This window comes from Myotis yumanensis, unplaced genomic scaffold (genome assembly GCF_028538775.1).
Source record: "Myotis yumanensis isolate MYYU_CA2020_CCGP unplaced genomic scaffold, mMyoYum1.0.hap1 SCAF_5, whole genome shotgun sequence".
Taxonomy (NCBI): domain Eukaryota; kingdom Metazoa; phylum Chordata; class Mammalia; order Chiroptera; family Vespertilionidae; genus Myotis; species Myotis yumanensis.
Genome location: NW_027223756.1, coordinates 86,017,509 through 86,089,597, shown reverse-complemented (window position 1 = coordinate 86,089,597; position 72,089 = coordinate 86,017,509). Strand labels below are relative to the sequence as shown.

General features: G+C 41.7%; 1 protein-coding gene and 2 pseudogenes across 1 annotated transcript; all 3 read right to left on the bottom strand.

Moving 5' to 3' along the window:
* Positions 1 to 21,078: 21,078 nt before the first annotated feature.
* On the bottom strand, positions 21,079 to 36,319 carry LOC139011480 (adhesion G protein-coupled receptor E3-like). Its single transcript, XM_070417007.1, has 6 exons — positions 36,269 to 36,319; positions 25,219 to 25,410; positions 24,708 to 24,943; positions 22,254 to 22,320; positions 21,774 to 21,854; positions 21,079 to 21,102 (listed from the first exon to the last, which is right to left on the bottom strand). Exons 1-6 carry the CDS (start codon positions 36,317 to 36,319, stop codon positions 21,079 to 21,081), a joined length of 651 nt encoding a protein of 216 aa, XP_070273108.1.
* An 8,901-nt stretch (positions 36,320 to 45,220) lies between these two features.
* Positions 45,221 to 61,618, bottom strand: LOC139011479 (vacuolar protein sorting-associated protein 8 homolog pseudogene; annotated as a pseudogene).
* Positions 61,619 to 62,580: 962 nt separating this feature from the next.
* Positions 62,581 to 64,845, bottom strand: LOC139011000 (apoptosis inhibitor 5 pseudogene; annotated as a pseudogene).
* Between the last annotated feature and the right edge of the window lie 7,244 nt (positions 64,846 to 72,089).

Genomic DNA, 72,089 nt, shown 5'->3' with positions numbered 1-72,089 from the left:
GTAGAGCTCTGGACTTCCCACCTGACCTTTGCTGATTAGGATAAGGGTTTGGCCAGTTTTTCTCTGTGGTGTTTGGTTGGAGTAGGGCAGTTACTATTGAAATACTATTTTATATTTTGCTAAGCTTTCCCTTTCTTCTTTGGCTAGGGAAAGAAGATACAATCTAGCTGCCCCTTCCAGACTGAAATCTGATTACTAATGGACTGGCCTAGCTCAGAGCTGTCCCATGGAAAAGAACCCATAACTATGTTGCCAGGGAGGACAGACACTGAAGATGCCAGCAGTCAAAGAGTTGAACGCTGTGCACCAGGTCCAGGATAACTGGTCCACCCTGTTCATGGCAGAGTTTTAGATCACCATGGACAGGAGTATCTTTGAACACCAGTCTCGCTTGATGATGTCTCATGTCTGTGCTAACATTAATAGTAAACTGAGCAAATATCCTTCCCATTACAACTGTAATAAAAATAAAATTGAGAGTACTGTCACCATAAACTTTTATTTCGGCCCAGTTTTTCAATTATTTACTGTATGAGTTTTGCTTTAGTCTTGCCTAGGATATTATCCTTCATTTTTTTCTAAAATTTTAACAAATATAGACTATCATTAAAGTAAACTATAATTGACAAATAAAAAAACAAAAAAGAGAAAAAAGAGATGAAAAGTAACAGTGTTACCATAAGTAGCTAGATATTTTTAAAAAATCTTTATTAGTTAAGGAATTACAAATGTGTCCTCATTCCCCCCCATTAAACCCCCCCCCCCCCCCCACTCATGCTCTCATCCCCCTGTTATCCATGTACATTGGTTTGGCTTATATGCATAGAAGTCTTTGGTTGATCTCTTCCCCTTACACCCACCCTCCCCTACTTTCCCTCTGGGGATTAATAGTCTGATTGCTGTTTCTCTGTCTTTGGATCTGTCCCTGTTCATCAGTCTATGTTGTTCTCTATATTCCACAAATGAATGAGATCATGTGGTATTTATCTTTCTCTGACTGGCTTATTTCACTTACCATAATGCTCTCCAGTTCCATCCAAGCTGTTGCAAAAGGCAATAGTTCCTTCTTTTTTACCGCAGCGTAGTATTCCATTGTGTAGATGTACCACAGTTTTTATTTTTATTTCATTTTTATTTTTTATTGCTTAAAGTATTACAAAGGGTATTATATATGTGTCCTTTATTTTTCCCCGCCCTTGACAATCCCCTGGCCTGCCCTACCCCCCAGTGTCTTATGTCTATTGGTTATGCTTATATGCAAGCATACAAGTCCTTCGGTTGATCTCTTACCCCCCTCCCTCCTGCCCCTCAACCCTCCCCGGCCTTCCCGCTGCAGTTTGACAATCTGTTTGAGGCAGCTCTGCCTCTGTATCTATTATTGTTCATAAGTTTATAATGGTCTTTATTATCCATGAATGAGTGAGATCATGTGGTATTTTTCCTTCATTGACTGGCTTATTTCACTTAGCATAATGCTCTCCAGTTCCATCCATGCTGTCGCCAATGGTAAGAGTTCCTTCTTTTTTTACAGCAGCATAGTATTCCATTGTGTAGATGTACCACAGTTTTCTAATCCATTCATCTACTGATGGGCACTTAGGCTGTATCCAAATCTTAGCTATGGTTAATTGTGCTGCTATGAACATAGGGGTGCATATATCCTTTCAGATTGGTGTTTCTGGCTTCTTGGGATATATTCCTATAAGTGGGATCACTGGGTCAAATGGGAGTTCCATTTTGAGTTTTTTGAGGAAACGCCATACTGTTCTCCACAGTGGCTGCACCAGTCTGCATTCCCACCAGCAATGCAGAAGGGTTCCTTTTTCTCCACATTCTATCCAATACTTGTTGTTTGTTGATATGTTGGTGATAGCCATTCTGACAGGTGTGAGGTGATACCGCATTGTCGTTTTGATTTGCATCTCTCGTATAATTAGTGACTTTGAGCATGTTTTCATATGTCTTTCGGCCCTCTGTATGTCCTCTTTCGAAAAGTGTCTATCTAGGTCCATTGTCCATTTTTTGATTGGATTGTTTATCTTCCTATTATTAAGTTTCATGAGTTCCTTGTAAATGTTGGAGATTAAACCCTTATCGGTGATATCATTGGCAAATATGTTCTCCCATGCAGTGGGTCTTCTTGTTGTTTTGTTGATGGTTTCCTTTGCTGTGCAAAAGCTTTTTATTTTAATGTAGTCCCATTTGTTTATTTTCTCTTTAGTTTCCATTGCCGTAGGAGCATTATCAGAGAAGAAATTCCTTCGACATATGTTTGCGATTTTGCTGCCTATGAATTCCTCTAGTATTTTTATGGTTTCCCATCTTACGTTTAAGTCTTTTATCCATTTTGAGTTTATTTTTGTGTATGGTATGAGTTGGTGGTCTAGTTTCATCTTTTTGCATATATCTGTCCAATTTTCCCAACACCATTTATTGAAGAGACTGTCTTGATTCCATTGTATGCTCTTGCCTCCTTTGTCGAATATTAATTGGGCATAGTGCTTTGGGTCAGTTTCTGGGTTCTCTATTCTATTCCATTGATCTATATGTCTGTTCTTGTGCCAATACCAAGCTGTTTTAAGAACAGTGGCTTTGTAATACAGTTTGATATCCGGTATTGAGATCCCACCTACTTTGTTCTTTCTCAGGATTGCTGCAGCTATTCGGGGTCTTTTTTTTATTCCAGATGAATTTTTGGAACGTTCGTTCTAGATCTGTGAAATATGCCGTTGGTAATTTAATGGGGATTGCATTGAAACTATAGATTGCTTTGGGTAGTATGGACATTTTGATGATGTTGATTCTATCAATCCATAAACACGGTATGTTCTTCCATCTGTTTATCCTCCTCTATCTCTTTTTTCAGTGTCCTGTAGTTTTTCGCATATAAGTATTTTACCTTATTAGTTAAGTTTATTCCTAGGTATCTTAATTTTTTTGGTGCAATGGTAGATGGGATTGTGTTTTTGGTCTCACTTTCTGTTAGTTCACTATTGGTGTAAAGAAATGCCTTAGATTTCTTGGCATTAATTTTGTATCCTGCTACATTGCTGAATTATTTTATTGAGTCTAATAATTTTTTGATGATGTCTTTAGGGTTCTCTATGTACAGTATCATGTCATTTGCAAATAAGGACAGTTTTACTTCTTCTTTTCCAATTTGGATGCCTTTTATTTCTTCTTCTTGTCTGATCACAATGACTAGTGCTTCCAGTACTATGTTGAACAGGAGTGGTGAGAGAGGGCATCCCTGTCTTGTTCCTCTTCTCGGGGGAAATGGTTTTAGTTTTTGCCCATTGATTATGATGTTGGCTGTGGGTTTGTCATATATGGCTTTTATTATGTTGAGGTATGATCCTTCTATTTTTACCTTGCTGAGAGTTTTTATCAAGAAAGGGTGTTGAATTTTGTCAAAAGCTTTTTCTGCATCAATTGATATGACTATGTGGTTTTTATCTCTCAATTTGTTTATGTGATGAATCACGTTTATTGATTGGTGGATATTGTACCATCCTTGCATCCCTGGGATGAATCCTACTTGGTCATGGTGTATGATCTTTCTGATGTATTGCTGGATCTGATTTGCTAGGATTTTGTTGAGTATTTTGGCATCTATGTTCATGAGAGATATTGGCCTATAATTCTCTTTCATTGTGTTGTCTCTATCTCGTTTTGGTATTAGGGTGATGCTGGCTTCATAGAATGAGCTTGGAAGTGTTCCTTCTTCTGGAATTTTTGTAGTAGTCTGAGGAGGATAGGTTTTAGTTCTTCCTTGAATGTTTGGTAAAACTCCCCTGAGAAGCCGTCTGGTCCTGGGCTTTTGTTTGCTGGGAGCTTTTTGATGACTGCTTCAATTTCTTCCATCATTATTTGCCTGTTGAGATTTTTAGAATCCTCTGGATTGAGTTTTAGAAGATTGTATTTTTCTAGGAATATGTCCATTTCCTCCAGGTTGTCTAGTTTGTTAGAGTAGAGTTGTTCATAATATTTCTCTGCTGGGTGCATGCCCAATAGAAGTCAAAATGCCACAGGCGTAGGTAAGTACTTGTGTAAAAGTGAAGATGGCACAAGGGGAGGTCCTTCCTCTCTGAGGCATGCACAGTAGGAACTAAGATGGCAAGCATTAGGGGCAGAGCCTGGGAAAAGGATGGGATTGGATAAGGGACAACGAATCCTGCAGGATCTAGGAAATGGATTGACTAGGGGGAGAACCCAAAGCCAGCCCACAAAAGATTGGGAAGTTGATTAGTTATTTTGAAAGGGTGCCCAGTCCTTCCCAAGCCTGAGATAATAACCCAAACTTAACAAAGTTCTCCCTCTCCCTTGGTAACAGGAGCTCTCCCTGTTAATGTGGGCATTGTCTTCCCCTAGCAGCCACCAAGCCCTAGCAGCCGCCTGGGACATGTGGCAGTCTGTGTGGGCTCCAAGTGCGGGTACAACAACACGGTGTCAGCCAAAATGCAACTGGGAACAGAAACTAAGCTAGCCAGGTGGGGACAGGGACTGAACTGGACTGAACCAATCATGCAGAATTTTTGGTCCCTGGCCTTTCTCTGGGCTTGATGAAGACAAGGCAGGACTTTTTCTACAGTGGGACAGACAGAAATGAGACATTGGGAACTGGCTACACCCATTTATTTCAATCCCAATGAACCTTACCTCTAAACCTCACTCTCCTGTGCTTGAGTCCCCCAACATCCTTTTTTCATGACTTCGTGAAAGGATCCCATTCCCATTGGCAGCAATAATAAATTACAAAAAGGAAAAAAATAATTTTGGTAGATTTTAATATAACAGGAAATTGTTCAGTAAATAATATTTCCTAAAAGAGGAGACTATTGTCCTGATCCCATTTATTGGAGAGAATATTGTTATTCCCCTGACTTTACATGTCATTTTCACACATTGATTTGAAGTGCCCTTTCTATTATTATATTGCTATGTAGAATGTATTCTTTATTTTGTTTCATTGGTTCATTTCTATATTCCTGGAATAATACCACACTTTAAAAAATGCCATAGTTTTGTGTGTGTGTGCGTTGTTGTTTTTTTTGGCGTTTTGAGGCAAATCTTTGGGTTTTGTTTTTTTTTAAAATATATTTTATTGGTTTTTTACAGAGAGGAAGGGAGAGGGAAAGAGAGTTAGAAACATCGATGAGAGAAAAGCATCCATCAGCTGCCTCCTGCACACCCCCTACCGGGGATGTGCCGGCAACCAAGGTACATGCCCTTGACCGGAATCGAACCTGGGACCTTTCAGTTTGCAGGCCGACGCTCTATCCACTGAGCCAAACCGTTTGGGGCTAAATCTTTGTTTTATATAAAATAAATCCAAATGTGAACTTGGATAAGGGGAGACTTTAATTAGAAAGACTATTCTAGAAGGGAGAATTCTCTGATCCTCAGAAATCTGTGTTTCAAAGTTATGTAGAAGAAGATTTGTCTTTTACATGGTAAAGAAGAAATTAGGCAAAAAATTTAGCAGAATCTTTGGAGGGGAAGCTTGAACAATACGGGGAAATCATCAGAGATTTGGACAAAAAATGGGTTTTCTGTGGTCATCTAGTTCCCAAGAGAAACTGATGAGAGTAGCATATTGTACTTGTTTTGCATGTGGTTGTTCAGGCTGGTGGGAAAGCAGAATTCAGGGGCCTGGCCTGTATGAAAAGTGAAACCTGATTTAAGTATGGTCAAGACAAAGCAGAGGGTGAAAACTGAGCAATGTGAACACTTGATTACTTATTATTGTTTACAACTGTTCTGTGTCTTCTTTCACATTTTTTTCTGTGTAAACTTATAGTTTTATGAAGTTCTGTAAAAAATGTCTTGGGACTTTCATTGTGATTGCATTTCTTGTGTAGATTAATTTGGATTAAAGAGCTTTCTTTTTTTTAAATTAAATCTTTATTGTTCAGATTATTACATTTGTTCCTCTTCCCCCCCCCATAATTCCCCTCCACCCAGTTCCCACCCCACCCTCCACCCTCACTCCCCATCCACTGTCCTCATCCATAGGTGCGCGATTTTTGTCCAGTCTCTTCCCGCATCCCCCACACCCCTTTCCCCCCCAAGAATAGTCAGTCCATTCCCTTTCTATGCCCCTGATTCTATTATAATCACCAGTTCATTCTGTACATCAGATTATTTATTCACTTGATTTTTAGATTCACTTGTTGATAGATGCATGTTTGTTGTTCATAATTTGTATCTTTACCTTTTTCTTCTTCTTCCTCTTCTTAAAGGATACTTTTCAGCATTTCATATAATACTGGTTTGGTGGTGATGAACTCCTTGAGGTTTTTCTTATCTGTGAAGCTCTTTATCTGACCTTCAATTCTGAATGATAGTTTTGCTGGATAAAGTAATCTTGGTTGTAGGTTCTTGGTATTCATCACTTTGAATATGTCTTGCCACTCCCTTCTGGCCTGCAATGTTTCTGTTGAGAAATCAGCTGACAGTCGTATGGGTACTCCCTTGTAGGTAACTGATTTTCTTTCTCTTGCTGCTTTTAAGATTCTCTCTTTGTCTTTTGCTCTTGGCATTTTAATTATGATGTGTCTTGGTGTGGTCCTTTTTGGATTCCTTTTGTTTGGGGTTCTCTGCACTTCCTGGACTTGTAAGTCTATTTCTTTCACCAGGTGGGGGAAGTTTTCTGTCATTATTTCTTCAAATAGGTTTTCAATATCTTGCTCTCTCTCTTCTTCTGGCACCCCTATAATTCGGATGTTGGTACACTTGAAGCTGTCCCAGAGGCTCCTTACACTATCTTCATATTTTTGAATTCTTTTTTCATTTTGCTTTTCCGGTTGGGTGTTTTTTGCTTCTTCGTATTTCAAATCTTTGACTTGATTCTTGTGATCCTCTGTTCTGCTGTTGGGAGTCTGTATAATATCCTCCATTTCAGTCAGTGTATGCTTAATTTCTAGTTGGTCCTTTATCACACCATCGAGGGTCTCACTAGATTTCTTGAGGATCTCACTACATTTATTGGTGGTTTCTAGAAAATTCTTGAAAAACCTTAAAAGTGTGGTTTTGAACTCTATATCCAGTCATTTGCTTTCCTTCATTTCTGTCATTTGTGTCCTGTTTCATTGTCTCTGCATTTTTTATGCTTCCTGTGTTGATAAAGTGGTTTTCTGTGCTAAGTGTCCTCTGGGGCCCAGTGGTTCAGCCTCCCCAATTACCTGAGGAGGACACTCTTGGTGCTCCCCCTTGTGGGCTTTGTGCACACTCTTGTTGTAGTTAAGCCTTGATTGTTGTAAGCAACACTGGGAGGGATTGGCCTCCAGGCCAATTTGCTATGAGAATCAGCTGTGTCTGCAGTGGGAGAACTTCTGTCCTGGAGTTCTAGGGAGGTGCTATCCAGCAAACGCTTCCTTGCAAGGCTTCGGTGGGGTGGGTCCCAAGGAATCAATGTGGCGGGCGGAGTGAGCAGTTATGGCTGCTCTCAGTCCTGCCTTCAGAGGCCCCGCTTCTCAGTGTCCCAGCAATTGCTGCAAGTACCTCTGAGAGAAAGCTGTCCTCCAGTTCCGACCAATGCCAGACAGTCCAGCTTCTCCCGTATGAGTCAAGGTCCCCAGAGACTCGCCCGGAACTCAAATAGCTTTCTTATAACATTACCATTTTCCCACCTTGTCAGTATACTAGTAATTCTATCTTTATGTAGGTCATGATTTTTTAGTTATACTTTATAGTACTGTCCCTGAGAACTTTTTTGCATTTCTCATATGTTTCCAGTTATTGTTGAAGTTTTGTTTTAAAAATTTAAATGGGTTTCCTATTGTATTAAATTTAAATTAAATTAAATTAAATTTATTGGGGTGACATTGGTTAATAAATTTCAAGTGTTTATTTCTATGATACATAATCTGTATATTGCATTGTGTGCCCATCACCCAAAGTTAAATCATCTTCTGTCGCCATATATTTGGTTCCCTTTACAACTTTTACTATCCCCTGACACCCTTCCCTCTGGTAACCACCATACTGTTGTCTGTCTGTGTCGATGAGTCATGGTTTCATATCCCACATATGAGTAAAAGCATCTGGTTCTTAGCTTCCTGACTGAATTATGTCACTTATTATAATGTTCTCATGTTGTCACAATGGCAGTATTTCATATTTTTTTATGGTTGAGTAGTATTCCATAGAATATATGTACCATATATTCTTTATCTAATCCTCCACTGAAGGACACTTTGTTGTCTCCATGTCTTGACCACTGTGAATAAAGCTGCAATGGACATAGGGGTGCAGATATCTTTGTGAATAAACATTTTTGAGTTTTGCAGGTGGACATCTGGAAGAGGATTGTTCATGCAATCTCCATCAAAATCCCAGTGTAATAATAATAATAATAATAATAATAATAATAATAACAATAAAATAGAACAAAAAATCATCAGATTTTTATATAACAGCAAAGACCCCGAACAGCCAAAGCAATCCTGAGAAAAAAGAATGAAGCAGGAGGTTTCACACTACCTGACTTCAAAATATATTACAGAGCTACTATAATCAAAACAGCATGGGTATTGGCACAAGACCCACAGACCAATGGAACAGAATTGAGAGCCCAGAAATAAAACCACAGGTATATGGGCAAATAATTTTTGGCAAAGGAGTAAAAAACACACAATGTGGAAAAGAAAGCTTCTTCAATAAATGGTGCTGGGAGTATTAGAAAGCCATATGCAACAAAATGAAAATGAGTTACAGTTTGTCCCCTTGTATTTTAACACGATTTTCTTTGATAAAAAACCATTGCATTGTTTTATATTTTTTTAAATAAGAATTTTTTTGATCGAGTACAACACTGATTAATAACATTATATAATTTTTGGTGTACAACATTAAAATTTAACATCTGTACACATTATAACATGCTTACCACCAAAGTTCTAGTTTTCATTCATCACCATACAATTGACTCCCCTTACACATTTTGTCCTCCCCCCTCCCTTCATCTCTGGTAACCACCAATCTGTTTTCTGTATCTATGAGTTTGTTTTTGTTTGAAAACTATTGCATTTTGTATGTTGATCTTCGTATAAGCATGTTACAGACCTCTCAATATTTTCTGGAGAACTCTTAAGTTTTCTTGGTAGACAATGATGCCTTTTACAAATAATAACTGCTTTGTATCTTTCTTTCAAGTACTTGTATCTCTTTTTCTCTCTTTTTCATTGCATTGGGTTGCTATGGGAGGTGGAATAATGAATTGTGAGCCAATTCAGGTATCAATTTGAGAGTTTTTTGAAATAAATATATATTTAAAAAATACAGTTTGATTTCAGAGAGGAAAGGAGAGGGAGAAAGAGATAGAAACATCAATGATGAGAGAGAATCATTGATCAGCTGCCTCCTACATGCCCTTACTGGGGACTGAGCCTGAAACCGGGGCATGTCCCTTACTGGGAATCAAACTGTGACCGCTTGGTTCCTTGGTCGATACTCAACCCCTGAGCCACACCGTCTGGGCTGAAATGAATATTGAACATGTGGACCATAAGATTGCCCCAAAGTAAGTCCTGCTTCAAAACCAAAGGTAAAGGCCCAATGGTTACGGAATGAGAATCTGAAACTTACCTAAAACACCAGATGTTTTGTATGCAGAAGAAATTTCAAGAAGCATTGTGGGCATGACAGCACAAGTTAAGAATTAGCATTGGAATACACTATGCCTTAGACTTTTCAGCAACTATCTTCTTGCTTTCATTTGAATAGGGCACATTATTAAAAGAATTTTTAAAAATTTGTTTTATATAGATGTAAAACATGAATACATTCTTGTAAAAAATACTGCAAACACAAGAGATACCTGAATGATCTTTATGTGAATACAACCTCCCTTATATAGGCATTTCCTACCATCACAAATTATCATCTGCTCTGATAGACATAGAATCTATGTGTTCATTATAAAAGTTAAGTAAGAATATATCATAGGAAACATTTAAATGTTAAAAAAGTTATACTTGAGGAGAACCAAGATGGCGGCATAGGTTAATGGGGGAGTTTGCTGCCTCGAACAACCACTTCAAAAATACAACTAAAAGACGGAACGGACATCACCCAGAACCACAGGAAGGCTGGCTGAGGAGAGATTCTACAACTAGAAGGAAAGAGAAATCCATACCGAGACTCAGAGGAGGCGCAGTGCGGAAGTGAAATACTAAGGTGCGGAGTGCATGTGGAGCAGGCCGGCAGCGGAGGACGCGGTTGTTGTTTTCAATCAGGAGGAAGTTTCAGACTCTGAGCTTCAGATCTGGGTGAGTCTCTAGGGACCCAGACTCAAACGGGAGAAGCGGGACTGTCTGGCTTTGGTCCGAACTCGAATGCAGTTTTCTCTCCTGGGACTCTGAGAGGCAGAGCCCCTGGGGACAGAACTGAGAACAGCCATAGCTGCTCGCTCCGCCTGCCCTGTAGATCCCCAGGGACCCGTCCCGCCCAAGCCCTGCACAGAGGCATTTGCCAGATAGCCTTAGGCAAACGCTAGACTAGCACCGCCCTAGAGATCCAGCACAGAAGCTCTCCCACTGCAGACACAGCTGACTCTCATAGCCAGTTAGCCTGGAGGTCAATTCACCCCCAGTATTGCCGACAACAATCAAGGCTTAACTACAACAAGACTGCGCACAAAGACCACAAGGGGGTGCACCAAGAAAGCATAAAAAATGCGGAGACAAAGAAACATGACAGAAATGGAGCTAAAAAACACACTTTTAAGGTCTTTCAATAATTTTCTAGAAACTTCCGATAAACTTGATGAGATCCTCAAGAAATCTAATGAGACCCTCGATGTTGTGATAAAGAACCAACTAGAAATTAAGCATACACTGACTGAAATAAAGAATATTATACAGACACCCAACAGCAGACCAGAGGAGCGCAAGAGTCAAGTCAAAGATTTGAAATACGAAGAAGCAAAAAACACCCAACTGGAAAAGCAAAATGAAAAAAGAATCCAAAAATACGAAGATAGTGTAAGGAGCCTCTGGGACAGTTTCAAACGTACCAACATCCGAATTATAGGGGTACCAGAAGATGAGAGACAGCAAGATATTGAAAACTTATTTGAAGAAATAATGACAGAAAACTTCCCCCACCTGGTGAAAGAAATGGACTTACAGGTCCAAGAAGCACAGAGAACCCCAAACAAAAGGAAACCAAAGAGGACCACACCAAGACACATCATAATTAAAATGCCAAGAGCAAAAGACAAAGAGAGAATCTTAAAAGCAGCAAGAGAAAGAGACTCAATTACCTACAAGGGAATACCCATACGACTGTCAGCTGATTTCTCAACAGAAACTTTGCAGGCCAGAAGGGAATGGCAAGAAATATTCAAAGTGATGAATACCAAGAACCTACAACAAAGACTACTTTATCCAGCAAAGCTATCATTCAGAATTGAAGGTCAGATAAAGAGCTTCACAGATAAGGAAAAGCTAAAGGAGTTCATCACCACTAAACCAGTATTATACGAAATGCTGAAAAGTATCCTTTAAGAAGAGGAAGAAGAATAAAAATGTAAAGATACAAATTGTGAACAACAAACATGCATCTATCAACAAGTGAATCTGAGAATCAAGTGAATAAATAATCGGATGTACAGAATGAACTGGTGATTATAATGAATCAGGGACATAGAAAGGGAATGGACTGACTATTCTTGGGGGGGAAAGGGGAGTGGGAGATGCGGGAAGAGACTCGACAAAAATCGTGCACCTATGGATGAGGATAGTGGGTGGGGAGTGAGGGCAGAGGGTGAGGTGGGAACTGGGAGGAGGGGAGTTATGGGGGAAAAAAAGAGGAACAAATGTAATAATCTGAACAATAAAGATTTAATTTTAAAAGAAGTTATACTTTTAGAATTAAGTAGTATTGCACTAAAAGCACCAAAGTTTACCTCACTTTATATTATACCTGGGGACTTTTCTGTGTCAACATAGATATAATTCATTCAATCTTTGTGCCTGTTAGCCAGCATTCCTTAAATTTGAAATAAGTATTTATTTTGCCATGTCTTACTAATACTTCATTTGAGCGGTTTGTGTTTATCCCTGTTTCAATGTTGCAGTGAACATACGGAGGTCAGTCTTCAACTTGAGCATCCTACTTTAGAGGCTTTTAAGAGTAGGGGCAACTTTTTGTGGCCTGGTAGATAAAAAAGACCCTATATGGCATTCACCGCCTTGCTGCTGATTCTTGGATGTTGGTGTCCTCTGAATCTGGAACCAGAAGTTTATGACTGAGAAGTGTGGGAACCAGTCATAGGCTCCCTGTATCTTGAAATCCCAGATAGTGGATCTGTACTGAGAGAAATTGAATTTATGGTATCTGGTGTCCAGGAATCAAGGAATAGGATTAGTAAGTTCAAGGATTAGTCATTTGGGACACTGAGAAATCAGAAAATGGAAGTTCCATGAGTGGTAGATGCACTAGTAAGAAGTTGGAAGAATGTAGAGCTTGGGAAGGAGTTGGAGAGTCAGAGATTGGGGAAGACTATTCTAATTATTCTAATATTTTGTTAGCCTTATCATTGAATTTTAGGATTTCTTTGTGTGATGCAGATATGAATCTCTTATTAACAAGCAAATATTTTATCTTGTTTTCAGACAAAATTTTTAAAAATTAAATTTATTGAGGTGACATTGATGAATAAGATTATATAGGTTTTGAGCATATACTTTGATGATACGTGATCTGAATTTTGCCTTGTGTGCCTACTACCCAAAGTCAAATCATCTTCCATCACTTCAGACTTTTAAAAATGGTGTCTTATCATCTAGATACTTTTATTTAAGTAGTGAATCTTATAAGTTTTTTTCCCTGTGCCTTTGGATTTTGATTAACAGGATGTTGTTAATGAAATTTTAAATTGTGGCTTCTATTTTTTTTGAAATTTACCATATGTTCATAGTATTGTCCACTTTTCCCAGTAAAACAGGGTTTTATTAACTTTGAGGGTAACAGAAGAGAACATGAATTTCCAGTTAAAATTTATTTTTTCTTTATGTCTTATATGTTACTATAGAAACTTTCCTATTTTGATTAGTAAAAAGGAAGATACCTATTTTTAGCACATGCATAATGTAAGGGACTTTAGAACAGAGTTTCTCAAGCTCAGCATTATTAACAGTTGTAGGCTGTATAAATTCTTTGGGGGCTGTTCTGTGCACTGTGCAATATTGAGCAGAATTCCTTGCCTTCATTCACTACGTGCCAGTTGGAACCCATCATGTGTATAACCAAAGATGTCTCTGCAAATTGTCAAATGTTCCTAAGGACAAAATTGTCCCCTAGGTGAGAACTGCTCTAGAACTTTTTACATATTAATTATAGTTATTTAAGATTCAGTGTCTGTTAGTTTATTTCTAAGTCTGGTTCTGTTGATTTCTTCATCTATTGCTTTTTCTTGCTTTTGTTTTCATAATTTTTGGTTGAATGCTGGACAATGTGTGTAGCACAGTAGACACTGAGGTATATCCTATCTAATAAAAGACAAAAAGGGTAATTAACCGTACCTCCGCTATGCTTCCCATTGGCTAATCAGGGCGACATGCAAATTAGCTGCCAACAAAGATGGTGGTCAATTTGCATATGTAGGCACAATGATGGGAGGCGAAAGGGGAAGGACAGTGATTGGAAACCCAGGCGGCAGGCAAGAGCCTGCTCCCCAGCCCTGGATCAGAGAACCAGGGCCGCCTTCGCCCGCTCCCCAGCTGATGATCAGAGAAGCCAGAGGGGGGCAGGAAAGAGGCAGGCACCGGCACCCACCTTTTCCCTGGCCCCCCCTGCCTGGGGATTGGCGGCGACCAGAGAAGCCCCCGAGTGCGCTTGCTGCTGGGTCGCGGTGATCCCAGGATAGGAAAGGGTGGCCTGCAGCCAGCCCCCATGTGAACCTGCCCCTGGGTTGCCGAGGCGATCCCAGAGCAGGAAAGGGCGGCTCCACCCTGGCCACAGCTCAAGGGAGAGTACAACATTCAGTGGAGGCCAGGAGCCTGAGAGATCAACAGAGAGGGGCGCCTGCTCCAAGCCTACATGGTGTGGCTGGGGGCAGGCCCCAGCAGACACACACACACACACACACACACACACACACACACACACGGGGCGCCTGCTCCGAGCCTCTGCTGCCAGACTGTGGCTATCAGTAGGACATCCACTGAAGGCTCCTGGACTGAGGGGCAAACTGGGCTGAGGGAACCCTCCTACCCCAGTGCATGAATTTTGTGCACTGGGCCTCTAGTATTATTTATAACTGGCAATAGGTACACCTGTTCTTCTGCTAGGCTGTTTTGGAGTGAGCTTGAACCTATCTAGTGGGAGTTATTTCACCTGGCTTTCATTTTATTATAGTGTTAGCTTGTTATCTTGTGCTTATGGTGGGGCTATTTTGATAGGTTTTTTTTAATTGTTTTTTTTTTTCTTTTCTTGTTGCTCTACCTTCAGCTGTAGACCTGCCCTGTGTGGCTACATCTCAGAGAGGGTCTCTCCACAATTCTGATACTCCCTCAAAGATTCTATACTCTCATGATTTCCCACTTGGTCCTTAGCAATTCATTAAAAATGTAGGTGAATTCCTGAACTAGTCTGGCATCCAGATTACTTCCTTTATGCTCTGCTCTATACGTGAGTCAGTGCTCCTGATGGTCTTTCCTTAGATTTTTTCTTTAGACTTGATGGTCTTTCCTTAGCCTATCTCCATAGATTTTTTTTGCTACTGTTACCTCAAGTCTCTTATGGGTTCAAGAAAATTAATGACTTTGTTGTTAATATGGATTTTTCTTGTCGTTAGATTGGGAGAGATACTCATTTCCATTTTTTATTTCCTGGGCAGAAATAGAGATTTCCCTCTATTTTCTTCTAATAGTTTAATAATTTTATTTTTAATTGAAATCTATCCCCATATAGTCATGTAAATTTATAGTTTCATAAAATATGTATTTATAAATTTTGTGGTGAGTAAAAACATTTGTTACAGACATCTAGGAATTTATGAAGGTATTATCTTAATAAATTAATAACTATTTTATTTATTTAATTTTTGTCACATCTGGTTTTTTGTTTTTTTTTTTTACAGAAAGGAAGGGAGAAGGATAGAGAGTTAGAAACATTGATGAGAGAGAAACATCAATCAGCTGCCTCCTGCACACTCCGTACTGGGTGTGTGCCCGCAACCAAGGTACATGCCATTGACTGGAATTGAACCTGGGACCCTTGAGTCCGCAGGCCGACGCTCTACGCACTGAGCCAAACCAGTTAGGGCTACATCTATTTTTAAACCATTTGTAAACATAGAGAGAATTTGGAACAATCTTATCTAATAAAGAGGGAATCTGCAAATTGACCCTCACTCTGTCACAAGATGGCTGTGCCCATAGCCACAAGATGGCAGTGCCTAGTTCTCTCAGCCCCCTAGAGTCCCCCAGTCCCAGGGAGGTGGCCACTGAGAGCGGGCAGCGTGAGTGGCCTGGTGGAATGCTTGCTTCGTTGCTGCAGTGACAAGGCAAGCGTTCCACCCCGGCTGTGGAGGGCCTCTGGGTAGCGGGCACAGAGACTTCTGGCTTGGCTGCGGAGGGCCAAGGCAAGCATTCCTGCCTGGACGCAGAGGGCCAAGGCAAGCGTTCCGGCCCGGCCGCGGAGGGCCTCTGGGCAGGCTGGGTCCGGAGCGGCCGGGCGGAATGCTTGCTTCATCATCACTGCTGTGGAGACTCTGACAGCAGGGAGGAGGAAGTCCCAACCCCACAGAATGAGCCAGAATCAGCCATTGGTCTGACAGTCCTCAGCAGCCTGACAGCCAGGACTCTCATTCACCTGCATCTCAGACTGTGACAGCAGGGAGGTGGGACTATGTCTAAAGAGCAACTGTTGATACAACGTAGTTCTTCAGCTGATAGAAGCCAGAGTTATCAACAGAAAATGTCTGAAGACCAACGTGATCCGATGTTGAAAAAGGTGGTGCCTGCAACAGAATGTATTTGAAAAGCTACTATTGGAAAAGCGTAGTTCTGAAGCTGAAAAAAGCCGGTGTCATCGACAGAAAATGTCTAAAGACCAACGTGCCTTTGAAGTTGAAAGAAGGCGGTGGCAACAACAGAATATGTCTAAAGAACAGTCATCAGCAACTACTACCAATACTGGTAGGAATTGCCTTGTCAGGGAAAATGGAGTACATGAGGATGCAATTATCAAACATAGTTGTGGTGGAATGACTATTAGATGTCAATTTTGCCTATCACTAAATTTCTCTGATGAAAAACCATCCGATGGGAAGTTTACTCAATGTTGTAGCACAGGTAAAGTCTGTCCAAATGATATACATTTTCCAGAATACCCAGCATATTTAAAAAATTAACGACAAATGAAGATTCTGACAGTAAAAATTTCATGGAAAATATTCGTTACATAAATAGTTCTTTTGGTTTTTGCTTCTATGGGCTCAAATATTGCATCGTCATCAGGATATGGGCCATACTGTTTTAGAACACATGGACAAGTTTGTCACTGTACTGGAACTTTACATCCTTCGGATGGTGTTTCTAGGAAACAGGGGAGGGCAGTTGGGGGTGACCAAGCCTGCAGGGGAGGGAAGTTTGGGGTGATTGGGCCAGTAGGGGAGGGCAGTTGGGGGCAATTGGGCCGGCAGGGGAGAAGTTAGGCTGGCAGGGGCATGTTTAGGGGGTGATCAGTCTGGCAGGCAGAAGCAATTAGGGGCCATCAGGCAGGCAGGAAAGCGAGCAGTTGGGAGTCAGCAGTCCCAGATTGTGAGAGGGATGTCCAACTGCCCTTTTAGGCCCACAGGGACCAGGCCTAAATAGGCAGTCGGACATCCCTTGAGGGGTCCCAGATTGGAGAGGGTGCAGGCTGGGCTGAGGGACACGCCCCCCACCCCCCAGTGCATGAATTTCATGCACTGTGCCTCTAGTGATACAATAAACACTCATATTTTCTCCATCTAGACCAGTGGGTCTCAACCCCTTTGGGGGTCGAATGACCCTTTCACAGGGGTTGCTGAAGATCATTGGAAAACACATATATAATTACATATTGTTTTTGTGTTTAATCACTATGCTTTAATTATGTTCAATTTGTAACAATGAAATTGGGGGTCACCACAACATGAGGAACTGTATTAAAGGGTCGCAGCATTAGGAAGGTTGTGAACCACTGATCTAGATTAAACGATTATCAAAATATTGCCACATTAAAAGTTTTCTCAATTTATGTACATGTGTATATTTTCTTGCTAAAACATTTACACTCATTGGGTGACATCATGACACTTTTAATAATTCTTCAACAAATATTGGAACATTTAAATAATATTCTCATATAACCACAATACTATTATTATATGCAAGAAAATTAACAACAATTTAATAATTTCTAATGTCTAATACATATTAAAATTATTTCAATGGCCTCCAAAATATCATTTATAACAATACTAGAAGCCTGGTGTACAAAAATTTGTGCACTTTTGGAGGGGGGGGTGTCTCTCAGCCCAACCTATGCCCTCTCACAGTCTGGGACCCTTCAGGAGATAACCACCTGCTGGCTTAGGCCTGCTCCCCTGGTGGAAGATGGCATGCCCGATCCCGTGGTTCCTGCCCCTTCTCCCCTGGTCGCACACGGCAGGCCCGGATCCTGCGCTGGGACAGGCAGCAGTCAGGATCACGTGGCCGCCCTCCCTGCCCCACACACGGCAGGCCCCGATCCTGAGCTTGGTGGGTGGTGGCTCAGGATCGTGCTGCCGCCCACCCTGGGCCACACATAGCAGGCCCGGATCCCGCACTGGGGCAGGCAGTGGTTTGGGATCTCGCTGCCGCCAGCCTCCCCCCACCAACGCTGGGCCGCAGACGGCAGGCCCAGATCCCGAGCTGGGGCAGGCGGCGGCTGGGGATCGTGCTTCCGCTGCACAGGGCAGTGCAGCGGGATCTGGCTGCAGTATGCAAATTTAATGGCCATCTTTGTTGTGTTAATTTGCATACTCTTCTGATTGGCTGATGATCGTAGTGAAGGTACTGTCAATTAGCATCTTTGTCTTTTATTAGTGTAGATATCTGAACCAGAGTCTCACCAAAATTGACATTGAATTTGATTTTATATTGCTTTTGTCTCTTTTAATCTAGATCAGCCTCTGGCTACTTTTAAAAATTAAATTTGTTGGGGTGACATTAATTAATACAATTATATAGGTTTCAAGTGTACATTTGTATAATACCTCATCTGTATATTGCATGTTTAAAATGATAATAACTTCGAAGATTCTAGGCAAATTGGTTGGTTAAATGCTCTATGCTTTTAGTGGCCCTATGGGATATTGAAAAAAAAATCATGATTTATTTATTTATCGGTTGATATTTTAGGTATCACTATAAACTCATGGATTTTTATTTAATAAGTTGTAATCATTTACAGTCATTTTCTTTGTTGTTCAATTGATACAGATTTGGGAAAGAGGGGCCCACAGGGAATTTCTTTAAGGTGTAACTGCTCTAGATTTAGATCTTGCCTAGATCACATTCTGAGGATGAAATGATATGGTTTGCATAAATACATGTTACAAAACGTGCAGTAGCAATATACACCGTTTACCACAAACTACATTATAAAATGCAAAGTCGTAGATATTCTAATCATAGAGTTCTGATTTTACTCTAACTGAGGAAACTTTTTTTTCATTTAAGCTCTGTAATTAGGAATCAGATCTGTTGTGATCTGAATGCAGCACACGGTGACTAATAAAAATATAATTTTTGAGTGAATAAATTGGTAAGTCTTTAGAAATAAAGAGTGAGGAAATTGAGACATGTAGGTTGGGAGACTAATTGCCCTAGTTCCTGTAGCTGAAGTGCTTCTTGGGATGCAGGACTTTTAGCATTAAAAACAGGAAAGCCTTGGGAAACTGGAATTCGTTGTTTACCCTATTTGCAGGTATTTGAACATTACTTTCCTCTTGTATGCTATTTTAAGAAAGCCATTTGAGTTTTCCTTACTAAATATCTTCAACTTGAAGAACATCTTTGTAGAAAAGTGGTTGAAACAGAGGGCTTACTCCAAGGCAACTGAGGCATTGGGTCAGTTTTGTGAATATTCTGGGAGTGAGCTGAGCATGCTGTGGGACCAGAAAACCCAAAATCTCCAGCAGCTGAATGTCAAACATTTTCTGTATACTCTCTCTCACAATGGTCCATGAAGAATTACTTGAAACAACACAAAAAAGTATTTTCTAGACTTTTTGCCCAAAGAATGACAGTTCATAATTTTTCTTATTTTCCAGGAGTCAAGATCTTCTACGTTAGCTGTTCATTATAATTCTTCCTAAAAGGGAAAGTATATAAATGGTACTGTGTTAAAAAGTGTAACACTTGTACACTGAAAATTATAAGACATTGTCAAAAGAAGTAAAAAAAAAAAAACACCCTGAAAAAATGGAAAAACAACTCATGTTCATGAATCAGAAGGCTCAATATAGTTAGGATGGCAATCTGTCCCCCCCACCCCCCTGCCAAATTGATCTACAAATTCAACACAAGCCTTACTAATATCTCAGTTAAATATTTTCCAGTAATTGACAAGCTCTTTTTAAAATTCATGTGTGATTTCAAGGGTCACAGACTAGCTGAAACAATCTTAAAAAAAACAAGAACAAATCTGTAGAGTCAATTTACCAATTTCAAACTTGCTCCAAAACTACGGTAATCAAGATAGATGATGGAAGAGAATCAAGGGTCCAGAAGCAAACGCTTATATTTTGGTGAATTAATTTTGACAAGATGTCAAGGCAATTCATTGGAGGAAAAAATAATCTTTTCAATAAATGATGATGGGAAAACTGAATGTCCACATGTAAAAGAATATGCACCTAACATCATATTAAAAAACCTCACACCATTTAAAAAATTCAAAATAAATCATATGCCTAAATGTAATAACTAAACCTATAAAAGTCCTGAAAGAAAACATATGTGTAAATCTTTTTGACCTTGTGTTAAGCAATTTTCTTTTAGATATGATGCTCAAAGTATAAGTGAATTAAAAAATAGATAAATTTGACTTCATTAAATGTACAATTTTTGTGTGTCAATGGACACTATCAAGAGACTAAAAGTCAAATGGGAGATAATAATTGAGAATCATGTATTTGGCAAGGGACTTGTATGCAGACATATATAGCATTCTTACAACTTACCAATGAAAGACAAATGACTCAATAAAATATTGACAAAGGATTTGACTAGATATTTCCACAAAGAAGATAAGCAAATAAATAATAACCACATGTGTGGAGTATTAGAAGGTAGTCAAGTGCAAGGGTCTGGATGAGCGTAGAAACACAGTGAGTGAAAGTAGCATTTCCTGCTATATACCTGAGTTGTCTAGTGATAGGCCTGAAAGCTCAATAGGATCATTTGGTGAAGTGCTCTGGGAGCAATACATGATCTTACCATGTGTTTAGGGGCATCTGACATGGCTATGCTGGAGAGTGTGTACTTCTCAGAGTCAACTTTGGTTTTCCTAACTCCTTTCCAGCATTTCCTGTATTGCTCCCGGACCTGCAGAGACAAAGCATGCTCTGAGTCAGCTCACTGAGAGGAGTGTGAATGGAAAGAGTCCTGGGTGGGAGGTGGACAGTGGTACCTGCTGGCTGAGGAGACAGTACACCAGGAAGATGAAGACGCCCTGCAGGCTGTTGATGATGGTGAACAGATAAGCCATGGCGTGAGCAGCTGGACCCACCTGCAGGATTCCCAGACACCACGTGCAGCCCAAGATGATGAAGTGAGCCATCGCTTTAAATGTCAGCATCCTTGGTAGGAGGAGAAGAGAGGCCCAGGGGGCCCCCAGAACAACAGAGTTAAGGTCATTCTGATTCCCACTCCATGGATGCATATGATTGAGTTGTGATCAACTTTGATCTTCACTCTTAATGATTCCCTAAAATAATGCTATTTGGGGTTCAGGAAGGCAATTTGACTTGGACTGAGGGGGGTAGTGACATTCCCAAATGTGGATTTCAAAAAGATCATGACGTATCATGAGTGTCCCTAATTCAATCAACTGAGATTACTGAGGACTCTGTGCTGAATCCTGGGCAACAGAAATAACAAAGACAAAATTTCTGTTTTCACAGACTTGACAGCCTCATGGAAAGACTAAAACCAATGCTTACTTTTGTTACCTGTGAGGTACCTCTGCCCGGGTCCCATCCAGTAGTGTTCCTATCTTCTCACTTTCCATGAATTGACCCCAAGCATGGTTTGGCCAGAATAGAGACCATACATTCTGTGCAAAGTTTAGGAAAGCAAAGGGCATCCCTAGCCTTTTGTAAGGTATGATATGTGGATAAAGTACCTGATTTTATCAGGTGTAGGAGTGGAGAGGGCAGAGCATCCACAAAGGTGTGGGCATGAATGTGCATGCTGGGTTCTGGGAACAGTTATGTGATTTCCTAAGTGTTCTATAAAGATGTAAACATTCTTTGGACAATGGAAGTAATTAATGTTTAGTAGAACAAAGTCAATTTTCTCTGTAGCTGAGATAATTTCATGCTGGAGTTGTGGAGAAATAAATTAAAATATTTTTGACTTGGGTTTCAGCAGCAAACCACACTAACTGAGCCGGTTTCCAGAGAGGGTGGCTGCACCTCTCTCCTGACCCCTCAGAATCCCCGTGAAAGGACACCAGGAGCTTGGAACCATAGGGTATTGCTCCTGGACCATGCTTTGTATGGGGCGGTGTGCACCTCTGACCCCTCTCACCTCCTGTTCTGGAGGGTGGACATATCCCTGTTGAGTGAGGAGAGCTTGGTTTTCAGAATCCAGAACAAAAGCCAAGTTAATCTGTGGAAACCCCACAAGGCATATTGAATATATTCCACATGTGTACCCCTTCCTCCTGGCTCATCCAACACCTAACTCAGCAAGTAAGACATGTTCATATTTCATAGCAGTCATAGAAAAAGGGACCAAACATCTAGTAACACAGGCTTATGCTTGTCCTGTAACTGGGGTGATCAACTTGTCCCAGTTTTCATGGCAATCTCCACATTTTAGCACTGAAAGTGAGAGGAAATCCCTTTATTCTGGTTTTAAAAGAGAAATTTTGCCTCTTGTAAGCCTCCTCAGTCCTGTGCAAACTTTAAGGATTTCTCATCCTGCCTGTAATGCTCCTTATACACCTGCTCTTTGATAGACCCTCAGCTGGGCAGGAAGCATGCTCTCATGTCATCCTTTACTCACAGAGAAGATGGTGCAGACGGGGCCAAGGAAGGTCCATATAAATCCCTTTTGTGTGCTGAGCCAGCATCTAAAAGAGAGATGGAAAGAGACCGAAGAATCTATTTGCCTTTGTGGATAAAGACTTGGTAGACATATCCTTCACCACCCATAGTTTCTTCTTCCTCCCATTGCTAATATTGTTTCTTTCTTTTTGATAAGAACCTTTAAGCTTAGATCTATCCTCTTACTGAATTTTAAGTATACAATACAATATTGTTAATTATTCCCTATACTCTAATAGATCTTATCTTATTACTCTTTCATAACTGAAAATTTGTGTAAGCCTTTGATGGTGGTGCTCATTCTGGTTCTATACTTAAGTTCAAACTCATCAGGTTACATACCTTAACTATGTATAACATTGTATAAATCAATCATGCCATAATAATGTTTTTGAAAAGATAAATTTATTTTAAAATCTCTGTCAGGTATGCTGGCAGAAGAAAATATACACTTTTAAATGAAAAGAAAAACATCAATAAGTAAATTAAGTTATGGTTTATTGGACAAATAATGTGTCTCCTCTGTATCAGGACCTCTGCTTGACCTGAAGACCCAACTGCAATGGAGGTAGTCTGGTCTCAGTCCTCAGGGAAGGTCACTCATTATACCAGGGGTCCTCAAACTTTTTAAACAGGGGGCCAGTTCACTGTCCCACAGACCATTGGAGGGCCAGACTATAGTATAAAAAAAACTATGAACAAATTCCTATGCACATTGCACATATCTTATTTTGAAGTAAAAAAACAAAACAGGAACAAATACAATATTTGTATTTGCATGTGGTCCGCGGACTGTAGTTTGAGGACCCCTGAGTTAGACAATAGAAACAATCAAGATGATGAGTTTTATGGTCAAGTGTGAGGAGCTATGAGAACACATAGTAGACAGCTTGCCTAGTTAGTGGTATAGGAGATTCAGGTAGTTGGGAAGGGTTCCCTGAGGGAACTGATTGTGTTTATTCTGAGATATGAATGGATGAGCAGGCGTATAGAAGGTGAAAAAATTGGGGACATGCAAGATGATAGTAAAAAAAGATGATGACAATAACCTGATAATAATACTAAGGTAGGGCTCATGTGCATTACATAATTTATTCCTCATGACAACACTGAGACTCAAGTGACCACAGGTTGGCATCTAATGCTTAAGGAAACATAGTACATCAAGGCCACACTGATAGAAATGATAGTACTGGAAATGACCCCATGTGAGATACTTGTGAATGAGTTGGGAAGTGTGAGTACCATGAAATTAGCTGGACCCACCAGAAGACTCAAAGCCAACACTACTAAGACAATGCTGGTAAACTGCAGCCTGTGGGTCAAACGGGGTCACCACCTGATTTTGTAAATGTGCTTTACGGGAACCAAATTGCACTCATTCTCTTGCATATTGTCTGTGGCAGCTCTTGTGCTACAAGGACAGAGGTGAGTCATTGCAACAGAGAGTACATGGTCCGCACAGTTGCAGCCCTTTACAGTTTGCTGACTTTTATGCAAGCTTTATAGGAAGGCCATCTGACCAGGGCTACTCCGATGTTGGTGAACATTAATTATGTCAACACAGGAGTATGTTGTAAATGCCGGATGGTCTGTATTTGATCCCAGTTCTGCCACCAACCATCTGTGTGATTTGGACCATGTCAGAAATCTCTGTACCTCAATTTCCTCACTTGCAAAACTCATATAATACCATTCTACCTCAGCAGGTTGTTGGGAGTAGGACTTGAACTGATGCATGAAAAATATTGGGAATATAGATTTCATGTCCAAAGTGATTTCTAAATCTTAGCTCTGGTCATCACAATTTCATCATCTAAATAATCCTCCCTCCCCATTTTTTCTCTTCCTCATTTTTGTTTTAATTAAGAAAAGAAGTAGGTTTTACCAACCAATGCCATCCCTTCATTTCCACTTTGCTTCCTAGAATATTAAAAACAGTCCCCTCAATTAATGCAATGAGTATCATATTAATATACATTTACTGATATATAATATAGGATTAAAATTATGTACAATAGTTTTTAATGTAACATAGTCTTTAATATAATTATAATTAATATTTAAAATAATTAAATCTAAAAGATAAAAACCAGCTTATTTATTTTAACCATGTATTAATTTATGATTGTTAATGTTTCATTATTATAAAGTATAGGTAATGAATATAATGCACAATTAATATTATATAAACATATAATTATTAACATACTATATAATAAACTTTTGAAACAATGAGTTTTAAGTTCTTAAAAACAGTCACTTCAAGGAATACAATCATGGAACCAGGAAGGTGTATTTTACTACTGTTTTTCAATACCCATCATATTCTAGTGAAATTAAAGTGTTACATTGGTTCTCTGCTGACCATGGTCATGTGGAGAAGATGAGGACAGTGGGAACTTTAATTTACCGGGCAGGTGTTCCATAAAGGCTAGGCCTGAAATCTGCGGAAATAACCACAATCACAGCTGGGACACTGTAGCCCACATGGAGCATCAACTTCTTCATGAACTTGCTCAAGGTGGAGTAGTTGACCACCGTCAGGTTGCGTGCAGTGAGGAAGAGGTGCAGGCCCTCCAGTAGCATCCAGGTGAAGGAGGCCAGGTAGAGATAGTGTAAGGCACCTGCGATGATGGCGCACAGCACCTGGGGAGGAGTGAGAGTCACCAGGTGGGATTGTCAAGGTGAAGTGTGGACCCAGGACCTCTCCTATACTTTTTTGGGGGAATTTTGATATATATGAAGGAAATGTCAAAAAAGGGGGTGTCTTCTAGTTGGGTCAGTCATTGTGAAATTGGCTACTCACCCCTCTAACATTCCTAAAACACAAGGCCATTATATTAAGATGTTAAATGCAGTATGTCGCCATGAACTCCACATCCCACAGGGAGGACAGATGTCCTTTGGGACAGTGTCAGTACCTCAGGCTCAGTTTTGTCGATGGCCATGGGGAAGAGCAGGTGGGCCAGGAAGAGGCAGAGCGAGAGATGCAGGTCGAGTGAGGTGCTGGTGTTCTGGATGGCTTTGCACACCAGGAAGGTGAGGGCCGCCAGGAGGAGGCACAGCAGAGAGAGGCTCAGCCCCACGTAAGTGATCACAGTCAGGGTGGAAACCTGGAACTCAGCAAAGAGGAGATGTCAGTTATACTTTCCTGGGCTGGGTTAATGACTCTTCCACCATATTTAGTTTTATTTTTTGGTGTAACAAAATCAGGAATGGAGGAGCCACCTAAATGTGTGATGTTTGTGGGTAATCTTAGAGTTTTATGGGGTTCTAAATGGATTAATTCAGACCCTGGGAGAATTGGGGGATAGAGAGACCTTACTCAAGATCAAGTCCTGGAACTCAAGGGGTTTATTCATTTTAAAATATTTTTGCCCTAGTCAGTTTGGCTCAGTGGAAAGAGTGTTGGCCTGTGGACTGAAGGGTCCCAGATTCTATTCTGGTCAAGGGCACATATCTTGTTGCAGGCTTGATCCCTACCCCTGGTCGGTGTGCAAAGGCAGCCAGTCAATATGTCTCTCTCACATCAATGTTTCTTTTTCTCTCTCTGTCTCACTCTCTCCCTTCCACTCTCTCTTAAAATGGAAAAATAGCTTCAGGTGAGGATTAACAACAACAAAAAAAGAATGTCACTGAAGAAAAAAATTTTCCCAGCTGGTGTGGCTCAGTGGTTGAGTGTTGACCCATGAACCAGGAGATATGGGTTTGATTCCTGGTCAGGGAACATGTCCAAGTTGTGGGCTCGATCCTCAGTAGGGAGGTGTGCAGGAGGCAAATGATTGATGATTCTCCCTCATCACTGAGGCTTCTATTTCCCTCTCCTTTCCTCTCTGAAATCAGTATAAAAATAAAATATTTTTAGAACAACAACAAAAAAATCACAGACATTCCAGAAAACTGGGATCTTAAGCCAGCCAAAGGAATGACATTTCAATTTTTCATTTTTTATTATTATTTTGTTAACATTTTTTTCTTTTTTTTTGTCCCCCCCCCCCCCCTTTTTTTGTTTGGTGCTTTTTTTTTTTTTTTTTTTTTGCTTTTTTCTTTGTTCTACTTTTTTTTGTTTGTTCCTTTATTTCCTACTTCTTTTCACAGTATTTTTTCAACCATGTGAGCAGCAGACACATGAGCGGCGCGCTCTTGTCCAGGGAGTTCAGCCCCATGAGCAGCCTGTCTTGGACCTTAGAGCAGCAGCCTCATGTGGTCTGCCCCTGTCCAAGGAGCAGCTGCTGTGTGAGTGGCCTGCTTCCCTGTCTGAGGAGCAGCAACCACACGAGCAGTCCGACCTGTCTGAGGAGCAGCAGCTGCACGAGCAGTCTACCTACATCTGAGGAGCGGCAGCCCTGTGCAGCTGGACCCCATCCAAGGAGCAGCAGCTGCGCACAGCCCGCACCCTGCACTAGTCTGAGGAGCAGCAGCTGCGCAAGCATCTTGCCCTCGTCCAAGCAGCAGCAGCCACACGAGCAGCCTGCCCAATCCGAGGAACAGCAGTTGTGTGAGCAGCCCACCCCCATCTGAGGAGTAGCAGTTCTGCAAGTGGCCTGTCCCTAATCGAGGAGCAGCAGCAGCCCACCCTGGTCCGAGGAGCAGCAGCCACACAAGCAGAACACACACATCCGAGGAGTGGCAGCCCTACGCAGCACTCACCCGTCCGAGGACCAGAGCCACAACAGCCTGCACCTGTATGATGAGCAGAAGCCAGGTGAGTGACACGTCCCCGTCTGAGGAGGAGCAGCCACGCGTGCAGCCCACCCCCGTCTGAGGAGCAGCAGACTTGCAATCAACCTGTCCAAGTCCAAGGAGCAGTAGCCCCACAACCAGCCCCCCACATCAGAGGAACAACAGCAGCGTGCAGTGAGCACCCATTCAAGGAACAGCAGCCACGTGAGAAGTCGGCCCCAGTTCAAGGAGTAGCAGCTGCGTGTGTAGCCCACCCCCATCCAAGAAACAGCAGCCTCGTGAACAGCACACCCTCTGTCTGAGGAACAGCAGCTGTGTGAAGCCTCCCCTGACTAGCCAGAGGAGCCACCACATCTGTGAACAGCACCCATCAGAGGAGCTGATGCCAACTGAGGAGCAGCTGCTACCACAACCGCCTGAGGAGCAACAACAGCCCGAGGAGCCACTGCCAACCAAGGAGCAGCCCCTGAAGGACTCACCATCTAGATATGTCGGTGAGAACAACCATGGGTAGACAAAGAAACCCCCAAATGAAAGAAAAGGAGGACTCACCAGAAAGGAGCTAAGTGAAACAAAGGCATGCAGCATGACAGAAAAAGAATTCAGATTAAGGGTCCTAGAATGCATAAACTGGATGGAGGAAAAAATCAACAACTTATACAAGAATCAAGAAGAAACAGATGAAAAAAAATCAACAACTTATGTAAGAATAAAAAAAAAAATGGATGAAAAAAAAATCAATAACTTATGTAAGAACCAAGAAGAAATGAAGAGTGATATAGCTGCAATAAAAAACACCATTGAAAGTTTCAACAGTAGACTAGGAGAAGCGGAGGACTGAATTAGTGAATTAGAAGACAGGGAAGCAAAACACACCCAAACTGAACTGCAATTGCAGAAAAAAAATTAAAAGACAGGAGGAGAGCCAAAAGGAGCTATGGGACAACATGAAATGAAACAACATATGAATAATAGGGGTGCCAGAAAAACAGAAAGAGGAACAAGACTTAGAAAACATATTTGAAGAAATAATATCAGAAAACTTCCTGGAGGTGCAGAAGAAAAAAGTCACACAAGCACAGAGAGTCCCAAACAAGGTGAACCCGAAAAGACCCACACCAAGACACATCATAATTACCATGGCAAATGTTTAGGGCAAAGAGAGAATCTTACAGGCTGCAAGAGAGAGATGGAAAGTTACATACAAGGGATGTGCCATTAGATTAGCAAATGATTTCTCAACAGAAACATTTCAGGCCAGAAAAGAATGGATGGAAATTTACAAAGTGATGCAAAGCAAAGGACTGAATCCAAGAATACTCTATCCAACAAGGCTATTATTGAAAATTGAAGGGGAAATAAGAAGCTTCACAGACAAAAAAAGGCTAAGGGAGTTTATCACCACCAAGCCAGCAATGCAAGAAATGCTAAAGGGACTGGTATAAAAAGAAGAAATAAAAAGCTCAGAAAGAAAACAGCCACAAAAAATAGAAATGGCTACAAACAAAGACCTTTCAATAATAACTTTAAATGTAAATTGACTAAATGCTCCAATCAAAAGACATCGAGTGGCTGAATGGATAAAAAAACATGAACCATATCTTTGCTGTCTATAAGAGAACCACCTCAGAATAAGTGTCTCACTCAGACTGAAAGTGAAGGAATGGAAAAATATCTTTCAGGCAAATGGAAAGGAAAAGAAAAGGTGGAGTAGCAATACTTATATCAGACAAAATAGACCTCAAAGTGAAGGCCATAACAAGAGATAAGGTAGGCCACTTAATAACACTAAAGGGATCAATAAAACAAGAGGATATAACCCTGATAAACATATATACACCCAAAGCAGGAGCACCCAAATACATAAAAAGTCTCCTGGAAGATATCAAGGGAGAGTTCGACAACAATACAATCATAGTAGGCGACTTTAATACACCACTGACATCACTGGATAAATCCTATAGACAAAAAAATCGGCAAAGAAACAGCAATCCTAAATGACTCACTAGATCAGATGGACCTATTTGACATCTTCAGAAAATTTCACCCTAAAGCCACTGAATATATGTTCTTCTCAAGTGCTCATGGGACATTTTCAAAAATAGACCACTTATTGGGTCACAAACAAAGTCTCCCCAATTTCAAGAAGATTGAAATCATACCAAGCATCTTCTCAGACCACAATGGAATAATATTAGAAATAAAATACAATAAAAACAACCCCAAATACTCAAACACTAGGAAGCTGAATAGCATGTTATTAAATATTGATTGGGTTACCAATGAGATCAAAGAAGAAATTAAAAACATCCTGGACACTAATGACAATGAAAACACAACAATCCAAAACCTATGGGACACAATGAAAGCAGTCCTGAGAGGGAAGTTTATAGCTCTACAGGCCTATCTCAAAAAACAAGAAAAAATGGTAGTAAATCATCTAACTCTACATCTCAAAGAATTAGAAAGAGAGCAAAAAGAAAACTCCAGAGTGAGCAGAAGGGAGGAGATAATAAAGATTAGAGCAGAAATAAATGACATAGAGACCCAAAAAACAATACAGAAAATCAATGAAACCAAGAGCTGGTTCTCTGAAAGGATAAACAAGATTGATGAACCTCTAGCCAGGCTCACCAAGAAGCAAAGAGAGAGGCCCAAATAAACAAAATCAGAAATGATAGACATGAAATAACAACAGATGCCACAGAAATACAAATGATAGGTAAAGAATACTATGGACAACTGTACTCCAACAAACTAGACAACCTGGAGGAAATGGACATATGCCTAGAAAAATACAATATTCCAAAACTCAATCAGGAAGAATCTGGAAATCTCAATAGGCCAATAACTATGGAAGACATTGAAGCAGTCATTAAAAAGCTTCCAGCAAACAAAAGCCCAGGGCCAGACGGCTTCACAGGGGAGTTTTACCAAACATTCAATGAAGAACTAAAACCTATCCTCCTCAGACTACTACAAAAACTTCACGAGGAAGGAATACTACCAAGCTCATTCTATGAAGCCAGCATCACCCTAATACCAAAACCAGGGAAAGACAACACAATGAAAGAGAATTACAGGCCAATATTCCTCATGAACATAGATGCCAAAATTCTCAACAAAATCTTAGCAAATCCGACCCAGCAGTACATCAGAAAGATCATGCACCATGACCAAATAGGATTTATCCCAGAGATGCAAGGATGGTACAATATCTACCAATCAATAAATGTGATATATCACATAAACTAATTGAAAGAAAAAAACCACATAGTCCTATCAATTGATGCAGAAAAAGCTTTTGACAAAATACAGCACCCATTTTTGATAAAAACTGTCAGCAATGTGGGAATAGAAGGACCATACCTCAACATAATAAAAGCCATATATAACAAAGCCACAGCCAACATCATACTCAATGGACAAAAACTAACACCATTTCTCCTTAGAACAGGAACAAGACAGGGATGCGATCTCACCACTCCTGTTCGACAAAAACTGGAAGTATTAGCCATTGCAATTAGACAAGAAGAAGACATAAAAGAAATCCAAATTGGAAAAGTAAAAGTAAAACTGTCCTTATTTGCAGATGACATGATGTTATACATAAAAAAAACATAAAGACTCCATAAAAAACTATTAGACTTAATAAATTAATTCGACAATGTAACAGGATACAAAATTAATGCCAAGAAATCTGTGGCATTTCTATACACCAATAGTGAACTTACAGAAAGAGAGACTAAAAAACAATCCCATTTACCATCGCACCAAAAAAATTAAACTACCTAGGAATAAACTTAACTAAAGAGGTTAAAGACCTCTACTCAGAAAACTACAGGACGTTGAAAAAAGAGATAGAGGAAGACATAAACAGATGGAAGAACATACCATGTTCTTGGATTGGTAGAATCAACATCATTAAACTGTCCATACTACCCAAAGCAATCTATAAATTCAACGCACTTGCCATTAAAATACCAACGGCATATTTCACAGACCTAGAACGAACTCTCCCAAAATTCATCTGGAATAAAAAAAGACCCTGAATAGCTGCAGCAATCCTGAGAAAGAACAAAGTAGGTGGGATCTCAATACCAGATATCAAGCTGTATTACAAAGCCACTGTTCTCAAAACTGCCTGGTACTGGCACAAGAACAGACATATAGATCAATGGAATAGAATAGAGAGCCCAGAAATTGGCCCGAACCAATATGCTCAATTAATATTGGACAAAGGAGGCAAGAACATACAATGGAGTCAAGATAGTCTCTTCAATAAATGGTGTTGGGAGAATTGGACAGATACATGCAAGATAATGAAACTAGACCACTAACTTACACCATACACAAAAATAAATAAAGGACTTAAATGTACAACGGGAAACCATAAAAATACTAGAAGAATCCAAAGGCAACAAAATCTCAGACATCTGCCAAAGCAATTTCTTCACTGATACAGCTCCTAGGGCATTGGAAACTAACGAGAAAATGAACAAATGGGACTATATCAAAATAAAAAGCTTCTGCACAGTAAGAGAAACCATCAACAAAACAACAAGAAAGCCCACTGCATGGGAGAACATATTTGCCAATATTATCACCAATAAGGGTTTAATCTCCAACATTTATAGGGAACTCATACAACTTAAAAAAAGGAAGATAAACAATCCAATAAAAAAATGGGCATAGGACCTAAATAGACACCTTTCAAAAGAGGACTTTCAGAAAACCTAGAGACATATGAAAACATGCTCAAAGTCACTAATCATCTGAGAGATGACAACAAGGTACCATGTCACACCTGTCAGAATGGCTATCATCAACAAATCCACAAACGACAAGTGCTGGAGAGGATGTGGAGAAAAACGAACACTCGTGCACTGCTGGTGGGAATGCAGACTTGTGCAGCCACTATGGAAGACAGTATGGAGTTTCCTCAAAAAACTAAAAGTGGAACTCCCATTTGACCCCGTGATCCCACTTCTAGAAATATATCCCAAGAAAACAGAAACACCAATGAGAAAGGATATATGCACCCCTACGTTCATAGCAGCACAATTAACCGTAGCTAAGATCTGGAAACAGCCTAAGTGCTCATCAGTAAATGAATGGATTAGAAAACTGTGGTACATCTACACGATGGATACTATACAGCTGTAAAAAAGAAGGAATTCTTAGCATTTGCAACAACATGGGTGGAAATGGAGAGCATTATGCTAAGTGAAATAAGCCAGTCAATGAAGGAAAAATACATGATCTCACTCATTTATGGATAATAAAGACCATTATAAACTTATGAACAAAAATAGATACAGAGGCAGAGCTGCCTCAAACAGACTGTCAAACTACAGCGGGAAAGCTGGCGAGGGTTGAGGGGCGGGGGTTGGGGGGTAGGGGCGGTAGGAGATCAACCGAAGGACTTGTATGCATTCATATAAGCATAACCAATGGACATAAGACACTGGGGGGTAGGGGAGGCCGGGGGATTGTCAAGGGTGGGGGAAAAAAGGAGACATATGAAATACTCTTTGTAATACTTTACGCAGTAAATAATTTAAATATATATATATATAAAATAATAATAATAATAATAATAATAATGTCTGATTCTCTTTGCTCCTTTCCTTTATTAATATCTAGCTGCCTATGGTAACACTATTACTTTTCATCTTTTTTCTCTTTTTTCTTTTTTTATTTGTCAATTAAAGTTTACATTCAATGATAGTTTATATTTGTTAAAACTTTAGAAAAATGAAGGATAATATCCTAGGCAAGACTAAAGCAAAACTCATACAGTAAATAATTGAAAAACTGGGCCGAAATAAAAGTTTATGGTGACAGTACTCTCAATTTTATTATTATTACAGTTGTAATGGGAAGGATATTTGCTCAGTTTACTATTAATGTTAGCACAGACATGAGACATCATCAAGCGAGACTGGTGTTCAAAGATACTCCTGTCCATGGTGATCTAAAACTCTGCCATGAACAGGGTGGACCAGTTATCCTGGACCTAGTGCACAGCATTCAAGTCTTTGACTGCTGGCATCTTCAGTGTCTGTCCTCCCTGGCAACATAGTTATGGGTTCTTTTCCATGGGACAGCTCTGAGCTAGGCCAGTCCATTAGTAATCAGATTTCAGTCTGGAAGGGGCAGCTAGATTGTATCTTCCTCCCCTCGCCAAAGAAGAAAGGGGAAGTTTAGCAAAATATAAAATAGTATTTCAATAGTCACTGCCCTACTCAACCAAACACCACAGAGAACAAGTGGCCAAACCCTTATCTTCATCAGCAAAGGTCAGGTGGGAAGTCCAGAGCTCTACCCTAACCCACCCGTAATGAAAAACTCCCCGCTCCCCAATGGGCTTGTAGCAAAGAAGCAATTGGGACTTTCATCACACCCAATAGTAAGGAGCTCCTCTCAGTTATGTCAGTAGAGGCCATGAGGGGAGCATTTTACAAGGCCTCCTTATAACCCTAAGAAAGGGTGGTGTCATAAAGACTGTGAGGGAGAGCTTCTAACTCCACCCAGCACTAACAAGGTATCCCTCCCCCACTGGAGTGTTAGTGGACCCAGGTGGGGAATCTGGATTTCACCCTCAGTTCCAGCAACAAGAAGACAGCCCTTTTCCCCCTTGCCATGATGTCAGAGTAGCCTTCCAAAACAAGATTTTATTAAAATCCATGGATTTAAAACATAATACCTTAAATATCCAGTATACAACTTTAAAAAATCATTATGATACCAAGAACCCGGGACATATCAACTTTAGATGACACAAATTAGAATTATTTGACAAGTATTTTAAAGCAGCCATCATAAAAAAAATGTTTCAACGAGAAATAGCAAACAAACTTTTTGAAACAAATGAAAAAATAGAAAATCTCAGCAAAAAAAAATTATATATCTATAAAACCTTGACAAAGAAACAGGTGATATATTGAAGATCAAAATGGAACTTTTTAGACCTGAAAAACACAATAACTTAAGTGAAAGCTCTACTGGGCTTCCAGTCAAAATGGCAGTGAAAGTAAATGTGGTACTTGAATCCCTCTCACAACCACATCAAAAGTACAACTAAACTACAGAACAATCATGATTCAGAACTGCCTGAAATCAGGCTGAATGGAAGTCCAGCATCTAGGGATTTAAAGAAGAATCCACATTGAGACTGGTAGGGATGGCAGAGACATGGAATGGGCTGGTCCCACACCCACCAGTGATGGTTTAAAAATGGGAGGTATATCTTGGCTGCAGAGGCCCCAGCTGAGGACCCTCCCAGACCAGGGTTCCAGAGCCATGAATAGAAGTCCTCATAACTTCTGGCTATGAAACTAATCGGAATTTTGGCTGCATAAGGCAGAAGTTCCAGAATTTTCAGGCATTCCTTCTAAAGAGCCCATGCACAGCCTTACTTGGATTCACTCCCTCTGAGCTACAGTTCTGGGGCAGCAGCTTGAAAGAAACCAGAGAGATACAGGGAGGAACTGAATTTCCTGGCATCAGGGCAAGAGCTGCAGGGACAGCTTTCTCCCAAACAGAAGTGCTGGCATTAGCCATTGTTCCTTTTCTGAGACACACACACACCCACACAGACAGGCAGGCCAGCACCATATCTGAGTCTCAATCAACGTGGTTCACACTCTTCACCTGCCCTGGTGATTCCCTGAGACCCTGCCCCACCCAATTTGCCAACCAATCCAAGCCATTTCCAGGAGCTTTTCCATACAACTGGCCTTTCTTGCCTCATGCTTCAACTTTCCTAAAATCTCTCAAACCAAAATGAAAAATTACTCAAAGCTGTAATTTAGAACTGGAGAGATAAAGAGCTTCCCAGACAAGAAAAAACTAAAGTAGTGTATCACCACCAAACCGGTATTACATGAAATGTTAAAGGGTTTACTTTGAGAAGAAGGGGAGGATCTAAAATATGAAAAATAAAATGGTAATAAATAGATATCTATCAACAACTGAATCTAAAAATTAAAATAGGAGAGAAACCAAGATGGCGGCATAGGTAAACACCGGAAATTGCTTCCTCACACAACCACTTCAAAAATACAACTAACAGACAAAATGGACATCATCCAGAACCACAGGAAGGCTGGCTGAGTGGAAATTCTGCAACTAGAAGGAAAGAGAAAAGCACACTGAGACTCAGAGGAGGTGCGGTATGGAAGTAAAGTGCTGAGGTACAGAGGCCCACATGGAAAGGGCTGGCAACTGAGGATGCGGTTGTCTTTTTCAATTGGGAGGGAGTCACAAGCTCCCGGCTGCTCTGAACTCCAGTTCTGGGCAAGTCTCTTGGGACCCAGACTCATACAGGAGGAACTGGACTGTTTGGCATCGGTTGGAACTCTAGGGCGGCTTTCTCTCAGAGGTACTTGCAGCGATTACCGGGACACTGAGAAGCGGGGCCTCTTAGGGTAGGACTGAGGAGCAGCCATAGCTGTTTGCTCCACCCTGTTGATCCCCTGAGACCCCGCCCCACCCAAGCTGTGCGCAGACGCTTTTGCATATGAAAAGTCTGGCCCTTTGCAATCTGAAAATTACCTAACAAACTGCAGCTGGGTCAGAGAGACCCAGAACTTCCAAAAGAAGGCCCAAGGCCCCACAGCAGCTTGCATTGCTTCACAGCTAGGCTTCATCTGGGCACCTCCAAACCCCGAACAAAGAAGAGGAATCTGCAGATCTCTCCATAGCTCCTGCTGGGTAGCCTCAGGCAGAGGCTAAATTAGCACCTCCTTAGAGATCCAAGAGCCAGTGTACCCAGTGGTCAGAGTGGGACCATCCAGATTACAACTCCTCAGATCCATAAGGGACACACTCAGGGAGCAGACTCAGTGAGCACCAAAGCCCCACTGGAGCAAGTCTCTTTCCCACCTCCCCACCCTCCCCCATGGGCTGTCAGGGAACTGAAATCTGCTCCTTAAGGATGAGCAGGAACTGCACTGGTCACCTAGATAAGGAAGGTGATCTGTGGAAGGTGTGTGGGGAGGGGATTGTTTTTTAAAAAGATATTTTTATTGATTTCAGAGAGGGAGAGGGAGAGAGAGATAGAAACATCAATGATGAGAGAGAATCATTGATCTGCTGCCTCCTGAATGCCCCCTACTGGGGATTGAGCCCTTGACCATAATCAAACCCGGGACCCTTCAGTCCACAGGCCAACACTCTATCCACTGAGCCAAACCAGCTGGGTGGGAGAGGATTTTTAGTTGGGACATGGGAGACTCCCCAGTTTCACCAGATGTCAAGTCATCACATAGTATTTGACCTTACCTTTAGGCCATATGTAGAGGACAGTTCTTTTTTCCCTTTGGATATTGACATGTGTGAACATGATGGTTATAGTTAGAAGTGTAACATTAATTTTGCAACCATGAAGGGAAGCATTGTAGATATTTCAGCAATGTGGAGAAAAAAGAGAACAAGGCTGGGTTCCTGATGGCTTCTTTGAAGCTGCTGAAGTTTCCCTGAAACCTCCTACTTAAGGGAACTTAAGGGAAGTTTTCTGACGAAATTCAGGGAAAGATTCAGACTTCTTTTATATGACAATGAACCCTTATTGTAGAACCACTTTTAGTCTGTTATTCTGCCCCTTGTTGCTGAAGCATCCTGATGGGGAAGGCTGGATGCTTACTATCTGCCAGGGGCAAGTCCTTGTGATTTTATATGTGTAATGTCTTTTCTGTGACTATTATGGTTATTGTCTTGTATTAGTTATGGTTATACTACATATAAGCATGGTGCAGAGTTCAACTTGGGCCAGAATGAAGGACTAGAAAAATCAGACAAGTGCTGGAGAGGATGTGGAGTAAAGGGAACACTTGTGCACTGCTGGTGGGAATGCAGACTCGTGCAGCCACTATGGAAGACAGTATGGAGTTTCCTCAAAAAACTAAAAATGGAACTCCCATTTGACCCTGTGATCCCACTTCTAGGAATATATCTCAAGAAACCAAAAACACCAATCAGAAAGGATATATGTCTTCTATGTTCATAACAGCACAATTCACCATAGCTAAGATCTGGGAACAGCCTAAGTGCCCATCAGCAGATGAATGGACTAGAAAACTGTGGTACATCTACACAATGGAATACTATGCTGCTGTAAAAAAGAAGGAACTCTTACCATTTGCAACAGCATGGATGGAACTGGAGAGCATTATGCTAAGTGAAATAAACCAGTTAGTAAAGGAAAAATACCACATGATCACACTCATTTATAGATGATAAAGACCATTATAAACTTATGAACAAAAATAGATACAGAGGCAGAGCTTCCTTGAACAAACTGTCAAACTACAGTGGGAAGGCCGGGTAGGGTTGGGGGGCAGGAGGGGGGACAGTAAGAGATCAACCGAAGGACTTGTATGCATGCATATAGGCATAACCAATGGACATAAGATGTTATGCCCAGATTTCAGGATCCCCAAAATACCACCAGGGAGCCAGCCGAGTCCGATGCAAAAGCAAAAGAGTCTTTATTCGAGCTAGCTTGAGCTCCCCATCCACCACACTCGCTGATGCAGTGGCAGAAGGCAGAGAGAGAGAGCTCTGTGGGGAGAGGGGTTTTATAGGGGGGTTGGAGTAAGGGGAGGAGAGAGGACTGTGGGCCCTGCCGATTGGCCAGGCGCAAGTCGGTGTCTTGTTACACAGGTTGTGGTTGTGTCTATGGCACGCACTTCCCTTGATTATCATTGGGTAGTTTAAAGAAATCCTAGGTGTGGCTAGCAGAGGCTTGGGCTTCTGGGACGAAGCTGATTATCATTGGTTAGTTTAAAGAAATCCTAGTTGTGGCTAGCAGAGGCTTGGGCTTCCAGGAAGAAGCTCCTTGCTGATCACATGGCTAATGGCTGCTGCCCAAAAATAGAGGATCCGGGGCAAGATGGAGGGCGTAGCCCTCGCCCTTTCAAAGACACTGGGGGGTAAGGGAGGTCAAGGGATTGTCAAGGGTGGGGGGAAAAAAGGAGACATATGTAATACTCTTTGTAATACTTTAAGCAATAAAACAATAAAAAAAGAAAATTTCAAAATAATAGAGCTTAATAATGGGATTTCAAAAAGATAAGAGATAGTGTTTTGTTGTGTATAACTGGACTTATTTAAAGAATATAATCTCTTAAATACGTATGTCTAGTTAATTGCTTAGTTTTTTATACTCATTTATATAAAAATGATATGTACACATACTTTTAAATTTATTTAATGCAAATTTTGTATATTTATTATCTGTACAAAAATAGTACATGATTATGTACTATTGTTAAGCATAAGAGAGAAATGAAGAAAATCAACTTCAGTAATCTGTCTGTGTTTGCATGTTTAATTTTGGATTTAGAATGTAAATGGTGTACAAATAAAAGCAAGTTTTTTTAAAAAAAGGGGGGGGATTAATTGCCCTAACCAGCTTGGCTCAGTGGATAGAGCATTGGCATGTGGACTCAAGGGTCCTAGGTTCTATTCTGGTCAAGGGCATGTACTTTGGTTGCGGGCATATCCCCAGTGGGTAGTGTGCAGGAGGCAGCTGATCGATGTTTCTCTCTCATCGATGTTTCTAACTCTCTATCCCTCTCCCTTCCTTTCTGTAAAATTTCAATAAAACATATTTTTTAAAAGGGGAATTAATTAGCAGAGATATTTTAATATTGCTATTTGCCCTTTCTCTATAATAGAAGTGTGAGAGATGAAAGGAAATTAGTAAAATGTATATGAAAATAATATATAAATTTATTAATAAATGAACAGTAACAAAAGGAGCTGATTCCATGAGGAAAGGGGTTCCCTCCTCCCCCCATCAGAGTCTGGGGTGCAGAATGAGGTTCCTGGCTGGCAGGCCACTGACAGCAAGCTATCCAACAGCAGATTCTGTGAGGAATGGGGCTCCCCCTCCTTTCTACTGTCAGGGTCTGGTTTGAAGGTCGGCCATGCCCCCTGTTGGGCCAGACCCAGAGTTCTACCACACCATGGCCTCCACCTCAGCAACCCAGGACTGACTGCTTCTGGGCACTCCTGGTGCTCTGAGGGTGGGTTCTTCCCTCAGGCCACACAGGAAACAGCTGGGGAGGGCGCAGCCCTTGACAAAACGACCCAGGATTCAGTGGGTCCATGCTCCGAGGGCGGGTTCCTGCCTCAAACCCCACCCTCACCTGAAATAGCTCCAGGAAACAGCTTGGGGGAGAACACAGCCATTGCCAAGACAACCCCTGCAGCACTGACTTCCTTCCACTTGGTCGCGGCGGTTCAGGTCGTGATGAACACCACCCATGGTTTTTATATAAGTAGATAATATATTACCTCCTATTGCTTTTCAGTTTTATTTAGTTGTTTCTACTCAAAGCTAAAATCCTTCAAATTATACTTGATGCTTTTCCTAGAGTCTTCTATTAGGAAAGAAGTAGAACAGAGGATGTAGCTACTGTGGAGGTAGTTATCATGCCAGGGGAAATAGAGTAAAGACCTGAGTTTAGGCAGAGGCACCCCAGATGCCAACATTTGCAGGGGATAAAACTGAAAGATCCCAAATGAATACATTAGCAAAGAGAAAGGGAAATAGAACAGTGTGTGTGTGTGTGGGGAGGGGGGGGGGGATGAGACAAGATAGTTAGAATATGCTTGCTGTCAAATTAAATTGTTATTTATTATTTTTAAGGTTTGAGGAGTGCCTTAGCTTTAGAAAATCCAGCCTGACCCCTGACCTTTGAGAGTTTACAACTGGAAGCAACATGGCTCACTTTTTATTCCCTGTACAGATATCCCTAAAATATATAATCAGGGGGTTCATTTATCTCAGCACCACCACTATCAGAAAAAGAGTTGAAAACTGAAAGGAAAAATAAAACAAAACAAAACATTCTTAGAGTATATTGTCTTTTGGGAAACCAAATTGGTGCTGGAACCTATGCCCGTACTGTCTGGATCACTGTTCTCTAATTATATGAGAACATGGACCCTAGAGTCAATTTAATTTGACAGCAAGCATATTCTAACTATCTTGTCTCATTCTCCCCCCCCCCCCCCCCCCCCACACTGTTCTATTTCCCTTTCTCTTTGCTAATGTATTCATTTGGGATCTTTCAGTTTTATCCCCTGCAAATGTTGGCATCTGGGGTGCCTCTGCCTAAACTCAGGTCTTTACTCTATTTCCCCTGGCATGATAACTACCTCCACAGTAGCTACATCCTCTGTTCTACTCTCAGATATTCTTCACCAAAGTGGGCCTAATATAGAGCTAATGAATCATCTCACCCTCTGGCTTAAATCTTTAATGGATTTCCAATTGCCTGCAGAATTAGGAGCTTCTTAGCATGGCACATAAGGTCCTGCATTCACTGGCTCCTGCCACCTAGAGACCAAGCAAAAGAGAGCGGCGAAGGGGCTGAGATCTATGTGCTAGATTTGTTCACAAATATTGCCCAGTCAGCAGGCAATGATCTCTGCCTTTGCCCAGGAGTCTCAGGTGGTGAGCAGTCTTCAGAGACTCCTGGATTTTTAGTCCTCTCAGAACTTTGAGGAAATAAAAAGTCAGCAGGATTAAGAAAAGTTGATCTTTCTTAGCCTAACATAGTCCTTGAACTGGCTGAATTTGATTGATTGATTTTTTATTATTATTTTGAAAACAAACTTTTTTCTATTAAGTGTAAGTTCATGAGATTTTTTTTGCAGTCTCCAAAATCCAATAACTGGAATTGATTTAGTAGAAAAGATATTGCATTATGAGTATTTTGAAAATTATATTCCAATACCTGAAACGGATATGTTGTTAAATTAAGCTTTCATTGAAAATTTATTAGAAGGATATTTAAAAATTTTAGTACATAATATTTAATATAGGTAATTTTCAAAATAACAGCATAGATTATTTAACATCTCAGAAACAATTTGAGTCAAGGGTTAAGCAAATAAAATCACTTCATAATATCATCTTAACCTTAACCAAGTTATTTTATTTTTCTCCAAAAGTGTAATATCATTTTCTCTTTTTTATTGTTTTGTGGATGTTAAGTATATAGATGCAAAGAAAATAGAAATCAAAGAGTAATATTCTTGATATTCTCTATTATTCTAGGACATGCTCTTCATTTGATTTTTGGCTTATTCTATATAGTAAAAGGATAATATGCAAATTGACTGACCTGCAGAACAACCAGTTGCTATGATGTGCAATGACCACCAGGGGGCAGATGCTCAATGCAGGATCTGCCCCCTGGTGTTCAGTGCACTCCCACGGGGGATCGCCGCAGTGGCAGGAGCTTCTCCCATCTTCATGGCAGTGCTAAGGATGTCCAACTGCTGGCTTAGACCCACTCCCCATGGGCCTGAGGGTACACAATAGCCTGTGGGTAAATTTGTACTTTAGGAATTGACAAAGAACTTACTTAGCAGCCTTTTAAATTATATATGAATTCTACTTAAGAGTAAAAGTCAGATGCCCTTTTGAGGTGGGTGGGGGACTAAGGAACTAAATAGCTTTCCATTGGAATTTTCTCTCTGATTTTTCTAGTCCTTCATTCTGGCCCAAGTTGAACTCTACACCATGCTTATATGTAGTATAACCGTAACTAATACAAGACAATAACCATAATAGTCACAGAAAAGACATTACACATATAAAATCACAAGGACTTGCCCCTGGCAGATAGTAAGCATCCAGCCTTCCCCATCAGGATGCTTCAGCAACAAGGGGCAGAATAACAGACTAAAAGTGGTTCTACAATAAGGGTTCATTGTCATATAAAAGAAGTCTGAATCTTTCCCTGAATTTCGTCAGAAAACTTCCCTTAAGTTCCCTTAAGTAGGAGGTTTCAGGGAAACTTCAGCAGCTTCAAAGAAGCCATCAGGAACCCAGCCTTGTTCTCTTTTTTCTCCACATTGCTGAAATATCTACAATGCTTCCCTTCATGGTTGCAAAATTAATGTTACACTTCTAACTATAACCATCATGTTCACACATGTCAATATCCAAAGGGAAAAAAGAACTGTCCTCTACATATGGCCTAAAGGTAAGGTCAAATACTATGTGATGACTTGACATCTGGTGAAACTGGGGAGTCTCCCATGTCCCAACTAAAAATCCTCTCCCACCCAGCTGGTTTGGCTCAGTGGATAGAGTGTTGGCCTGTGGACTGAAGGGTCCCGGGTTTGATTACGGTCAAGGGCTCAATCCCCAGTAGGGGGCATTCAGGAGGCAGCAGATCAATGATTCTCTCTCATCATTGATGTTTCTATCTCTCTCTCCCTCTCCCTCTCTGAAATCAATAAAAACATCTTTTTAAAAAACAATCCCCTCCCCACACACCTTCCACAGATCACCTTCCTTATCTAGGTGACCAGTGCAGTTCCTGCTCATCCTTGAGGAGCAGACTTCAGTTCCCTGACAGCCCATGGGGAAAAAAAAAGAGAGAGAGACTTGCTCCAGTGGGGCTTTGGTGCTCACTGAGTCTGCTCCCTGAGTGTGTCCCTTATGGATCTGAGGAGTTGTAATCTGGATGGTCCCACTCTGACCACTGGGTACACTGGCTCTTGGATCTCTAAGGAGGTGCTAATTTAGCCTCTGCCTGAGGCTACCCAGCAGGAGCTATGGAGAGATCTGCAGATTCCTCTTCTTTGTTCGGGGTTTGGAGGTGCCCAGATGAAGCCTAGCTGTGAAGCAATGCAAGCTGCTGTGGGGCCTTGGGCCTTCTTTTGGAAGTTCTGGGTCTCTCTGACCCAGCTGCAGTTTGTTAGGTAATTTTCAGATTGCAAAGGGCCAGACTTTTCATATGCAAAAGCGTCTGCGCACAGCTTGGGTGGGGCGGGGTCTCAGGGGATCAACAGGGTGGAGCAAACAGCTATGGCTGCTCCTCAGTCCTACCCTAAGAGGCCCCGCTTCTCAGTGTCCCGGTAATCGCTGCAAGTACCTCTGAGAGAAAGCCGCCCTAGAGTTCCAACCGATGCCAAACAGTCCAGTTCCTCCTGTATGAGTCTGGGTCCCAAGAGACTTGCCCAGAACTGGAGTTCAGAGCAGCCGGGAGCTTGTGACTCCCTCCCAATTGAAAAAGACAACCGCATCCTCAGTTGCCAGCCCTTTCCATGTGGGCCTCTGTACCTCAGCACTTTACTTCCATACCGCACCTCCTCTGAGTCTCAGTGTGCTTTTCTCTTTCCTTCTAGTTGCAGAATTTCCACTCAGCCAGCCTTCCAGTGGTTCTGGATGATGTCCATTTTGTCTGTTAGTTGTATTTTTGAAGTGGTTGTGTGAGGAAGCAATTTCCGGTGTTTACCTATGCCGCCATCTTGGTTTCTCTCCTATTTTAATTTTTAGATTCAGTTGTTGATAGATATCTATTTATTACCATTTTATTTTTCATATTTTAGATCCTCCCCTTCTTCTCAAAGTAAACCCTTTAACATTTCATGTAATACCGGTTTGGTGGTGATACACTCCTTTAGTTTTTTTATTGTCTGGGAAGCTCTTTATCTCTCCAGTTCTAAATTATAGCTTTGAGTAATTTTTCATTTTGGTTTGAGAGATTTTAGGAAAGTTGAAGCATGAGGCAAGAAAGGCCAGTTGTATGGAAAAGCTCCTGGAAATGGCTTGGATTGGTTGGCAAATTGGGTGGGGCAGGGTCTCAGGGAATCACCAGGGCAGGTGAAGAGTGTGAACCACGTTGATTGAGACTCAGATATGGTGCTGGCCTGCCTGCTCTGTGTGGGTGTGTGTGTGTCTCAGAAAAGGAACATGGCTAATGCCAGCACTTCTGTTTGGGAGAAAGCTGTCCCTGCAGCTCTTGCCCTGATGCCAGGAAATTCAGTTCCTCCCTGTATCTCTCTGGTTTCTTTCAAGCTGCTGCCCCAGAACTGTAGCTCAGAGGGAGTGAATCTAAGTAAGGCTGTGCATGGGCTCTTTAGAAGGAATGCCTGGAACTTCTGGAACTTCTGGAGCCAAACTTACGCAGCCAAAATTCCGATTAGTTTCATAGCCAGAAGTTATGAGGACTTCTATTCATGGCTCTGGAACCCTGGTCTGGGAGGGTCCTCAGCTGGGGCCTCTGCAGCCAAGATATACCTCCCATTTTTAAACCATCACTGGTGGGTGTGGGACCAGCCCATTCCATGTCTCTGCCATCCCTACCAGTCTCAATGTGGATTCTTCTTTAAATCCCTAGATGCTGGACTTCCATTCAGCCTGATTTCAGGCAGTTCTGAATCATGATTGTTCTGTAGTTTAGTTGTACTTTTGATGTGGTTGTGAGAGGGATTCAAGTACTACATTTACTTTCACTGCCATTTTGACTGGAAGCCCAGTAGAGCTTTCACTTAAGTTATTGTGTTTTTCAGGTCTAAAAAGTTCCATTTTGGTCTTCAATATATCACCTGTTTCTTTGTCAAGGTTATATATATATATATATATATATATATATATATATATTTGTTTTTGCTGAGATTTTCTATTTTTTCATTTGTTTCAAAAAGTTTGTTTGCTATTTCTCGTTGAAACATTTTTTTTTATGATGGCTGCTTTAAAATACTTGTCAAATAATTCTAATTTGTGTCATCTAAAGTTGATTTGTCCCTGGTTCTTGGTATCATAATGATTTTTTAAAGTTGTATACTGGATATTTAAGGTATTATGTTTTAAATCCATGGATTTTAATAAAACCTTGTTTTGGAAGGCTACTCTGACATCATGGCAAGGGGGAAAAGGGCTGTCGTCTTGTTGCTGGAACTGAGGGTGAAATCCAGATTCCCCACCTGGGTCCACTGACACTCCAGTGGGGGAGGGATACCTTGTTAGTGCTGGGTGGAGTTAGAAGCTCTCCCTCACAATCTTTCTGACACCACCCTCTCTTGGGGTTTTAAGGAGGCCTTGTAAAATGCTCCCCACATGTCTCTACTGACATGACTGAGAGGAGCTCCTTACTATTGAGTGTGATGAAAGTCCCAGTTGCTTCTTTGCTACAAGCCCATTGGGGTAGGGGCGAGTGTTTCATTACGGGTGGGTTAGGGTAGAGCTCTGGACTTCCCACCTGACCTTTGCTGATGAAGATAAGGGTTTGGCCACTTGTTCTCTGTGGTGTTTGGTTGGAGTAGGGCAGTGACTATTGAAATACTATTTTATATTTTGCTAAACTTCCCCTTTCTTCTTTGGCGAGGGGAGAAAGATACAATCTAGCTGCCCCTTCCAGACTGAAATCTGATTACTAATGGACTGGCCTAGCTCAGAGCTGTCCCATGGAAAAGAACCCATAACTATGTTGCCAGGGAGGACAGACACTGAAGATGCCAGCAGTCAAAGACTTGAATGCTGTGCACTAGGTCCAGGATAACTGGTCCACCCTGTTCATGGCAGAGTTTTAGATCACCATGGACAGGAGTATCTTTGAACACCAGTCTCGCTTGATGATGTCTCATGTCTGTGCTAACATTAATAGTAAACTGAGCAAATATCCTTCCCATTACAACTGTAATAATAATAAAATTGAGAGTACTGTCACCATAAACTTTTATTTCGGCCCAGTTTTTCAATTATTTACTGTATGAGTTTTGCTTTAGTCTTGCCTAGGATATTATCCTTCATTTTTCTAAAGTTTTAACAAATATAAACTATCATTGAATGTAAACTTTAATTGACAAATAAAAAAAGAAAAAAGAGAAAAAAGATGAAAAGTAATAGTGTTACCATAGGCAGCTAGATATTAATAAAGGAAAGGAGCAAAGAGAATCAGACATTATTATTATTATTATTATATATATATATTTAAATTATTTATTGCTTAAAGTATTACAAAGAGTATTACATATGTCTCCTTTTCTTCCCGCCCTTGACAATCCCCTGGCCTCCCCTACCCCCCAGTGTCTTATGTCCATTGGTTATGCTTATATGCATGCATACAAGTCCTTCGGTTGATCTCTTACCCCGCCCCCCTCCTGCCCCCCAACCCTCCCATCCTTCCCGCTGTAGTTTGACAGTCTGTTTGAGGCAGCTCTGCCTCTGTATCTATTTTTGTTCATAAGTTTATAATGGTCTTTATTATCCAAAAATGAGTGAGATCATGTATTTTTCCTTCATTGACTGGCTTATTTCACTTAGCATAATGCTCTCCAGTTCCACCCATGTTGTTGCAAATGCTAAGAATTCCTTCTTTTTTGATAGCTGTATAGTATTCCATCATGTAGCTGTACCACAGTTTTCTAATCCATTCATTTACTGATGAGCACTTAGGCTGTTTCCAGATCTTAGCTACGGTTAATTGTGCTGCTATGAACATAGGGGTGCATATATCCTTTTGATTGGTGTTTCTGTTTTCTTGAGATATATTCCTAGAAGTGGGATCACAGGGTCAAATGGGAGTTCCACTTTTAGTTTTTTGAGGAAACTCCATACTGTCTTCCATAGTGGCTGCACAAGTCTGCATTCCCACCAGCAGTGCACGAGTGTTCGTTTTTCTCCACATCCTCTCCAGCACTTGTCGTTTGTGGATTTGTTGATGATAGCCATTCTGACAGGTGTGACATGGTACCTCATTGTTGTTTTGATTTGGATCTCTCCGATGATTAGTGACTTTGAGCATGTTTTCATATGTCTCTTGGCTTTCTGAAAGTCCTCTTTTGAAAGGTGTCTATTTAGGTCCTTTGCCCATTTTTTGATTGGATTGTTTATCTTCCTTTTTTTTTTTTTTTTTAATAATTTTTATTTCTTAAAGTATTACAAAGAGTATTACATATGTCTCCTTTTTTCCCCCCCTTGACATTCCCCCGGCCCCTACCCCCCGCCCCCCCCCCGCCCCGTGTCTTGTGTCCATTGGTTAATCTTATATGCATGCATATAAGTCCTTCAGTTGGTCTCTTAATCCCCCCCCCCAACCCTCCCCAGGCTTCTCACTGTAGTTTAACATTCTGTTCAATGTTGCTCTGCTTCTGTATCTACCCCTGTACATCAGTCCATAGTGGTCCCCTATACTTGTCCCAACCTCACTGGAGTAGTCTCAACCTCACCAGGGCCGTCTGAGCCTCATCAGGGCCGTTTCAACCTCACCGGGGCCGTCCCTACCTCACGGGGGCCGTTTCAACCTGACCGGGGTCGTCCCTACCACACCGGAGCTGTTTCAACCTGACCGGGGTTGTCCCTACCACACCGGGGCCGTTTCGACCTGACCAGGGTCGTCCCTACCTCACGGGGGCCGTTTCAACCTCACCGGGGTCGTCCCTACCACACCGGGGCCGTTTCAACCTGACCGGGGTTGTCCCTACCACACTGGGGCCGTTTCGACCTGACCAGGGTCGTCCCTACCTCACGGGGGCCGTTTCAACCTCACCGGGGTCGTCCCTACCTCACGGGGGCCGTTTCAACCTCACCGGGGTTGTCCCTACCACACCGGGGCTGTTTCAACCTGACCGGGGTTGTCCCTACCACACCGGGGCCGTTTCGACCTGACCGGGGTTGTCCCTACCACACCGGGGCCGTTTCGACCTGACCGGGGTTGTCCCTACCAGACCGGGGTCGTCCCTACCTCACGGGGGCCGTTTCAACCTCACCGGGGTCGTCCCTACCTCACGAGGGCCGTTTCACCCTGACCGGGGTTGTCCCTACCACACCGGGGCCGTTTCGACCTGACCAGGGTCGTCCCTACCTCACGGGGGCCATTTCAACCTCACCGGGGTCGTCCCTACCTCACGGGGGCCATTTCAACCTGACCGGGGTTGTCCCTACCACACTGGGGCCGTTTCGACCTGACCAGGGTCGTCCCTACCTCACGGGGGCCGTTTCAACCTCACCGGGGTCGTCCCTGCCACACCGGGGCCGTTTCAACCTGACCGGGGTTGTCCCTACCACACCGGGGCCGTTTCGACCTGACCAGGGTCGTCCCTACCTCACGGGGGGCGTTTCAACCTCACCGGGGTCGTCCCTACCTCACGGGGGCCGTTTCAACCTCACCGGGGTTGTCCCTACCACACCGGGGACGTTTCAACCTGACCGGAGTTGTCCCTACCACACTGGGGCCGTTTCGACCTGACCACGGTCGTCCCTACCTCACGGGGGCCGTTTCAACCTCACCGGGGTCGTCCCTACCACACCGGGGCCGTTTCAACCTGACCGGGGTTGTCCCTACCACACCGGGGCCGTTTCGACCTGACCAGGGTCGTCCCTACCTCACGGGGGCCGTTTCAACCTCACCGGGGTCGTCCCTACCTCACGGGGGCCGTTTCAACCTCACCGGGGTTGTCCCTACCAAACCGGGGCTGTTTCAACTTGACCGGGGTTGTCCCTACCACACCGGGGCCGTTTCGACCTGACCAGGGTTGTCCCTACCAGACCGGGGTCGTCCCTACCTCACGGGGGCCGTTTCAACCTCACCGGGGTCGTCCCTACCTCACGGGGGCCGTTTCAACCTGACTGGGGTTGTCCCTACCACACTGGGGCCGTTTCGACCTGACCAGGGTTGTCTCTACCTCACGGGGGCCGTTTCAACCTCACCGGGGTCGTCCCTACCACACCGGGGCCGTTTCAACCTGACCGGGGTCGTCCCTACCTCACGGGGGCCGTTCCAACCTGACCGGGGTTGTCCCTACCACACCGGGGCCGATTCAACCTGACCGGGGTTGTCCCTACCACACCGGGACCGTTTCGACCTCACCGGGGCCATCCCGACCTCACCGGGGCCATCTCAGCCTTATCAGGGAAACAGGAAGTTTGGCCCTCTGTCCCCTGCCGGCGGCTCCCCACCAGACATAATCTCCAGGCGTTCCTGGTGGTTGAACATCCAGCACTCCTGCCCTCCACCAAGTGCACAGGCTGCCTGTCTGCTGTCCCCCAGCGCCCCACAAGAGACTGGGACCAGTGGGCATGTTTGTGCGCTTGCTGGTACAGCAGTTTCACAGTGCCGGCCAAGTCAGGCCCAGCCCTGGCCGGCCCCGGACCCGACTCTGCCCCCCGATTGCGTCCCTCCCAGATGCAAGGAGCTGAAATCTGCAGCCTGCTGGGATGGGCTCTGTACTTGGTGCCTCTGCACATCCTACTCAGTCTCAATGCGCTTCTTTCTATGCGAGGAGTTGAAATCTGCAGTTTGTTGGGTTGGGCTCTGTACTTGGTGTCACATCCTACTCAGTCTCAATGTTCTTTCTCTCCTTCCAGTTGTAGAGCTTCCACTGGGCCAACTTTCCCATGGTTCTGTATGATAGGTGTTTGTCTGATATTTGGTAGTTTCGATGTTGTTGTGTGAGGTAGCACGCACAGGTCTCTTCCTTATGCCGCCATCCTGGTTCTCCTGGGTCTGCTTCTTGAGTGTGTCTCCCATGGCTGCGAGCAGTTGAAGTCTGCAATTTGTTGGGATAGGCTGCAAAAGCGCAGGTGGGTCTTTTTGTGCACCTGGCACAGCTTGGATGGGGATGTAAATTGATTAGGGCTGAGACTCAGGGAGTCGCCATGGCGGAGCCAATTGCACTGGCTGAGTCTCCGCGGCCCCTTGAATCTCTGCCAGGGCTTTGTGTCCCCCAGTGCCGGCGAGCAGCTGTGCAACAGAGTCTCCCTCGCTTTCTGATGGCTGCAAGGCCGTGCTGCCTCTCCCCGTAGGGTCTGGTGCCTCATGATCCCGCCTGAACCAGCTCAGTGGATTTGAAAGTTTGCAGAAGCAAAGGCGTTTCTACTTGAGAGTCTGGCACAGCCCAGATGGGAATGTAAATTGCGTAGGGCGGGGTCACAGGGAGTCGCCGGGGCGGAGACTCAGCGGCCCCTTGCCTATCCAGGACTCCAGGACTTTGCGTCCCCCAGTGCCGGCGAGTAGCCGAGCGCCAGAACCTCCCTCGCTTTCTGACCGCTGGAAGGCCGTGCCGTCTCTCGCCTTGGGGCCTGGGGCCTCAGAGACCCGCCCGAACCAGCTCAGTGGATTTGAGAGTTTGTAAAAGCACAGTCATTCCCTCTTGTGCCTCTGGCACAGCCCTGAGGGTAGGGCGGGGTCACAGGGAGTCGTCAGCATGGAGGAAATAGCGATGGCGGCGTCCCCGCGCCCCTCGCCTCCCCGGGACACCAGGACTTCTTGTCCCTCAGTGCCTGCAAGCAGCCGCGTGTCAGAGCTTCCCTCGCTCTCCGACCACTGCAAGGCCGTGGCCGCCTCTCCCTGTGGGATCTGGGGCCTCAGAGACCCGCCCCGAGCAAGCCCAGAGGATTCGAGGGTTCGTAAAAAACAGAGAATCCATTTGCAGCCCGCGTGGTGTGTGACTGCGTACCTCTGGTTTTGGTGCCTCCGTAGCTCCCACTCAGTCTCACTGCGCTTCTTTCTTTTCCTCCAGTTGTAGATCTCCCACTGGGCCAACTTCCCCATGGTTCTGAGTGGCGGTTGTTTACTTCATAGTTGATAGTTTCAATGATGCTGTGAGAGAGCAGCACACACAGGTCCGCTCCCTACGCCGCCATCTTGGTTCTCCTATCTTCCTTTTTTTAAGTTGTATGAGTTCCCTATAAATGTTGGAGATTAAACCCTTATTGGTGATAACATTGGCAAATATGTTCTCCCATGCAGTGGGCTTTCTTGTTGTTTTGTTGATGGTTTCTTTTGCTGTGCAGAAGCTTTTTGTTTTGATTGTTTATTTTCTCTTTAGTTTCCAATGCCCTAGGAGCTGTATTAGTGAAGAAATTGCTTCTGCATATGTCTGAGATTTTGTTGCCTTTGGATTCTTTTAGTATTTTTATGGTTTTCCGTTGTACATTTAAGTCCTTTATCCATTTTGAGTTTATTTTTGTGTATGGTGTAAATTTTTAGTCTAGTTTCATTTTCTTGCATGTATCTGTCCAATTTTCCCAACACTATTTATTGAAGAGAGTATCTTGACTCCATTGTATGTTCTTGTCTCCTTTGTCAAATATTAATTGAGCATATTGGTTTGGGCCAATTTCTGGGCTATCTATTCTATTCCATTGATTTATATGTCTGTTCTTGTGCCAGTACCAGGCAGTTTTGAGAACAGTGGCTTTGTAATACAGCTTGATATCTGGTTTTGAGATCCCACCTACTTTGTTCTTTCTCAGGATCGCTGCAGCTATTCGGGTTCATTTTTTTATTCTAGATGAATTTTTGGAGAATTCATTCAGGTCTGTGAAATATGCAGTTGGTATTTTAATGGGAAGTGCGTTGAATTTATAGATTGCTTTGGGCAGTGTGGACAGTTTAATGATGTTGAGTCTACCAATCCAATAACATGGTATGTTCTTCCATCTGTTTATGTCTTCCTCTACCTCTTTTTTCAATGTCCTGTAGTTTTCTGAGTAGAGGTCTTTTACCTCTTTAGTTAAGTTTATTCCTAGGTATCTTAATTTTTTTGGTGCAATGGTAAATGGGATTGTTTTTTAGTCTCCCTTTCTGTAAGTTCACTATTGGTGTAAAAAAATGCCTTAGATTTTTGGCATTAATTTTGTATCCTGCTACATTTCCAATTTCATTTATTAACTCTAATAATTTTTTGATGGAGTCTAGGGTTTTCTATGTATAGTATAATGTCATCTGCAAATAAGGACAGTTTTACTTCTTCTTTTCCAATTTGGATGCCTTTTATTTCTTCTTCTTGTCTGTTCGTAATGGCTAGTACTTCCAGTACCATGTTGAACAGGAGTGGTGAGATGGGGCATCCCTGTCTTGTTCCTGTTCTCAAGGGAAATGGTTTTAGTTTTTGCCCATTGATTATGATGTTGGCTGTGGGTTTGTCATATATGGCTTTTATTATGTTGAGGTATGATCCTTCTCTTCCCACCGTGCTGAGAGTTTTTATGAAGAAAGGGTGTTGAATTTTGTTGAAAGCTTTTTCTGCATCAATTGATAGGACTATGTGGTTTCTTTCTTTCAATTTGTTTATGTGATGTATCACGTTTATTGATTGGTGGATATTGTACCATCCTTGCATCCCTTGGATGAATCCTACTTGGTCATGGTGTACGATCTTTCTGATGTATTGCTGGATCTGATTTGCTAGAATTTTGTTGAGTATTTTGGCAGCTATGTTCATGAGGAATATTGGCCTATAATTCTCTTTCATTGTGTTGCCTCTATCTGGTTTTGTTATTAGGGTGATGCTGGCTTCATAGAATGAGCTGGGAAGTGTTCCTTCTTCTGGAATTTTTTGGAATAGTCTGAGGAGGATATGTTTTAGTCCTTCCTTGAAGATTTGGTAAAACTGCCCTGTGAAGCCATCTGGCCCCAGGCTTTTGTTTGCTGGGAGCTTTTTGATCACTGCTTCAATTTTTTCCACGATTATTGGCCTGTTGAGATTTTTAGAATCCTCTGGATTGAGTTTTGGAAGATTGTATTTTTCTAGGAATATGTCCATTTCCTCCAAGTTGTCTAGTTTTTTAGAGTTGTTCATAGTATTTTTAAAAAATTCTTTGAGCCATGGCCGGTTTGGCTCAGTGGATAGAGCATCATCCTGTGGACTGAAAGGTCCTAGGTTTGATTCCGGTCAAGAGAATGTTCCTTGGTTGCGGGCACATCCCCAGTAGGAGGTGTGTAGGAGGCAGCTGATCCAGTTGATCGATGTTTCTAGCTCTCTATCTCTCTCCCTTCCTCTCTGTAAAAAATTAATAAAATATATATAAAATAAATAAATAAAAAATTCTTTGAATTTCTGAGGGGTCTGTTGTTATTTCACTTCTTTCATTTCTGATTTCGTTTATTTGAGTCCTCTCTCTTTGCTTCTATGGTGAGCCGGGCTAGAGGCTCATCAATCTTGTTTATCCTTTCAAAGAACCAGCTCTTGCTTTCATTGATCTTTTGTATTTTTTTTTTTGGTCTCTATGTCATATATTTCTGCTCTGATCTTTATTATCTCTTTTCTTCTGCTCACTCTGGGCTTTTTTTGTTGTTCTCTTTCTAATTCTTCGAGTTGTAGAGTTAGATAATTTACTATCATTTTTTCTTGTTTTTTTGTGGTAGGCCTGTAGAGCTATAAACTTCCCTCTCAGGACTGCTTTCATTGTGCCCCATAGATTTTGCATTGTTGAACTGTTATTTTCATTAGTTTTCAGGGTGTTTTTAATTTCTTCTTTGATCTCACTGGTATCCCAATCATTATTTAGTAACATGCTATTCAGCTTCCAAGTGTTTGAGTATTTTGGGTTGTTTTTATTGTAGTTTATTTCTAATATTATGCCATCGTGGTCTGAGAAGATGCTTGGTATGATTTCAATCTTCTGGAATTTGGGGAGACTGTGCTTGTGACCCAATATGTGGTCTATTTTTCAATATGTCCCGTGTGCACTTGAGAAGAACGTATATTCCATGGCTTTGTGGTGAAATGTTCTGAAGATGTCAATTAAGTCCATCTGATCTAGTGAGTCATTTAGGATTGCTGTTTCTTTGATGATTTTTTGTCTAGAGGATTTATCCAGTGATGTCAGTGGTGTGTTTAAGTCCCCTACTATGATTGTGTTTTTGTTGATCTCTCCCTTGTTATTTTCCAGGAGGTTTTTTACGCATTTGGGTGCTCCTGCATTGGGTGCATATATGTTTATAAGGGTGATATCCTGTTGTTGTATCGATCCTTTTAATATTATGAAGTGGCCTTCCTTATCTCTTGTTATGGCCTTTACTTTGAGGTCTATTTTGTCTGATATAAGTATTGCTACCCCAGCTTTCTTTTCATTTCCATTTGCCTGAAAGATATTTTTCCATCCTTTCACTTTCAGTCTGTGTGTGAGTCCCTTTTTCTGAGGTGGGCCTCTTGGAGACAGCATATATATGGGTCATGTCTTTTTATCCATTCAGCCACTTGATGTCTTTCGATTGGAACGTTTAGTCCGTTTACATTTAAAGTTATTATTGAACAGTACGTGCTTGGATTCATTTGTATTTTTGTGCCTGTGTTCTTTCTTACCTTTATATTTCTTCTTTTTACAGCATTCCTTTTAGCATTCTTGCATTGCTGGCTTGGTAGTAATAAAATCCCTTAGCCTTTTTTTGTCTGCAAAGCTCCTGATTTCCCCTTCAATTTTGATTTATAGTCTTTCTGGATATAGTATTCTTGGATTCAGTCCTTTGCTTTGCAACACTTTGTATACCTTCTTCCATTCCCTTCTAGCTTGATGTGTTTCTGTTGAGAAATCATTTGATAATCTGACGGGGCATCCTTTTAGGTAACTCTCTGTTTCTCTCTTGCAGCCTTTAAGATTCTCTCTTTGTCTTGTACATTTGCCATTGTTATTATGACGTGTCTTGGTGTGGGTCTTTTGGGGTTCATCTTGCTTGGGACTCTCTGTACTTGTGTAACTTTTTTCTTCCCCGTATTTGGGAAATTTTCTGTCATTATTTTTTCAAATAGATTTTCTAATCCTTGGTACTCTTCTTGTCCTTCTTGCAGCCCTATTATGCGTATGTTACTTTGTTTCATGTTGTCCCAAAGCTCCCTTAGGCTCTCTCCTGCTTTTTAATTTTTTTTTTCCAGTTGCTGTTCAGATTGAGCTTGTTTCTCTGCCTTATCTTCTAACTCACTAATTCGGTCCTCTGCTTCTTCTAGTCTGCTGTTGAAACTTTCCATGGTGTTTTTGATTGTAGCTATATCACTTTTCATTTCTTCCTGATTCTTGCATATGTTGTTGATTTTCTCATCCATCCAGTGAATGAATTGTACAATCATTATTGGGAATTCTTTTTCTGTCATGTTGCATGCTTCAACTTTATTAATTTCCTTTCTTGGCGACTCCTCATTGTCTTTCCTCTGGGTGTTGTGTCATCTCTTCATTCTGATTATCTCCCGATGGTTCAAACGTCGAGTTGCGTGGGCCTGGGCCATGTGCAGTGGGAGCCTCACACCACCCTAGTGTCACTGAAGAGCTCTGACACTAAGATGTGCTGTTGTTTTGGTTTGGTGGGAACCAGGCTCGCTCAGATTCAGTGTTGCCAGTGCTCAATGTGGCCTCGTGCACACCCTTAGAATCAGGGACCCTGCCTGCACCATGCTGAAACAGACACTCCCGCCCCCCCCCCCCCCCCCCCCGGAGCGTGTTGAAAATCAGCGCCCCCTAGCGTGGGCCAGGAGTCAGAGTTTCCCAAGAATCCAGAATCAGAGTCTCTGTTGCTTCACAAGACCTCGCATTGAGAATCAGGGTCCCTGTGTGCCCTTGCACCAAGAATTGGAGTCACTGGCTCTTAGTATGAATGCACAGGGTATCAGGGATCTCAGGCGCAGGTGATAAGAAACACAGTCAAGTCACTGGTGCTTGGTGCTGCCTCCTGCTCAGAGAATCGGGGTCCCTGGGCCCGAGCTATGCAGGAAAAATTCCTTGTGTTAGTGTGATTGCTCCCAGCCCAGGACTCCTGAATCAGGCACTATGCGGGACCAGTTCCAAGGTGCTCGTGCACTTCCAGGCTTAAGTTCCCGTAGCAGCACTGAGGCCCAGGCAAAGGGTGGGTCTATCAGTTACTATGGCGCTGTCCTCGAGTCTGCGGGAAGGGGGATGGGCTCTGTTACTCACGGATCTGCCATGGGGATTTCTGAACTTTTGGTGTCTGCAGGTCTGTAGCTGTGGTCACAGGTCTCTGACCCAGTGGCTGCAGAGTCCTGGTATGTGTCTGAGATCAGACTGGGTGGTGCTAAGGCCAGGATCCTAGTCTCAAGCAGCTCTGTTTCCCAAGATAACGTGGTTGCTGTGCCCATGCTGGCCGCCCAGGAGTGTCCAGCAGGGAGCAGGGCTCCACTGTCTAAGACTGCTCGGTTTAGCAGCCCCTTAGAAGACCTGCAGAATATAACCGTCCCTAGCTCATACACACACACACACCACACACATCTACACACTCCTCTATCACTTCCTTGCGCTCTCACACTCTCTCCCTCCCTACCTTCCTGCTGATTGTCATTTTCCCAAAAATCAGGTCATGATTTTTTTCTTTAATGTGAGATGGCTGAGTTGAGGTAAAGTACTTGAGCAATTTGTGGAGTGCTTTGAAGAAATTACGGTATTTATTGAGAATAAGGATCTGGCAAACTTTCCTCAGATCAATGATCATAAGTGGGTCAGCCATTTTTTACAGATCTCTCTGCCAGTATGAATGAACTGAACTTAAAATTACAAGGTTTTGGCAAAAGTATTAACGTTATGTTTGGATACATCAAATCTTTTGAAAGTAATCCTAAAATTTTCAAGCGAGATATTGAAACTAAAACTTATAAGTATTTTCCTTGGATAAAAATGTATTTCGAGAAGGCTACTACAATGAGTGTAATGGAGTCCATACTTATGTACCAGAATATAGTAAACTCGTTATTTGAACAGTTCAGCGAAAGATTCGACCAATTTAGAAGCCTAGAACAGACCATTAAAATAATTAAGTATCCGGATGTAGTTTTTACAGTACTTTGGAATTAAAGGATTTCCAATGAATGCAAATTGACAATTTAGAGATGCAACTTGCAGATTTTCAAGGTAGCATTTGGACTCGTGTTTGTCGACTTAAGGTCAAAACTTGAAAATCTGGAACGAAAGCATTTGAATAATGAAGAAGAGTGCAACTATGAACAAGAAATTTTGAGTGCTTGGAACAGAGTACCTGACACTTTTAGCGACATAAAAAATCTAGTGGTGGCTTTGCTAACAATTTTTTCATCAACATATTTTTGTGAGACTTTGTTCTCAGCATTAAATAATATTAAAACGAACAAAAGAAACTGGCTAACAGATGAAGTTAGTGGCGCTTGCTTGGCCTTGAAGTGCACCAAGTATGAACCTTGGGTCAAGAAGCCTCCTCAAAAATTTGAAAAGCAAAACCTGGTTCTGAAGTTTATTTTTTTTTATTTTATTTTTTTTAAATTAAATCTTTATTGTTCAGATTATTACATTTGTTCCTCTTTTTTCCCCCCATAACTCCCCTCCTTCCAGCTCCCACCCCACCCTCCACCCTCACTCCCCACCCACTGAGTTCATCCATAGGTGCATGATTTTTGTCCAGTCACTTCCCGCATCTCCCACACCCCTTTTTCCCCCAAGAATAGTCAGTCTATTCCCTTTCTATGTCCCTGATTCTATTATAATCACCAGTTCATTCTGTACATCAGGTTATTTATTCACTTGATTCTTAGATTCATTTGTTGATAGATGCATGTTTGCTGTTCATAATTTGTATCTTTACCTTTTTCTTCTTCTTCCTCTTCTTAAAGGATACCTTTCAGCATTTCATATAATACTGGTTTGGCGGTGATGAACTCCTTTAGCTTTTCCTTATCTGTGAAGCTCTTTATCTGACCTTCAATTCTGAATGATAGCTTTGCTGGATAAAGTAATCTTGGTTGTAGGTTCTTGGTATTCAGCACTTTGAATATTTCTTGCCATTCCCTTCTGGCCTGCAAAGTTTCTGTTGAGAAATCAGCTGACAGTCGTATGGGTATTCCCTTGTAGGTAATTGAGCCTCTTTCTCTTGCTGCTTTTAAGATTTTCTCTTTGTCTTTTGCTCTTGGCATTTTAATGATGATGTGTCTTGGTGTGGTCCTCTTTGGATTCCTTTTGTTTGGGGTTCTCTGCGCTTCTTGGACCTGTAAGTCCATTTCTTTCACCAGGTGGGGGAAGTTTTCTGCCATTATTTCTTGAAATAGGTTTTCAATATCTTGCTGTCTCTCATCTTCTGGCACTCCAATGACTCTGATATTAGACCGCTTAAAGCTGTCCCAGAGGCTCCTTACACTATCTTCACACTTTCGGATTCTTTTTTCATTTTGCTTTTCCAATTGGGTGTTTTTTGTCGAATCTTTGGTTTGATTATTGTACTCCTCTGGTCTGCTATTGGGTATAATATTCTTTATTTCAGTCCGTGTATGCTTACTTTCTAATTTCTTTATCGTAGCATCGAGGGTCTCATTAGTTTTCATGAGGCTCTGCACAAATTTATGGCAAGCCCTCAAAATTGCGATTCTTAGCTCCATATCCTCCATTTCTGTCATGTTTTTTTGTCTCCGCATCTTTTATGCTTTCTTGGCGCACCCCCTTGTGGTCTCTGTGCGCAGTCTTGTTCTAGCCAAGCCTTAATTGTTGTAGTTAACACTAGAGGGATTTGACCCCCAGGCCGCCTGGCTATAGGAATCAGCTGTATGGAAAACGTCTGCCTTCTGGGGAGGCGCTAATCCAGCCTTTGCCTGAGGCGATCGGCAAATGGCTGTGCGCAGGGTTTGGGCGGGGCGGGATCAACAGGGCGGGCGGAGGGAGCAGTTATGGCCACGCTCAGTCCCGTTCCCAGAGGCTCTGCTTCTCAGAACCCCGGCAGCCGCTGCAAACCTCGGAGAGAAAGCTGCCCTCAGGTCCCAACTGATGCCGGATAATCCCGCTTCTCCTGTTTGAGTCTGGGTCCCTAGAGACTCGCCCGGATCTGGAGTCCAGAGTCTGAGACTCACTCCCGGCAGAAAACGACAACCGCGCCCTCAGCCACCAGCCCGCTTTGCGCGCGCACCTGGGTACCTTTGTATTTTCCACACTGCGCCGCCTCTGAGCCTCGATTTGCTGTTCTCTTTCCTTCTAGTTGTAGAGTCTCTCTTCAGCCAGCCTTCCTGTGGTTCTGGGTGATGTCCGTTCAGTCTTTTAGTTGTATTTTTGAAATGGTTGTTTGCGGCAGCGGTCTCCGGTGTTTACCTACGCCGCCATCTTGGTCTCTCCTCTGAAGTTTATTAATGACTGTTTCAATCTGTTCAGAAAAGTGAGTAGCAACTAGCTCGGCAGCTTTACAAGGCTTCAGGGACACAAGTTCCTCAATGTGATCCATTGCTTTCTGCCATACAGACTGCTTCTCCTCTGAACTGTGGCCAGGAATGGATAAGATATTGTGACTGTAGTTAAAGACTTCTTCCTCTCTTAGTGGGTCATGTAAGTAGCAACCAATAATTTTGTCATATTGGTGTTCTCGTTCATACATAAACTCACAAATTTGATAAAACTCTGCTTTTCTGCCATGCAGATGAGCCAACTCTCTTCAAATTGAACTATGCCTCCAGCCTGCAGCAATTCTAAAAGGACCTACTGTCTTTTAGAGTGCCAGAAGTCATCATCAGGACTACAGAGGAATTCAAGGACCTGATCAAAGAGGGTTCTGTTTACAAACAAGGTATTGTCAGGTTTTGCAAGCTGCCGGCAAGGAATGTAAAGAGACACCCGACTTGTGAGGGAGTAAAATCTGAGTTCTCCACCATAACTTTCAACAATATATCCACAATACGCTGTTGATATTCTACAGCTTGCTTGTCATTTTTAAAATCTTCAAAAGTCAGTGCCAATACATTTAGAAATTCTCTTGTGTCAAAATGAAGCAAAGTCCGAACATAGGGATAGATTTCTCCCTCAGGGGAAGCTTCTGCTGAATGCAGGCGAATTAGAAATTCAAAAACCTGGTTTTTAACCAAAGGAACAAGATCTTCAGGGATTTCACCAAGGGGATTGGCACGACCTGCTAGACAACAGCTAATATATACAAGAAGCTTTTTGCCCATAACAACTTGTTCATCTGTTAGTGTCTTTCCTGCATTCAGAGGAGGAGCAATGACTTTGAAAAGTTTCTCCAGTTGGACTAATAAACTCATTCATGCCTCTGTTGTAAACATAGACCATGGCACCATATAGATGATTTTCCCAACACATGAGAACTACCTGCTGAATATCTAAGCTGGTGATATCCATATGTACAATGAGAGCTTCCACATTTTCCATTAACTTTTTATCTTGGAAATGAACAAGCAAGTCTTTCATTACCTGGGGTGTGATCCCCACCAATTTATCACTTAAAATATATGGCTCAAGGCACTCCAAAAACACTCCTTTGGCCACTGAATTCTCACTTAATTTGTCATACATCTGGCTAAATAAAAGATATTTTCGCTGTACCAGAAGGCAGTAATCAACTATGACAGGCACCATATCCTGAAAATGCTGTTCCATCACTTGGATTTTTCCCTGGTCTGGGAACTTTTTCAGAGCTCGATCTGTATAATGGAATAGGATTTCTACCATTCAATCTGCAACAACAGCCTTTCGCTTACTGGCATCCCCTGATAATCCCACAACTGCTTTTGCTTTTCCCTCATGGAAAGACCATGCAAGAGCCAAGGCTTCTGTAAGACAATCTTGTTTCAGGAGATGGTCCACCCTCTCTCTCCAGCTCTTCAGCATCATTACATAAACAGATTTGGTCCCCAAATAAAAGATTGACCACCATAGCTACTGATGGATTGGTAACAAGCCTTCTCTCCAACCAAAGCCACTGCCTGGCTAACATTTCCTCTGGTGGCTAGTGATTTGAAATGGCTGCTATTATAGACCAACTAAACTACTGAGATTTCCACTGTTTCCAATTCCTCTTGAGTTTGCCGATCAATCACATGCAACTTCTCTGCACTATCTAAGAGTACAACTGTGTGTGAGTTCATCCAAGTAAAGTTGATGAGGTCATAGTAGAGGTGAAGATGCTTTTGCTTAGTAACATGGATTGCTCCAGATTCATCTCTCTTAACCAAAAGTAAATGCACAACATCTCCTCTGCATAAAGCAAGCATGGGATTCACAGAATTATGCGCTGCCACAAAGTTCCAGGCCAGCAATGGTACACGGGAAGGGTCCATACGTCCATAGGTAAAAGTCGTCCACACTTTCAAGGATGGTTTCAATCCAATGACCAGTATCTTGGTTAAGGATGCCATGGCCAGTAAGGAAAACTGTGTGATGGGATGATCTTTCAAGTCAAGCTTAGGATGAAGAGGCTAAGTACAGCACACTTCACCCTTGGAACCACTGAACAGGCATCTAGACTCGCAAGTTCTCACTCCCGTCACTCTCTTAAATGTCAATTCAAAAACAGAGCCTCCGCTGTCATCGCAAATTGCAAGAGTTGGATCATCTGTAAACTTAATATGCAATATTGCTGTTCCTGGACGATGAGCATCTGTTATTGATCTTAGAAGTTTTCCACTGGCCAAATCCCACATAGTAATCTGTCCTTTAGCAAAGCCACAGAGAAGTCTTGAGCAGTCGTTGTTAATACTGAGGGCAGAGATGGCTCCATACTGACCTCCAACACTAGTGCTACCCAGACAGAGTCGCAAGGCTTGATTCTGATAAAATATTAAAGCCAATCCATGAGATGTACCCACTGCTATCAGACTGGACACTGCAATTGCTGTAGGCAACCCAGCATCTACTTTGTCATCTGCAGACACTATCTGAGCAGAAATTCCCTTCAAAAGTGAATGTCGCATAACTGATCCATGGAGTGAAAAAGAATCAGGTAACCTCTTCTTCCCTTTTTTTTTTTTAAATTACAAAAGGAAATTTATTCCAAAAGCATAAGGAAACACTTACTTTTGAACAATGTGATAAACAGATGTCTTGCAAAAGAAAAACAATCGTGACATGAAGTTTTTCATTCAAATTTTTGAAGCAAAAGTAACCGAAGTTGTGCATTATTGCCTTAGGAAAGGGAGGGGAACAATGAGGTGGCAAAGGAAGAAACACAGTCAACTCAGTATCAAACTTAAAGTAGAGTCAATTCTGCTCAGCTTTGACTTTACAAATACTCTTTAAAAAAGAAAAAGAGGAAAAGTTACCCCTAAAGTTCAAATTTATATAACTGTAGTCCTAATACAGTTCCTATACTTGAAATGGCTTTCGGCCACCGGGTCACAGTTTTCAAATAGCAATTCCATATTCCTATGTCTGTTCAGATTCCAAGGGCGCTCAGGTTCAGCTCATTGTCTTTCGGAATGTTTAGATTATTGCCACCACTCCATAATCAAGCTGACCCATTTCTTATGCTCACTTGTATAATTCTAGTCTTCAAAAAATATTTATCCCATAAACATGTGCAGTATTTCTAACAAAGGGGTTTTGTTTTTTCCCCAATGTAAGGGTTAACAGTATTGAAGACACTGCCATTGGAATTACTAACTATTCCTCAAAAAATATGCCAAACTACTAGAAAATGTTACTCAGACACTGGATTTGAGTAGCAAACTTGGGGAGGGAATATTAACTGTGAAACAAAAATATATGAAACATTCAAATGCAGAGCTAAGGACCTATGCTACTAAAAATGCCCATGATATTAAACACTCCACAAACCCCCCATCTGTTTTTTAACCTAAATATTCTATTGGCTAACTTATACAATAATTTTGATTAATAACCTGAGAAGTTAAATCTTCAAAGTGGCAAAAGCAAACAGAGAGAATCCCTTATTATTGGTAGAACATGTTATCAAGTCACTTTTCCTGGATTGCCCTGGTTATTCAATTCCCAAATTCTAAATTATTCTGTGTCATCCTGTAGAAACCTATATGTACATCAGATTCAGTATTTTGGCTGTATTTCTCCAAAAGGAATCGCCAAACTCATCTTTGAAAATGCAGCCTTTGTTTATTTTCAGTTTTAAATAACAATAATCATGTAAGTGCAACGGACTCAAAATCCCTCACTACTGGGAAGAAAACCTAGATAACAAGTTAATAATGGATTCAGCCTCAAAAGGGTAATCATCATGTCAAAGATTACCTGTTCCTGGAATTTTAAAAAATGATTTATGTTGTGTAGTCAGCATGCATATATATATATATATATATATATATATATATATATATATATATACACACACACACACACACACACACATATATATCTTATGTATGTATGTATATTATACATACACATTTCTATTCAAATAGTAAGATCCCATATTCAAAAGCTTATCACAACATATGGAGAAGAGTTAAGTAAGCAGTGCAAAGCAGCTTACATTCTCCTAAAAATGTAATATTTCTACATTTAAGTATTTTGCTCTTAGTACACTAGGTAGGAATGCTGAACCATTGCCTAGCAGCTTTATTTAAAAAACCCAATGAAAACCAAATGTTAAAATTGACCATTACTCTTCTCTATATATTGGGGGAAAAGGACAGAGGGGAGAAGAAAATCAGTAAGCTTTCAAAACTGATCATCTTTACCAGTTATCAGAAATAGAATTTCATTATATTTTAGATTTGAATAGCTCTCAACAAATTATTAAGATGTTTAAAAGATTCACAATATGAAGTCTGAATAATGATGATATTGCAAAAACAAGATTGCGCACAAAGCATCCAAAAATATCGCTGTGGTTTTACCTTGGACACAACCATGGTCTGTTACAAAAGTAGATCATACATACAAAGGTATAAAGAACAATAAGTTTTTAGCTGAAGGCAGCAGTCCTTTTAAGGGACATCCCCGGCAATCCAATGAGTAGTAGAATTTAAGTGTGTTAAGCTCATGACGATGCTGAAGAATGAGATGTCTTATTCAGTAGAGTCTTCCCCGACTACGATTTCCTCGTGCTCCCCAACCTCAGCCACCTCTACTTCCCCTGAAGGCTCCTCTCATAATTAAAGTTGCCCAAATTGCTGCTATATTTCCCACTAGGAGGATTATGAATCTGCCTTGCATCTCTTTTTGGTCCTGCTGGAGATTTCTTGGGTGGTGAACCAGAAGTTGTATCTTCAGTGGCCCTCTTTTGCCCAATTTCAACCTTCTGTACAGGTTTCCAGGATAATGTTACCGTGCTCTTATAAGAGGGAGGAATGTGGAAGAGATCCTTGATTAAAACATTGATGTTATTTGTTATTTTCAATGCAACAACTTTAATCTTGTTCTCGTCTGTTTTTAAGGCCTCTCCTGTTTTACCCTGGAGAGCCAAGCGAAGTTGTCTGATATAAACCTGCAGGCCCCGTGCAAAGTACTGCAGCCTAATTTTAAAATCTTTGAGCTTTTCTGCATTCAGTTTGGCTGTTAAGAAGTCTGGAAGTTTTCGACCCAACTGGTGGAAGCTGTACAACAAACATCCCACGTAACTGAATTGCAGCTTAGGTTCTTCATTACCAGCATTCTCCCCATTTTCTGCTTCTTCTGGAGGGAGAGGCATGTACTCCAATAGCTTATCAAACAATTTCCTTAAATTTGTTTCTAGCTTTTCCATGTCACCACAAAATGAACTCATTTCCGCCAACAGTTTCAATACCTCCAACTGTATATCAAGACCCTCCACTGGAGTAGTTAAGGAGCTGAGGTTAGGTAGAACCTGCTCACAGAAGTAAGTCACAAACCTTGTGGAATGCACATTTTTCGAGAAGAGGGGAACCGCCTGCCGAGTGCACTGTAAGAGCCTGTCCACACAGTCGGGATCTGACGGGTTGAAGGTTTGTTCCAGGTCAGCCTGTTCAGCCACCAACTCTACAAGTTGCTGTCTTCCACTCACAGTCTGTAAGCTCTTTAACCCAGACAGTATCTTCATGAACAGGACAAATTCTTCACCAGTCACATCTTCTAGGACCTTTTTGGATTCAGTTAGTATAAGTTCCTCTACTTCCTTTGTTAAGACCTCATCTGGTAAAGTCTTAAGTTTTGTAGAAAGGAATTTGATTGCTCGTTCTCTAACAATGTCTTCTCCTTGAAGGATTTGGCCGAATAAGCCACCTAAAGTCCCTTTTGCATCCATCTTAAATATACTTAATAGGGCATTGTTCACTAAGTTAAATTCTGCAGAGTCATCTGTTTGCAAAAGTTGGATTAGAATATCTGCCACTCGGGGAAGATTTTCTCCAGTGGCAAATTAAGGAAGCTCTTTAATTGCTTGCCGTAGAATTGATACATCTTCATCCTCACAGAGGATGTGCATTGATAGCAGAATCAGCCAATTCTGGAAAATGCTTAAAGAATTTTGGAATAAACTGAGCTGCTAATCTTTTTTCCTTGGTACCACCTTTCACACCATCCAATATCACTTGATAGGCATCTTTATGCTGGCCCACTTGCTCCGTGGCATCGGCCAGGATGCCATAGTTGCGGTAGAGCTCCTCCACGGTCGGCATGGCGAGCGACAAGCCGAGGGCTCGCTCCTGCGGTAGTCGTTGTCCCCCGCCGGCTCCACCGCCGCCCCCGAAGTTCCTGCCCCCAGCCCGCGAGCCACACTATGAAGCCTCTAGCTGCCGCCAGCACCGCCTCCAGTCCTCTTCTTCCTTTTTAAGTTGGTCCTGTCACTACTATCTGAGCTTGCCACAGATGAAGTATCATAGGAATGAGAATCAAGAGTATCAATGTTTAACAATGGAGGATCCTCAAGAACAAAGAACTCATCTTCATCATCAGTCTCATTTAGTATGCTTTCCAATGTTGGAGGAGTATCAACTTGTCAAACTCCTTGTCATCAATCAGATCATTTTTGAACTCCAGTTCCTTGTCCATATCTATGTAGGAGAATTTTGAAAGTGAAGCATCTAGATTGAAAGATTTATTCAGTTCTTCTTCAGTAATCTTGGCACAGAGGCTCTGTTCCACATTTGCATGGTCTGGTTCATTTTCCATATTTACTTTTAAGAATTGTATTCAGTCAATCCAAGCAAGTTATTGTTTGTTTGTTTTTTTGGCCTTAAATCATGATGACCTGGATGATGATCTCTACGCCCATAGCCGTTCCAGCACAGGACCCCCGGCCATGAGACCCCGCCCTCTGCTCTAGCCTCACGCAGGCGCAATGCCTCCTCAGGTCATGATTTTTTAGTTATACTTTATAGTACTGTCCCTGAGAACTTCTTTGCATTTTTCGTATGAATGTTTCCAGTTATTGCTGAAGTTTTGTTTTAAAAATTTAAATGGGGAAGTCCCAGCAACAACAACAACAGAATCACAGACATTCCAGAAAACTGGGATCTTAAGCCAGCCAAAGGAATGACATTTCAATTTTTCAATTTTACTTTTTTATTATTTTGTTAGCTTTTTTTTTTTTTGCTTTTTTCTTTGTTTTCCCTTTTTTTTGTTTGTTGCTTTTTTTCTTTCTTCTTTCTTTGTTCTCTTTTTTTCCCCTTTATTTCCTACTTCTGTTCACATTGGTTTTTAAACCACGTGAGCAACAGACACGTGAGTGGCACACTCTTGTCCAGGGAGCATCAGCACCATGAGCAGCCTGAATTGAGCCTAAGAACAGCAGCCTCATGTGGCCTGCCCCTGTCCAAGGAGCAGCAGTTGTGTGAGCAGCCCGCTTCCACATCCGAAGAGCAGCAACCAGACGATGCAGTCCGACCTGTCCGAGGAGCAGCAGCCGCAGGAGCAGTCTTCCTATGTCTGAGGAGAGGCAGCCCTGTGCAACCTGCCCCCATCCAAGAAGCAGCAGCTGCACACAGCCCGCACCCTGCACTAGTCCGAGGAGCAGCAGCTGCACAAGCATCTTGCCCTCGCCCAAGCAGTAGCAGCTACATGAGCAGCCTGCCCCATTCGAGAAACAGCAGCTGTGTGAGCAGCCTGCCACCATCTGAGGAGCAGCAGTTCTCTGAGCGGCCTGGTCTCATTCGAGGAGCAGCGGCAGCCCACCCCAGTCCGTGGAACAGCAAACACATGAGCAGACTGGCCACATCCGAGGAGTGACAGCTCTATGCAGCATGCACTGGTCCGAGGAGCAGAGCCTGCATACTGTCTGACTAGGTTCTAGGAGCGATAGCCATACAAGCAGCCCACCACATCAAAGGAACAACAGCAGTGAGCAGCCGCCCCTATTCAAGGATCAGAAGCCACGTGAGAATTCCGCCCCTGTTCAAGGAGTAGCAGCTGTGTGTGTAGCCTGCACCCATCCAAGGAACAACAGCCTTGTGATCAGCACATCCTCTGTCTGAGGAACAGCAGCTGTGTGTGAAGCCTCCCCTGACCAGCCAGAGGAGCCACCACAGCGGTGAACAGCACCCACCACAGGAGCTCCTGCCAACTGAGGAGTAGCTGCTACAACAACCGCCGGAGGAGCAACCACAGCCAGAGGAGTCACTGCCACCCAAGGAGCAGCCACTGAACGACTCAACATCTAGATATGTCAGTGACATCAAACATGGGTAGACAAAGAAACCCCCAAAGGAGAGAAAAGGAGGACTTGTCAGAAAAGCAGCTAAGTGAAACTGAGGCATGCAGCATGACAGAAAAAGAATTCAGATTAAGGGTCCTAGAGTGCATAACCCGGATGGAGGAAAAAATCAACAACTTATGCAAGAATCAAGAAGAAACAGATGAAAAAAATCAATAACTTATGTAAAAACAAGAAGAAATGAAGAGTGATATAGCTGCAATAAAAAAACACCATTGAAAGTTTCAACAGTAGACTAGGAGAAGTGAAGGACCGAATTAGCAAATTAGAAGACAGGGAAGCAAAACACATCTAAACTGAACTGCAATTGCAGAAAAAAATTGAAAGACAGGAGGAGAGCCTAAGGGAGCTATGAGACAACATGAAACGAAACAACATACGAATAAGAGGGGTGCCAGAACAACAGAAAGAGGAGCAAGACTTAGAAAACATATTTGAAGAAATAATATCAGAAAACTTCCTGTAGGTGCAGAAGAAAAAAGTCACACAAGCACAGAGAATCCCAAACAAGGTGAACCCGAAAAGACCCACACCAAGACACATCATAATTACCATGGCAAATGTTCAGGAGTAAGAGAGAATCTTAAAGGCAGCAAGAGAGAGATGGAAAGTTACATACAAGAGCTCCCATTAGATTATCAAAGGATTTCTCAACAGAAACACATAAAGCCAGAAAAGAACGGAAGGAAATTTACAAAGTGATGCAAAGCAAAGGACTGAATCCAAGAATACTCTATCCAGCAGGGCTATCATTGAAAATTGAAGGGGAAATAAGAAGCTTCACAGACAAAAAAAGGCTAAGGGAGTTTATCACCACCAAGCTAGCAATGCAAGAAATGCTAAAGGGACTGGTATAAAAAAGAAGAAATAAAAAGTTCAGAAAGAAAACAGGCACAAAAAATAGAAATGGCTACAAACAAGTACCTTTCAATAATAACTTTAAACGTAAACGGACTAAATGCTCCAATCAAAAGACATCGAGTGGCTGAATGGATAAAAAAACATGACCCATACATTTGCTGTTTATAAGAGACCCACCTCATTAGAAGGGACTCACACACACTGAAAGTGAAGGGATGGAAAAATATCTTTCAGGCAAATGGAAAGGAAAAGAAAGCTGGGGTAGCAATACTTATATCTTAAAAAATAGACCTCAAAATGAAGGCCATAACAAGAGATAAGGAAGGCCACTTCATAATACTAAAGGGATCAATACAACAAGAGGATATAACCCTCATAAACATATATGCACCCAATGCAGGAGCACCCAAATACATAAAAATCTCCTGGAAGATATCAAGGGAGAGATCAACAACAATACAATCATAGTAGGGAACTTTAATACCCCATCAACATCACTGAATAAATCCTCTAGACAAAAAATCATCAAAGAAACAACAATCCTAAATGACTCACTAGATCAGATGGACCTAATTGACATCTTCAGAACATTTCAGCCCAAAGCCACGAAATATACGTTCTTCTCAAGTGCTCATAGGACATATTCAAAAATAGACCACATATTGGGTCACAATCAAAGTCTCCCCAATTTGAAGAAGATTGAAATCATACCAAGCATCTTCTCAGACCAGAAGGGCATCATATTAGAAATAAACTACAATAAAAACAACTCAAAATACTCAAACACTTGGAAGCTGAATAGCATGTTATTAAATATTGATTGGGTTACCAATGAGATCAAAGAAGAAATTACAAACATCCTGGAAACTAATGACAGTGAAAACACAACAATCCAAAACATATGGGACACAATGAAAGCAGTCCTGAGAGGGAAGTTTATAGCTCTACAGGCCTATCTCAACAAAAAAGAAAAAAATGGTAGTAAATCATCTAACTCTACATCTCAAAGAATTAGAAAGAGAGTAACAAGAAAAGTCCAGAGTGAGCAGAAGAAAGGAGATAATAAAGAGCAGAGCAGAAATAAATGACATAGAGACAAAAAACAATACAGAAAATCAATGAAACCAAGAGCTGGTTCTTTGAAAGGATAAACAAGATTCACCTCTAGCCAGGCTCACCAAGAAACAAAGAGAGAGGACTCAAATAAACAAAATCAGAAGTTACAGAGGTGAAATAACAACAGACCCCACAGAAATACAAATGATTGTTAAAAAATACTATGGATGACTCTACTCCAACATACTAGACAACCTTGAGGAAATGGACATATTCCTAGAAAAATACAACATTCCAGAACTCAATCAGGAAGAATCTAAAAATCTCAACAGGCCAATAACTATGGAAGAAATTGAAGCAGTCATCAAAAACTTCCAGCAAACAAAAGCCCAGGACCAGACGGCTTCTCAGGGGAGTTTTACCAAACATTCAAGGAAGAACTAAAACCTATCCTCCTCAGACTACTACAAAAAATCCAAGAGGAAAGAACACTTCCAAGCTCATTCTATGAAGCCAGCATCACCCTAATAACAAAACCAGGGAAAGACAACACAATGAAAGAGAATTACAGGCTAATATCCCTCATGAACATAGATGCTAAAATCCTCAACAAAATCTTAGTAAATCGGATCCAGCAGTACATCAGAAAGATCATACACCATGACCAAGTAGGATTTATCCAAGGGATGCAAGGATGGTACAATATCTGCAAATCAATAAACGTGATACATCACATAAACAAATTGAAAGAAAAAAACCACATAGTCATATCAATTGATGCAGAAAAAGCGTTTGACAAAATTCAACACCCATTTTTGATAAAAACTCTCAGCAAGGTGGGAATAGAAGGATCATACCTCAACATAATAAAAGCCATATATGACAAACCCACAGCCAACATCATATTCAATGGACAAAAACTAACACCATTTCCCCTAAGTACAGGAACAAGACAGGGATGCCCACTCTCACCAATCCTGTTTAACATAGTTCTGGAAGTATTATCCATTGCAATTAGACATGAAGAAGAAATAAAAGGCATCCAAGTTGGAAAAGAAGAAGTAAAACTGTCCTTATTCGCAGGTGACATGATATTCTACATAAAAAACCCTAAAGACTCCTTTAAAAAACTATTAGACTTAATAAATGAATTTGGCAATGTAGCAGGATACAAAATTAACACCAAGAAATCTATGGCATTTGTATACACCAATAGTGAACTTACAGAAAGAGAGAATAAAAAAAACAATCTAATTTACCATTGCACCAACAAAATGAAGCTACCTAGGAATAAACTTAACTAAAGAGGCAAAAGTGCTCTACTCAGAAAACTACAAGACATTGAAAAAAGAGATAGAGGAAGACATAAACAGATGGAAGAACATACCACATTCTTGGATTGGTAGAATCAACATCATTAAAATGTCCATACTACCCAAAGCAATCTATAAATTCAACGCACTTCCCATTAAAATACCAATGGCATATTTCACAGACCTAGAATGAACTCTCCAAAAATTCATCTGGAATAAAATAGACCCTGAATAGCTGCAGTGATCCTGAGAAAGAACAAAGTAGGTGGGATCTCAATACCAGGTATCAAGCTGTATTACAAAGCCACTGATCTCAAAACTGCCTGGTATTGGCACAAGAACAGACATATAGATCAATGGAATAGAATAGAGAGCCCAGAAATTGGCCCAAACCAATATGCTCAATTAATATTTGACAAAGGAGGCAAGAACATACAATGGAGCCAAGATAGTCTCTTCAATAAATGGTGTTGGGAAAATTTGGACATATACATGGAAAAAAATGAAACTAGACCACCAACTTACACCATACACAAAAATAAACTCAAAATGGATAAAGGACTTAAATATACGATGGGAAACCATAAAAATACCAGAAGAATCCAAAGGCAACAAAATCTCAGACATATGCCAAAGCAATTTCTTCATTGATGCAGCTCCTAGGGCATTGGAAACTAAAGAGAAAATGAACAAATGGGACTATATCAAAATAAAAAGCTTCTACACAGCAAAAGAAACCATCAACAAAACAACAAGAAGACCCACTACATGGGAGAACATATTTGCCAATGTTATCACCGATAAGGGTTTAATCTCCAACATTTATAGGGAACTCATACAACCTAACAAAAGGAAGATAAACAATCCAATCAAAAAATGGGCAAAGGACCTAAATAGACACCTTTCAAAAGAGGACATTCAGAAAGCCAAGAGACATATGAAAACATGCTCAAAGTCACTAATCTTCTGAGAGATGCAAATCAAAACAACAATGAGGTACCATCTCACACCTGTCAGAATGGCTATCATCAACAAATCCGCAAACGACAAGTGCTGGAGAGGATGTGGAGAAAAACGAACACTCGTGCACTGCTGGTTGGAATGCAGACTTTTGCAGCCACTATGGAAGGCAGTATGGAGTTTCCTCAAAAAGTTAAAAATGGAACTCCCATTTGAACCAGTGATCCCACTTCTAGGACTATATCTCAAGAAAACGGAAATATCAATGAGAAAGGATATATGCACCCCTATGTTCATAGCAGCACAATTCACCATAGCTAAGATCTGGAAACAGCCTAAGTGCCCATCAGTAGATGAATGGATTAGAAAACCGTGGTACATCTACATGATGGAATACTATGCTGCTGTAAAAAAGAAGGAATTCTTACCATTTGCAACAGCATGGATAGAACTGGAGAGCATTACCCTAAGTGAAATAAGCCAGTCAATGAAGGAAAAATACCACATTATCTCACTCATTTATGAATAATAAAGACCATTATAAACTTATGAACAAAAATAGATACAGAAGCAGAGCTGCCTCGAACAGACTGTCAAACTACAGCGGGAAGGCCGGGAGGTTTGGGGTGCAGGAGGGTACGGGGTAAGAGATCAATTGAAAGAATTGTATGCATGCATATAAGCATAACCAATGGACATAAGACACTGGGTGTGGGGAGGTTGGGGAGGCCAGGGGATTGTCAAGGGAGGGGAAAAAAAAGGAGACATATGTAATACTCTTTTAATACTTAAAGGAATAAAACAATAAAATAAAAAAGTTACAAAAGAAAAAAAAAAGAAATTCACAAATGGTAAATATCTGTAATACTCTGAGCAATAAAATGAATCGTTTTAAAAAAGAGAAAAACAATTTAAATGGGTTTCTTATTGTATTTTTTAAATTAAATTTATTGGGTTGACATTGGTTAATAAATTTCAAGTGTTTATTTTTATGATACATGATCTGTATATTGCATTGTGTGCCCACCACCCACAGTTAAATCATCTTCTGTCACC

What these genes read in the sequence shown, in the direction of transcription:
- LOC139011480 (XM_070417007.1), bottom strand. Translation starts at nt 36,319, where the DNA reads ATGTCAATATCCAAAGGGAAAAAAGAACTGTCCTCTACATATGGCCTA. An exon ending in CTTTATGGAACACCTGCCCG is followed by an intron (nt 22,321 to 24,707) that starts GTAAATTAAAGT and finishes TCTCTCTTTTAG; the next exon opens with ATGCTGGCTCAGCACACAAA. An exon ending in CCGTCTGCACCATCTTCTCT is followed by an intron (nt 21,855 to 22,253) that starts GTGAGTAAAGGA and finishes GGGTTTCCACAG; the next exon opens with ATTAACTTGGCTTTTGTTCT.